This window comes from Lycorma delicatula, chromosome 1 (assembly GCF_047948215.1).
Source record: "Lycorma delicatula isolate Av1 chromosome 1, ASM4794821v1, whole genome shotgun sequence".
NCBI lineage: Eukaryota > Metazoa > Arthropoda > Insecta > Hemiptera > Fulgoridae > Lycorma > Lycorma delicatula.
The window spans coordinates 70,327,171-70,380,640 of NC_134455.1; the positions used below are offsets into that span (position 1 = coordinate 70,327,171).

Sequence of the window (53,470 nt, forward strand, 5' to 3'; positions counted from 1 at the left end):
TTCTTAATATTCACCTTAAACTACATATCCTGACTACCTGTAGACTATTGAAATGAGTTTTTCAATACTTGAGATGTAAGTTTGATAGTTTGTAGTAGTTCTCATATTTTGTTTCCTGCCTTATTTAGTAAAGAAACAATTTCACTTTTTTGTTTTAAATCTGAGGAAAATTCTTCAATCAAACAATTTTGCACACTATTGGACCCAGCCCATTCATTCTATCATACACTTCCTACACATCATCAGAATAGTAATTTAGATGTAATTACTCCGAATTACCAAAATCTAATATTGTTTTAAGTTCAATAGTACTAAAATCGAGGAATCGTTTGCAGTTAGTATAATCTATTTCAAAGTGATAATTATAAATAAATATGCATCTTTTATTAATTTTTTTTATAATAGCCCTTTAGGTAAAAGTATTATTATAAGGGCATTAATTAGAGCCGTGATTTCGCTAAAACGATTTTTTATAAGTAATCCTTTTGATATCGATATTTTCTATGGAACTTTACCACCAACATTCTTAACGATTGTTAGTACTGTTGTTCATGTTTTAGGTTATGTGTGTTGTGTAAGGATAGGTATGGACTCTTCAATTATAGATTTAATATTATATATTTTTCGAAGTATGCTTCAAGTCTTACGGTTTGGCAGAAGATCGATAAATAATAGTCTAAATATATATATAAAATCTAATACTGGTAGTACATTGACTGTTGAATTAGATCCGAAGTGGGATATAAAAAACGTAAAAGAAGTTATAGCACCTCAACTAGGGTTACCTCCTGATGAAGTAAAAATTATTTTGGCCGGTAAAGAACTTGATGATTCGATTATTATTGAGGTAAAAATAAATTGCCTTTTCACTGTCTGATACTTTTCAAATGACAAATACCCGTTTCCCAATAATAACATAATTTCGCTTAAATATTACTTTTTCATTCATCAAACATTTGCAGTTATTTTTTTAAATTTTACCCATCATGGTTTATTTGTACAATATGTTTGTTTAATCTTTAAGTAAAAGGTTTATTGGCTGTTTACAGTGTTTGTAATTTCATTTAGCAGGTCTGTTATTTAGTTTGATGTGCTGTAAGGATTTGAGCAATAGTTATCATTTCACTCAATTTAATTTTTAAATTACATTGCTTGACCTCCTTGGTTTAAGTGGTAATTATAGTATTAGTTGCTGATGAAAAAATTTTTTTTTTAATATGTACTGTACTATGACCTACCCAAACAGTCTCAATTTGAGCATTTGTGGAATATTAAATCCTGACTGTAAATTTTAATGATTATAATTATTTTACATTGGCAGAGAATTGTTTGCATTATGTACTTGTCAGACGATTTCCCAAAATTTGTCATTAAATTGCTCTTTGTATTAAAAAATTTGAAGTATAAGAAATCAGCACTATATTTTGATTGATACTTTCAGTTTCTGTGAGTGAAGCCAATTGATAATGGCCTGTCTTAATATATATATATACACATATCACATACATCTGTTGCTGTATTACATACTGTATCAATGTGATACGTGTACTTATTATTAGGACAATGAGGGCATTATTGGTCACTATACTCAGAAATTGCAAATATTTATCAAAAGATAGTACTGATTTTTTATAATTACAATTTTTTAATACCAAGAGCAATTAAATGATAAAGCTTAGCTAGAAGTACAGTATGCATCTCTTGCTATATTAAGTACTGTGACAGTGCAGTTGTTGCACAAATTGTTCAGAACATGTGAACTGTGGAAATTAATAATAGTCGGTAATGCCTAACACATTTAAAAAAATAACAGAAACACATTTCCTGCTGAAAATGTGCTTTTTCATGGGTACTGCTGGCTCCAGCAGAGTACTTAACCCTTGTGGTACTATCAATTCTATTTGACTGTTTTCCAGAGACAGTCTTGCAGCTTTTGCCCTTGTTGAGGTTTTTAGTTTAAAATAGTTACTAAGTTTTAAGGTACAGTCATGAGTAAAACATATGATAGAGATAAGCTTTGTATGACACTATAAAGGCAGTTATATGAGAGTCAGGTTAAAAAGTCACAGATGTATTATTATGACAAGGAACTATTTGACGTTCAAAGAATTTGGGTTTGTAAAAAATTATGGCAGAAAATGAATTATTCTCACCTATTTCAATTACTACTACTACTACAATAAAATATTTGGAATAGTAATCGTCATGATTAATGTATCCTATAAGGAATCACCAGTGAAATTGAGCCTATAACAAACCTGCAAAAGCATTCTATAGTTTAAAGAACAACTCCGAATTTCTGATGTTATTAAGTGCCAGTATACAGTCATTAATTCTTGAATCTGTGGCATTAACCAATGCAGTGTTCTGATCCAGTTTTGTCTTTCATCTTATGTATATGTAATAAAGGCTATATTTTGGATTTTATTACTATCTCGAACATTAATGCATTTGATCATAAAGATCTATGAATGTGTATGGTTCCATGTAGGTTTCATACATTAATATCAGATATTGTGAAATTATACGTCCCACAACAGAAAGGTTTATTATCCAAGTTAATATAATCTAGTGGTTTTATTGCAATTTTAATTTTTTTTGCAATTTTTTTACTTCAAACTATTCCTTTATGAAACACTATGTTGGCTTCATGATATTTTATTTTTAAAATTTTAGGTTTGTTGAGAAGCCATTTGAGAACTTTATATATACATTTAGTTTTTAATGATGCTTACAGTATTTATAGATTATTTATGTATCTAAACTCATGAAAATTATCTAACTTATTGTTTAAAACCTACTAGCACAGTTTACTGGTGTACATTGATAATATCACCATCAGATTAAATGCTTGTAATAATTCTGTTATTCCTTTTGAATTATAATCTAATTTGAAAAGATAAAGTTTTGAAAATTATTTTCTAAGTTAATTCATAATTTTTATATTTAAATTATAATCAATTTAATTGTTGCAAGTACTGTACATGATTTTTTGTTTTGCTAAAAATCCTCATAGAAGTTGTAAAAATCAGGAAAACTTAATATTAAAGCAAAAAAAACTGTGATATATCAATTTAAACAAGAAAAACAATTTTTTCATTCATTACGAAAATTAAATTTAGTTTAAAAATGTTAGTTTTTTGTTAAACAATTGTAAAATCACCAAACAGTTTCTGAAACTATATTGAGACTAAACTATGTGGAAAGTATTAAATGATTGTAAATAATATTGTTACCATTTGATGTAAGTCTACCATTGAAATAAAATAATTTTTTTTTTTTTTTTTTTTTTTTTGTTAGGAGTGTGATTTGGGAGAAAGAAGTATTCTACATGCTGTCCGATCTAGGAGTAAAAATTTATCAGAAAAACCTTTACGATCATTAAATGATGCAATAAGTGTTAGACAGTTAGCAAATATTAGTGAAAGTGATGACAGTACGTTATCTGTTGAAGAACTAGATGCTAGTGAAGGAAAACAGCATAGAAGTAATTTTTATGTTTATTGTGGGGCTCCTTGTGGTATGATCAGGTATTTTTAACCTTTAATGTCTGGCTATGTAAATAAAATTTAACATTTTTTTTAATAAGTTGTGAATTTTAATTTTGATTAAAATGAGCATATTCCAGTTTATAACTTCATTAATTTTCTTATTTATTTTTTTCTTGTACATTTGCAACAAATAACACAACCCTGCAAAATTTGAGTTGTGGAATGTTTTATTTAACTTTTATTAATTGATTCCTATATATTTTTTAGCACTGACTGAAAATAACCTTCATTTTTTTCCATCATGTCAGGATTTTTCAGAAATCGCAAAATTTGTAACAAGTTGAAAAATTGTGAAAATGTCATGCTATAAAATAGACATAAAACGTTTTTTATAATTAACCAATATAATATATTCATTTTTTTGACCTTTACTGGGCAATCTTATAGCTACACAACTGAGTGGTCTGAAGAGGCAGGGGTTGGTTGGGTTGAAGTGATGAAACGGTGGGAGAGCTTGGCCAACAGGTTGTGACAATACTTAATAATATGTAACATACGTATTGGTAGCTATCTGCATCTATGCTTATGCATCGTGCAATTTCTATCAGTACTGTTTCAGTCATCAGCATGTGTAAATCAAGTTTTTCCTGTCCTCCTGATCAAACATGTTTTTGTTGGTGGAAAATATATTTTTAGACCATAAAGCAAACTTTCCGTTTTTAAAATCGCTTCAAGAGACTTCAAAAATTTTGCAAATTTTTTTTTTTGTTATATTTGTGACGAGGCAAAAAAGAAATATGAGAAGTTTCGTTCGACAAGTGAACTCACACATTTCAGAATGAAATAGGAGATCAAGACAAAACTTGGTCACCCCACTACGCTTGCTACACATGTGTTGAAGGACTTGTGGTCAAAGGGTGACAAGAAGCATTCAGATATGAAGTTTCAATTATGTGGCAAGAGCCATGAAGTCACATCAATGATTGTTACTTTTGTTTGACTGGTGTTCAACGTTTCAATTTGAATATTAAAAAAAGAATTGTCTATCCAAATATGCCATCATTTACACCCAGTTCCTCATAGTCCAGACATTCCAGTACCAATTCCACCAGAAAATTTACCAGAAATAGATAGTTCTACAAGTGATTTAAATGAAGATAATATCAAGGAGTATGAACTCGGAGATAGCTGTGAACCAGAGATTTATTCACAGATGGAACTAAATGATTTGGTTCAAGATTTACTTGTGACCAAAGAGAATTCAGAATTACTTTGTTAGAGGTTTAAGAGAAAAATCTGCTAGCAGCTGACATCTCATTTTCCTAGTTCAGGTACAGAGAAAAAACCTAACAGGTTGGTCTAGTGGTGAACACGTCTTCCCAAATCAGCTGATTTGGAAGCCGAGAGTTCCAGCGTTGAAGTCCTAGTAAAGTCGGTTATTTTTATACGTATTTGAATACTAGATTGTGGATACCAGTGTTCTTTGGTGGTTGGGTTTCAATTAACCACACATCTCAGGAATGGACTGTAGAAGACTACACTTCATTTACACTCATACATATCATCTTCTGACCTAATATTTGAATGGTAATTACCAGAGGGTAAACAGAAAAAAGAAAAAGGCACAGAGAAAAGGATTTTCTTCTATATTTTTCAGAAAAAAGGAGAATTATTCTTCTGCACTGATGTATGTGGACTTTTGACTCAGTTTAACATTTTGTATGAATTACCAGCTGGAGACTGTCTTTCTTCACAATGGGAATATGTGTCCATCAATACCCGTCGGATATTCTGTCCATTTAAAAGAGGGTTATGATAATTTGGAATTCATTCTTGATAAAATTAAATACGACAGTCACAAGTGGATTTTGTGTGGCAATCTAAAAAATATAGATGCTCCTAGTACAACAAGCAGAATACACAATATTTCCTTCTGTTTTGTGACAATGTGATAGCAGAGACAGAGAAAATCATTGGATAAGGAATGTTTGGCCAAAAAGGGCTTTATTAGAACCTGTTATGAAAAATGTGCTCTGAAAAGCTCTCATAGATACAAATAAAGTTCTCTCTCCACCTCTGCATATCATGTTAAGCTTGATGAAGCAGTTTGTCTTACCAAAGTTATTTGAATTACCAAAAGAAGGCAAATGTTTTAAATATGTCTGTGATGAATTTCCAGTCTTATCAACCACAAAATTAAGAGTTTCTTTACTGGTCCTGACATTAGAAAACTTCTCAAAGATGGTTATTTTGAAAAACAAATGGAAGTTGCAGAAAAAGAAGCCTGGGGAGCCTTTAAAGACGTAGTAACCAAATTTCTGGGCAATAAGAAGGATCCGAACTTCAAATTAGTCGTTGAGAACGTGCTGCAAAAGTACAAAAATTTAGGCTGTTCGTGTGCTTGAAGGTTCACTTCCTAAATTCTTAAGTGGAATATTTTCCTTAAAATCAGGTGTTGTTAGCATATTGATGGGTGAAAGATTTTATCAGGACTTAAAAAGAAATGGAAAGGAGGTATCAAGGAAAATGGACTACTACACTGATGGCAGACTGTTGCTGGATATTACATCGAGGTGAACCCTATAGAGAACATAGAAGGAAAAGTACAAAGCAGAGTATAAGCTGTCCAAAGAAACTTTGACATATGGAATAAAATTGTAAGTATTTTGCATACTTCAACATTAAGGATGGGCGAAGAGGGGGAGTGGTTTCCAAAGGCATGGCTACCTCATAAAAATTAATTAAATAAATAAAAATAAATTATTAATTAAAAATGCATTATAATAGAAATTAGGCTTATTTTGTGGTAATTTTCATTAGAAATTAAGGGTTCAATGACCCTCTGCCTTCCTCTTCAGACCATTCAACTGCTTAGCTATAAGATGCATAGTACAAGCAAAAAAAAAGAATATATTATATTAATTTATTTTTAAAAAAAATTTTATATATTTTATTTTTTCAATTTTTATAAATTTTGTGATTTGCAAAAAAAAAATGATGGAAAAATTGAAGGTTTCAGATTCAGCATTAAAAAATACATAAAAATCAATTAACAAAATTAAAAAAAAATCATCGCAGGCTTGTGTAATTAGTCAAATTTTATAGTTATTGAATTTGAAAATAAATTTAACAGGGTTCTTATTGTTAAATTATTTTCTTAGGAAATTTAAAATTATTTTAAAAACTTAAAAATTTTCTTAGAATTGATATACTGAAAATTACATAAACGTGAACTAGTCTGAATGCAGTTAATAGTACTTCTGTCTGAAGGCAGGATTATTGTCTTTGTTTTTTCTTTTTAAGCTGCTATCCGTTGAAGTGTCCAGAATTTTGACAAGAGAGTATATATTATTTTTAACAATATAAACTGTAAAATATAAAGCAAAATAATGGAATTATTTCATCCTGAAACTATTTGGGTCTCAGCCTACTGTTTCAGGTGTAGATAAATGTAATATTAACAATGAATTATAATTTGTTGTTAATGGGACAATAAATATGATTTTTAAAAAAGAAAGGAATTATTAGTTTCATTAAGTATTTGTATATCAGTTATATTGATGTGGATTATCTGGGTGATTACAGCATGCATATGCAAACACTCAAATTGTTTTTTATTTGTTGTATTATTATTTTTAATAATTATAATGGGTATGATTAAGAAAACCAAGGGTGTCCAACTTTGTTTGGCTACATGTTTCATCTCATTTACCGGTGGTTTATTGTTTGTGAATAATAAAAAAGTTGCAGATTCTTATGTGTACTAACTAACTAGTAGGTAAATTATGAATTGCCCCTTCTAATCACATAAGGAAACCTTTTGACAACATGCTAAGTAATAATGCAGTAATTATATAACTTCTTATCAACAAATATAACACATCTAGTTATTGAATATTCAGTGCTAGTTGAAAATGCATTGATACACAATTACATTGTACAGACTTCTAGACAAATACATAGATATCTGTTACTCAGTAAGATTAGAAATATTCCCTTATCTCCTTAATCATCTGGAACTACTTGTGAATAGAATATCTGCATTTAGTAACACCATAAATATGCTTTATTGAAGGTCCTTATTGGGCTTTAGTGTAACTAATATTACTGGTCATTAAATATATCCATAATAAACTTGAATAAAATATAATATATAATAAATCCATAATAAACTGAGTAAAAATTTATAAATAAATACTTTCCATATTGTTATAAATTCAGTACTAGTATAAGCTATCTTTCATATATTTAGTGAATAGATTATCAACTAGGGAGGACATTGCATAGTTAATAAGAAGAATATAATTACTGTATTATTGTGTGTCTTGTTGAAAATGTCTCTTATGCAGTTTTAGGAGACCATTATAATTACTTACTAGCAGTTGTTACCTTGTTACCTAATTTAACATGCTGATTCATGTAACATTAAGTGATGTTTAATAGCAATGAATGCTATATTTTTATTTATTTTTGTTAAATAATTTAAAAAATATTCAAACTATGATTAACCCCCCCCCCCCCCTAGGCTTCCCCCTTCCATAAAAACTTTTAAGTAAGCTTAATCCTTAATATTCAGTCAATTTATAACTTGTACATAAAATATAATGAAGACTTATATTTTTTTATATTTTCTGTTTTAGAATGGGTAAACTAAGAGTGAGGTGTGCAACTTGTGGAAGTGGAGCTTTGACTGTTGATAGTGATCCTACGTGTTGGGATGATGTGCTGAAATCCCATCGTATATCTGCCCATTGCGAAGAAGAAAACTGCTCAGTATGCACATTTTATTTAAAATCTCATTTAATTATTATGTTCTTTTGTGTTACTTAACCTCATAGCAAGCTGTTGATCCTGATACAATTGGTACTAGATGTAGTTGAATCTCAGACAAAGCCATGTTTATGATAGTTTTATTAACTGAACTATACTGGTACTTATTTATTTACATATTTTTTTGTTATTATTATTGGCATTCTTAATCTAAAATTATGTTACATCTTATGATTAGATCTTAAAAGATATACTATTCTCTTTTCAAGTAACCTACATTAGTAAACATTGTTAATTGACAGGGTTGAAACCAATAATAGTACAGTTTGTAATGCATATGTACATTGTGTTTATAAAACATAAACATTGTCAGTACTACCACTAATCACATACTAAACCCACTAAGCAATTCACCAATCACATATTAATATAACATATTTTTAATATTAAAATATATTATACGCAATAATGTATTATTGTATACACACAACACACACACACACACACACATATACACACACATAAACTTTCACACATATACACATATATATATACACACATGCATACACACACTTACATACACACACTTACACATACACACACACAAAATATTATATTGTATATATAATTGTATTATATTATAGTATTGTTATTGTAATATATTATTGTATATATATATATTATTATTTTTAATATTATACACATTTTTTAAAATATTTTATTTAATTTTTTTGTTGATCATAACTCACTTAAATAATCATGCCTTGAAACCAGTATTAGCTCTTAATGTATGATATTGTTTTTGTGGGGTGTGTAAAACTTATGATATTGTTTTTGTAGGGCGTGTAAATTCATCTTAGTAACTTCTTATTGGAAGTCTTCTGTAGCAAAATCATCTGAAAAGTATATATAAGTGGAAGTAGTGTGATCGTGACATTATGAACATTATAAGTCTTTTTTTATACCATAAAAATAAAACATTTCAAAAATTTAATTGAACTTTATTTGGGAGTAGTACATTCCCTAACATTTTTGGTTTTGAAACCCAGGAACAGAAGATTTGTCTTGTTTTAGAAAATTCACATATCAGATCAAATATCACATCTGGAAATTTGGACATTCATCGTGTGGCCGTTCTCCCTACATCGTCGCACATCCAACTTTATCCAGGTTGCCTGCTAGGTTTCTGTGCCAGGTAACATCTGCAGGGCAACTTGTTTGTGGTGAGTGACTATATTATTATAAATTGAAATGCCCAGTTTTCATATACTATCATTTATTACTTACCTATATATTTCTAGAACATGTTTCTAACCTTTCCATAAATAATTACAATTGTTTATATTTTGTTTCCCATTGTTGTACCTTACATAGACATATTCATTTTCTCTTACGTTCAATCATTTCATTTTATTCAGAATTTTATCCTTTTTATACATTTATGTTACACATTTACATGCAACTTTTATTTTATTCATATGTATATTTTATGTAATTTTCAGTTGAAGCATATATACTGTTGAAAATCAAAATTCATTTAATCAGTCGGCTGATAGTATTAGAGTTGATAGACATTCCTATGAGGTGATGGAATGGGAGTGAAAGTAGTGGGGAACGAACTGTATTGGTGTGTGTCTGGTCAGTCGGTGAAAGACAGTGACTCGGTGCGGTTACAGTATAAATACAGTTTTTATTAATATCAGGTGTAATGGTTATTTTTTAAACTTTGAATATCTATAGCCAACCTGAACATATACTATTGGAATTTAAAATATTTGATTTCCAAGAAAAAGATAAATATTTTATTTTCATCGATAAAGTCATTGCACTGTGAAGCCAAATTAAGATAACGTACACACTTACATGCAATATTTATGTTTTCTTATCGCATTCAAACCTCAACCATAATACAGATAAGGAATAAAGCTGAATAATTGTTCTCCAATCTGAATAAAAAAGTAGATTAATCATAATTAATTATGCTTACCTCTACAAGATTAAAATATCAATATTATTTTCAACTTGGGTATCTATTAAACAATTTATACTAATAAAACTGTGTACATGTTATGATGCATGTTGATAAATTCAACTTCACATGTATAAACAGTATCATTATTTCATTTTAAGTTTTGTTTGTTTTTTGAATTACTAATTACAATGACTAAATTAGACACATTGATTGCCCAAAGAGGTCGAATTAAGAGAAATTTAACAAGATTTCAAACATTTTTAACAAATACTTCGTAAACCCTACATCACTGGCTAAAATAAATTTACGATTAAACAAATCAAAGGAACTGCTTGATCAATTTAACCTAATTCAAGACAAAATTGACAATCTCTATAGTGAAGATAGACAAGAGGCACAGATTACGGAGACCGAAAGGATGGACTTTGAAGATAAATTTTATAATGTTATTAGTCAGGCTGAAAACATAATCTCTTCCTCCATCCTCCAAAATACCAGTGTTAATAGCACTGTACCCACGGTAGAATCTCAAACAGCTACTCAAATAAGGCTTCCTCAAATAAAAATTCTGACCTTTTCTGGTTTGTATGAAGATTGGTTGCCATTTAAGGAAATGTTTTCTGCTACTATTGACATCAACAGTGGACTAGATGATGTACATAAACTCTATTACCTGCATCAGTCATTGAAGGGTAGTGATGCAGCTAAAATCATTGATTAAATTGATTTGACATCTCAAAATTACATGGAGGCTTCAGAATTGCTGGAAAACAGATATCAAAATGAAAGGATCTTAGTTAATTGACACATAAAGGAAATTTTTAATCAACCAAATATTGAACAGCGCTTCACTTTGACGTCTTCTCAATGATACAACAGTGCATTTGAAAGCACTATCCATTTTAAAACAACCAGTAGAAAATTAGGATATGTTATTAATACATTTATTGTCATCGAAATTGGATTACAGCACTAATAACAAATGGCAATTAAAGGCAGAACCAAATAAGGTTCCAACATACAAGGAATTCTCTGACTTTCTAATTAGGAGATGTCAGATGCTAGAAGCAGTGGCTAGTAGTCATCGTTGATACTTATGTCATCATTGAGAAACGGTCAAATTCCACTAACATTAAATGTTTAATATGCAGATTAGAACACAAGATATTCAATTGTCCCATCTTGATTAAAATGAGCACTGATGAAAGAAAGGAACAAGTTAAAACTAAACTTATGCATCAATTGTCTTTGTCCAGGACACTTGAAAAGGGATTGTAAGGTACCAAACAAGTGCAAAACTTGTGATCAAACTCACAATTCTCTGTTGCATTCATCATCAGCTTCAGATTCACAGAAAATATCTGGTAATACAGAAGTAGTAAATTCTAAACCACACTCTTCAAGTGTAACTGTAGGAGATTCATCTCTTATAATGACAAGTGAAAATAGACAAGTGTTACTTTCCACAGCTGTTGTAGAAATTGCTGATAAATCCCGCAGTTACATTTCATGTCATGCACTTCTAACACAGGTTCTTCAATTCATATCATGACTGAATCTCTTTCTCAACAACTTAAATTTCCAAAATTTAAGAGTGGAACTCAATCAGTGGCATTGGTTTAGTAAATGCAAATATGAGTCATTGTGTTACAACAGTGATGAAATCTTGCTACTCAAATTTTAAGGCTTAACTGGATTTCCATATTCTACCAAAAATTACACAATCATTGCAAACGACAAAAATAAACATGTCAGATTGGAATCTGTCAAAAAATATTGTTCTAGCAGATCCATTGTTCTATGAATCTCAATGAATTGATGTGTTAATTTGAGCAGAAATATTTTACGACTTATTGTGTGGAGGCCAGTTTCACTTGAAACACTGTTCTCCATACTTCAAAAAATAACAGTACATCAACAAAACTTCACGTGGTATTTGATGTGTCCTGCAAAACTGACACAAACATATCATTCAATGACTGTCTAAGCATTGATCCAGTAGTTTAAGACAATTTCATTTCTATTGTGATGATTCAGAAAGCATTATGACTGCAGATGTAGAAAAAATGTATTGCCAGCTATTAGTTGATCTGCAACAGACAAATTTGCAGCTTGTCTTTTGGAGTAGTGATCCATTTCTCCCATTAAACATAAATAAATTAATTACACTTACATATGGAACAGCCTCAGCTCCAAATTTACCAACAAAATCATTACAATTATTTGCTGCAGAATATCACCAGTCTTATCCTGAAGGAGCATCTGCAGCGTTATCTGATTTTTACATTGATGATATCATGACTGGAGAAGAGTCTCTTGAAAAAGCTATCAAGATACACACTCTATTATAGCAGATATTTAAAAATGGATGCTTTACAATGAGAAAATTGCACTCTTAACAGTTATCAACTATTACAGAATCTCTCCAGTGAAGAAATAGAAAAGGTTTACGATATCAATCAGGATAACACAGTAAAAACTTTAGGACTACATTGGAACCCACAGTGTGATACGTTTCATTTTGTCATGCACCTTGAGGACAAGCTGTCAACAGTCTCAAATAGGTTAATACTTTCAGAAGTTTCCAGGATTTTCAATCCTCTTGAATTGTTTGGTCCTGCAGTTTTAACTGCAATAATCCTGTTACAGGATCTATGGCAGCTTAAGTTAATTTGGGATGAAAGTATACCACTTCATATACAAAACAAGTGGCTTACTATAAGGAATTTATTTACAACACTCAACAATTTAACAATACCTAGATATATTCATGCTGGAGCAGATAACAATTTACAATTACATACATTCTCAGATGCATCAGAAAAAGGTTACGGTGCATGCATATATATATATATATATATATCTCAGGAGTGAAGATAGTCAAAGTAATGTCAAAACAATGTTGGTATGTTTAAAGTCTAGAGTCACCCCTTTAAAAAGATTAACCTTACCACAGTAAGAATTACGTGGAGCCACTTTGACTGCTGAATTATCATACAAAATAACTGTATCTTTAAAATTAAACTTAAACAATCTATACTATTGGCCAGATTAAAAATTGTTTTAGCATGGATAAACTCATCTTCCACCAATTGGAGCAAACTGTGTTTGTAGCAAACCACATTGGAAAGATTCAAGAAATTTCTGACCCTGATGAATGGAATCATGTGAAAGGTGACAACAATCCTGCTAATATGGCTTCATGAGGTGTTTCAGCAGAACAGTTTTTAAAGTCAGAATTATGATGGCATGGGGCAACTTTGTTGTCAGATCCTTCCACATGGCAGCAACCATTGGATTTGAAGTTCTATGAAGAAGAAGAAGAAGAAATACCTGAATGAAGGTCTACGTGTCCAGTTAATGTGATCACTTTAGATGATGATCTGACTAGCAGATATTCATCTCTTGTTAGGCTTAAGCGCATAACAGCATGTACTCTTCATTTTATAAATAATGCAAAACTGAAAGATCACTGTTTAAGAACATATGGATTATTACAAATGAATGAATTAGATCAGGCAGTGATCACTCTTGTCAAGACAGTTCAAAAAAGAGCATTAAGTGATGAGTACAATCAGCTAAAAAACGGCAAGGAATTGAGCACACATAGTAAGCTCTTATCCCTGTGCCCATTTATTGACAAAGATGATGTTATCAGAGTTGGTGGTCGAATATATAATTAAGAACAAGCTACTATCAAAAACATTCTTGTTGTTCTTCCATATAATTATCACTTCACAAAACTGGTTACAAAACATGAGCACATTAAAAAGTTAACATTTGGGACCACAAGCATTACTTGCTTCACTTCGGCAACAGTTTTGGCCTATTAAAGGACAAAAACTTGCAAAACAAATAGTTCTTGAATGCGTTGTAATCTTCAGAGTAAAACCAAGGTACATTCAACAATGAATAGGAGATTTTCCTGCCAAAAGAGTGCAACTGTCTAGACCATTTCTTAATATCAAAGTGGACTACTGTGGACCAATTGAAATTCTAACATCACAGAGACGAGGATCTAAAACAACCAAGGGATACATTTCATTATTTGTTTGTTTGGCCACAAAAGCTATTCACTTGTAGCTTGTTCAAGAATTAACCACCAAATCCTTCTTGGCAGTGTTACAAAACTTTACATCACGATGAGGATAATGCTCTAAAATATTCAGTGACAACGGAAAGAATTTTGTTGGAGCCTCAAACGAATTAAACCAACTTTTATCATCAAGAACACATTATGAAACAATAACACTCGCTGAAGACAATATTACCTAGAAATTCATTCCTCTCAGATCTCATTTTGGAGGACTATGGGAAGCCGGAGTAAAATCTATAAAATATCTCTTGCTAAGAACAATTAGTAAGGCATCACTGACATACAAAGAATTATACATTTTTATGTAGAATAGAAAGTTGTTTAAATTCCCATCCATTAACTTACCTTTCTTTTGATCCTTCAGACCTTTTCCCTTTAACCCCTGGGCATTTTCTAATAGGTCAGCCATTCTTCATGATTCCAGAAGCACACGTTCCAGAGATCAGCATTAACCACCTCAGTAGATGGCAACGCATCAATCAATTAATCATGCAATTCTGGGAATGCTGGTGTAAAGATTACATCAGTGAACATTAGCAATAAGTTAAATGGAAGACTACATCAAAAGATCTTCAGGTTGGTACTGTAGTTATCATTCATGAGGATAACGCTCCTCCTCTACATTGGAGGCTAAGTTGTGTAATAGAAACAGTGAAAGGTTCAAATAATAAAATTAGAGTCGTCGTGGTAAAGACTCAAACAAAAACATTAAAAAGAAGTATTACGAAGGTGTGACCACTTCCAAACATTGATTAGAAAGAATTTAGCTAATGTCTTAAGTTCAGTATAATATTGATAATAATCCACTTTTTCATATATTTTGTATTTCCTGATTTGTTTTGACTTTGCATTTTTATTTGTTTTAAACATTTTGACCAATTTTGTGTTCTTTAGTTTTAATTTTTTATTCATTTTTTTTTTGAAGTTGAAAACACTTTGTCTTCAAGGTGGGTGGAATGTTGTAGAATATACATATAGTTTGGTTACATGTGTACTTGTAATGGGGATTGAACAGTACAAGTCAGTTGGCTTCAAGTTAAGCTGCCGATGAGAAGTGTGCTTGCAAATGTAGTGTTCAGTTGATACATGTTGTACATTTTCTACAATTTATATTTTTACACATTATGCATTTTATTATAGAGTGGACAGAAATCAATATATAAATATATGATAGACAGGATTATAATTTATTCAGTACAATTACCGTTATTCATATAAGTCTTTTTTATACCATAAAAATAAAACATTTCAAAAATTTAATTGAACTTTATTTGGGAGCAGTTCATTCCCTAACAATCTGATTAAAGGAAAAAAATGTAAACCATATAATTTTGCATTAAATATTTCAAGATAAATTTATTACAATAGAAAAAACTATATTTATTAAATACCTATTTAATTATCTGTACCTGAGGAGTAATTTTCTTATTCCATTTTATTATCGCTCTGATTCTGAATCAATGCAATTTTTATTCACATCTTCATCTTCCCATAATACGTCATCCTCTGACCCAGCTAAGGCATTTATAATATAACATTTTTTAATTGAATGTTGGACTAACTTTTCTGGGATTTGTTTCCATGCGTTGATACCCACTTTGCCACTGTTGATGGACTAGCTTTTTTAATTTTTTCTGATAATGTCAGTGGGAGGTCTTCACTCATTAACCATGATTCATATAAGTTTCTTAAATAATCCTTAAAGAATGACTTATTAACTGAAATGTCCAATGGCTGTAGCTGTCTTGTCATCCCTCCAGGTAATCACCAAATCACCATTGTTCTGAATAATTTAATTTTTTACTTCTTCGGTTAAATGACCTCGAAATGCATCTAGTGTTAGCATGTTGGTAGTTTATGTAGATATCCAGGATGTCTATTCCATACCACATCCAACCAATCTTTCATAAGATTTGCCATCATCCAGCCTTTCTTTTGTGTTCTGACTGTAGTACCAATGAGTGATATTATACCAACTCAATATATGGTGGTAATTTTTTACCATCAGCTGTAACTAATAACATTATCATAATTCACTGTTTTCTGTATTCAGTTGTAATGATTTATATTATTATTTTTTTCTTTCTCATTGTTTGTATAAATACAAAGCATATAAAAAAAAAATAGGCATCTTATCAGCATTACCAATGTGATTAAATTGATAGTCATTATTCTTTCTAACAATTATGTTGTGTTGAATTACATGTATTTGAAAATTTGTTAATATCTGTTCAGAATCTACTGTAAGCTTTTGACAAATTGATGTTATGATGTAATGAACGACACTGCAACGCATTAACCTCTCACACCAGTCTCAACTTCCCTTAAATTCCACACAGACAGCCTTGGGATTTCCAAAGATTTTAATTGCATCATCTGGATGGTTACCAGTAGTTCTTTTGCACAGTTTTCTTTTATGAAATCAAATACAGCATCATCAATTTTGGTAAATCTTCCTCATTTAGATCCAGTAAAACACTTGATCGATGTTTTACATAAAAATATTGCTTGATGATCTTTTCTCTAACACTGTATATTGACTTCATTAGTATCGAAATGATGGCTGACAGCTCTATTGACATTATTTTTTGTAAATACAATAACTTTCTGTTTTAATGCAGTGTCATAATGCAACCTTTTTGTTGCCATATTAATGGTTAAATTAATGTTAAACTAAACTTCACTCCTTAATAAATTGTGAAGAAAGACCGTAACATGATATAACAACTGCAACACTTTCAATATATAGCCGGATTCCGATATTAGGGGATATTTTTAATATCAATATCGATATTTTTATCCTATCCCTATGTATGAATAGGTATCATATCTATGTCTGAGTAGGTACTTATCTTATTTCATCGAATCTAACACTTATTTCTTTGAGTAACATATCGAAAAAATAATGCGTCATAGAATGAAGTAAATATGGTATTAAGTAATACCTCTTTGCATACAGTCTTGGAAGATATTCTAGAATTGGGTAATATATAAGAGATTCATTAATTTCTATTGGCATTTAGATTGCTGTTTACAATGTACTTTTCATATGGCAGCCTAAATTAATTTTTAAAAATTCAAATAAGGTTTATCCCTCTCTGTCTATAACCAATGAGGGGAGTTAGATATTTCTGTAAGAAAAAATGAGAAATTCATAAGTTTTAATTGCAACTGACATAAGTATTAGTATACATGTGAGTTAACATATACTAATACTTATCTTATATTATTAGATAAAATGTTAACAGTAACACTTTTCATCTGCATTATTAATTGATATATTATTGATTTGAAAATTTATTATTGTTGAATTTTTATTTCTTACGAATCCCTGTTTAGAAATGAAACTGATGTCGCTTATAAACCAAAAATAAGTTTATGTTAAGAATTACTCACTTAAAATCTGAGTCAACATATCTTTGACAAAATTTTGTTATAATAAAGGTTAATGTTATGTGATTTACCTGATGTTGACACCAATGCATTTATTTATTTTATCAGCTACATACAAATAACTAACTATTCTTATTTTAGTAAGACTAATTCTGCAGAAGGTATTATTTACCTGTGTGCATATTTGATTACATATTAATTGATATCACAGACTTACACTTAGATAAACTTAACTGTTCACAATTATGTCTCTTTTAATAGTCTTTTGTTTACATTATTTATAATTTTTGTAGATATCTTAAATTTACATTTTGTCTTTACCTATCTACTTTTTAATTTTGTTGTTGAAACAAGGTAAACTCAGTTCACTAGATCCATTTTTAGACGGTAAAGGTATACTTCGTGTAGGAGGTAGACTGGAACATTCTAATTTGTCTTTCGTTAAAAAACATCAATTAATACTACATCCTCATGCAAACATAAGAAGGTTTATCATCCACAGTGAACATTTGCGTCTTTTACATGCTGAACTCCAATTAACTCACAGTTCTCTTCGTCAAAGATTTTGGATTGTGAATGCAAAAATAGCTATTCGTTCTATAGTTCGGAAATGCCTAAAATGTTTTCGTTTTAATGCTGATAAGCAATCTCAGCAACTTGGTCAATTACCCTCTTCTAGAATTATTCCTTCTCGAGCCTATTGAATATGGTGGCCACTATTATGATTCGCCATGGCGGGCAGAAATCTAAAATTCTTTCAAAGGCCTATATTGCGCTTTTTATTTGCTTAGTTACTAAGGCTATTCATTTAGAACTTGTTTCAGATTTAACAACTGAATCCTTCATTGCTGCTTTAAGACGATTTATTACTTGTAGAGGTATTTGCAATCAAATGTATTCAGATAACGTTACTAACTTTCGTTGTGCTAGGAACACTCTTTATGAATTGTTTCAATTCTTTGAATCAAAGGACGTCAAATTCGGCTATTCAATCTTTCTCAAATTCTCAAAATTTCAAATGGTCATTTATTCCCTCTTCCTCACCCCACTTTGGTGGCTTGTGGGAAAGCGGGTTCAAGAGTGTTAAATTTCATCTTCGCCATGTCACTGGACAAACCATTCTTACCTTCGAGGAATTTTATACAATTTTAACTCAAATCGAAGCATGTCTTAATTCTCGCCTACTTTTCGCTATTTCTAATGACCCTAAAGATCATGAACCGCTTACTCCTGGCCATTTCTTAATCGGCTCTCCTCTTACTTCATTTCCTGACCCAGACTTTTCCGAAATTCCAGAAAATCGTTTAGGTAGGTGGCAATTATTGCAGAAATCTATTCAAGTTATTTGGAAAAGATGGTCTAAAGATTACTTGCATCAATTGCAACAACGCAATAAATGGCGTTTTCCCAATAGAAATCTTTGTGAAGGCGATTTAGTTTTACTTTGTGATGACAATACTTCTCCTTTATTTTGGAAATCTGGAATTGTTACTCATGCTTTCATGGGTTCTGATAATTTAGTTAGAGTTATTGACATTCGTACATCAAATGGTGTATTTCATAGACCAATACATAAATTGTGTCTGCTACCTTTATCAGATAAATAATTAAATCTTAATGGTTTTATTCAATGTTTTTTTATTTTATATGTATTCATTTTATTACTTATGTATATCTCATTAACTGTTATATGATATTACCTAATATTGTATTATTTGTCAAGATTACATTATGTTCAAAAACTGTATCATATTTGTATTATATTATACTATGAATTTTCTTATAATTTAATTATTTATGTATTACTCAATCGTTTGTATTCAAAATCTGCCGATTTTGGCGGGCAGTTATGCTAAGTTTTAATATCATGTTTTCTTTTTCAAAATATTGCAATGGCAGCTTGTTGTTGTAGTTACATTTCACGCCACTAGGGCTAACGACATGCGTGCACTTCCTTTGTTACACTCGAGTGGTGTGGACACACGTTGCAAGATGGTGTAGTGGGACGGTAACATACAATGCGTTTAGTTATTCAATCATTCATTTACGTCAATTCGATTCAATATACTTCAAGTACTCTGTATTATTAATATTCAATGTGTTATTACTAAACTGAAATCAAACTACAACAAACAAGACTACCAGATATATCTAATCAAAAATGTATTCTACAAATGAATAAATACTACATAAACTCAATATGGATTGGTCTACTTATTTAATCTACAACCAATCAACACACAACAGAATTAACTTAACAAATTTTTTCTAAACTTTTCACCAACTACATTGTGACGAGGAAGACTTTGACCACAAATGTTTAATAGGTGTATACCATGTCGTTCTTTCCATGTTGCTAACCAACCATCACTAGTGGTAAATGACAGTTGACCTCCTAATTTTTTAATGAGAATGAAAGATTTTGATTGCAGTAATAGCCCTGAGATTGGAACCTGTTGTTCACATTCCTGACAAAACTACATATACAAAGCTTCAACCAAATGCTCATGTTAAGAATTTTTATTATAGCTCTATTTCCCTAAGAGTCTTTAGCAACCATTTCCTCACAAAAGTTTTCAATTGCTTCTATTTTTTTCCAATCAGAAACTGCTTGCTTTGCAACTCTTAATTGAAGGACTATATTTTTTTAACTTTCCACTTTGTCAGCATAGTTAGATGCATGCATTTTTTTCTTGCATAGAAACTGTTATTCTTTTTCATTTCAGAAACATGAAACATGCATGCATGGAAGAATACTGATACAAATGAACAAACAAACAAAAACACATAACAATTTAATTGTACTGTATGCATTACAACATATACGTAATAAAACTATGACTACAACTGATCAAATTTGACTGAGATCTAAAATTGTTGAAAACCAGTGGACGGGTAAATATATAAATGTAAAATGTTTATTTTTGGTTGAAGACTCGCATCCGTGAATACAGAGTAGCATAGTTTACTACAGTAATGTCATGTAGGCCTAATCATAAACAAAAGTAAATTAGTCATCTTATTGGCGTCTTAAAAATTCTGCTCTCTTTTTCCTTCAACTGTGTGTTTTCAAAAACTTCTTTACTACTTGTAATGATAGGATCGGGAGAATCAGTCTGGATTATTCAGCAGTCCAGATCACTGGGGTCCAGATTAGCATTATTTACTGTATTCTGTAAATATGAAAAAACCAAGCAGAGAACATATTCTACATAATTACAAAAAATAAATCAAAAGTATAAACATAAACATAACTCCCTTGTGAGTATTATGTATTCAGTTTAATAATAATTAAAAATCAGTATTTTGATAATAATAATATTAATAATAATAATAGATATCATGATAATAGATTTTTAGAAAATGGTACATATACTTCAAAAATATTTTACTGCTGTACATAGGACCAGATTTTCTAAAACTTGGGTATTTCATCTATTCTGGTTTTTACCAGAATGTTGTAACTGTGATCACTCCAAACGTTTGCTGATCTGGCATGAAATGCTTTCCCATTATATATGAATTATTATTAGGTTTACACTGTATTTAATTTCTTTTGTGCCTCTGATTGTTGTGGTTATCAGCCTCTAATAAAAAACAAAACCATGCTGACAAATTGCACTCAAACATTCATGTAAATTTGGTAGTCTTAAGGACACAGTTTATTGTGATACTTTTGATCATTGGTATTTTGTCCACTCAAGGTACCTTTTGATTTACAGGATGCTATTGCTTCAGCTACTTCAAGTGTTACAGATTTCTTAAGTTATATGGGATGCAGTTTACTGTCTTAGCCAGAAATTTTTAAATACTATATTAAAAATCAGCAGTGTAAATTTCATTAGAAATTTATTGATGTGGATTTTTAAAAATATATTTAAATTTTAAAAGTATAAAGTTTACCTATTAGTTTGTGTTTTTCATCTCTCTTTGACTTAATTTTTATCATATTACTCTTTTCTATTCTGCATTATCTTTTAAACTTGAGGTGTATCACTGTGTCATCTTGGATTTTTTTTAAAAAGAATTTTGGTGTTATAATTTAAATAATTGTACAGAATAAGATATTCTCCTCACATATTTTGTTTAAAGTTCTAAAAACATTAATTTCATCCATGATTACACATTATATTCACTTTTTTGTTCAGCTTAGAGGTGTTTACCAAGATATTTACATTAGAACATTAAATAATTAACTAATATATCATTAAACTCTAACATTAGAAAGTATATGATATTTCATGAGTAGATCTTCAATTGATACTGTTCTCTGTTACGTATTATTAATCAATCAAGTTTTTTTTATTGTTTTATTGGTTTTTCAAGTCACAAATTCAGTACTTCTTAATGTACTTAACAGTAAACTTGTTTTATGAATTTATAATATATGAAGAATTTGTTATAATGTCTTCAATAGTAAAATTTGATATTAGTATAGGTTAGGGTGATGTGTTGTTGCTTATTAATATACAACTTACTATAATAAACAAAAAATATATAATAATGGTGGTTTTTACTATTGAATAATACCTTGAATGTATTTTTGAGTAAAAGATTTGTACGAAACATGACACTTAAGAATGAAAATTATTACTGGTAAGTAATGGTCGTGCCAAGAAAATGTGTGATAATTTGTTAGAATTGGTTTTGAAAAATTGTTCTCAAATGTGATGTTCAGTTATTTTGTGAGGTAGCAGTTGAATTTTAATTGTTTAATTTTTAATTATTTTTTAATATATTATAATAGTTAATAGTAGGAATGTGATGTAAAAACCATGTTACATTATGACCAATGATGATACAAGTTAAGTGAGAATTTCAGGTATATCATTCAGTTGCAAATGAGTTTATTTTTTTGTACTCAAATCGACAGGTGTAATGGGCATCAAAAAACAATTATCCTGTGAGTATGAAAAGAGTTTGAGGGGAATATCTGATATACAATTGTCATCATTTTAGTTGTTACATCAAAAAATTTTCTCATCAATAAAATTTGTATTCTTTTTTTTTATCAGAGTTGTGTATTTTAATTAATTTTACTTTTATTCTAATTTCAATTTTTATTTTATTTTCTGTTTTAGTTTTCATTTTTTTTTCTCTTAATTTGTTGCAGACTGGCCCTGTTTCATGGGCAGAGTTTTATTTTAAATGTGCTGAACACACATCTGAAGGTGAAAAAGATCAAGCAGTACCATTATATCTAATACGACACAATCTAAGTAATGTACCTTGTTTAGCATGTACTGATGTTAGGTGAGTGATTTTGTACTAATTCTATTTTATTAAATATCCTTCAATTTTTTTTTTGTTGTAAAGTATATAAATATAAAGAAAGAATTATGCTAAATGGTTATTGAAATAAATTTCAAAAGGTCAACTACTGCTGATGTGTGTGTTAAATTTTTTCATACATTAAAAATTCATTTCATATAATAAAGAAAAAAAAAAGAATAGGGTAACAACTATAATTGAGCATAGGCTTGTTGTTAGTAGAGGTATAAATACGAGGATTGTTCAATAAGTCCTCAGAAAAAGATAGAAAAACAAATTATTTTGTTTATATTTTTTTTATATTTTTTAGCATAATCTCCTTTTTACTCTATACACCTTTCCAAGCATTTCTCCAACATTTTAAGCTGTCCAAAAAGTAGGATTTCAGAAGGTCCTCAAAATAAGCATCTGTTTGGGTAATGACCTCCTCATTTGACGTGAACTGTTGCCCGCCGAGCCATTTTTTCAAGTGTGGAAATGAAAAAAAACCATTGGGAACCAAATCCAGTGAATACAGTGGATGTTGTAATTTCGAACCTTAATTCCAACATTTTTGTCAATGAAACTGCGCAGGTGTGCACCCATGCATTGTCTTGATGGAAGAGGATCTTTTTCTTTTTCAAATGAAGACATTTTTTCTTGATTTTTTTCTTCGCTCAACCAGTGGAATAAAGACACAAAATATACTCTCCAGTTATTGTTTGTCCTTTTTCCAAGTAATCAGTGTAGATGATACTGTGTGTATCCCAAAACTTCGTGGCCATCACCTTGCTGGCCGATTTCACTGTCTTTACCTTCTTCGGAGCCTATTCGCCTTCAAAAACCCACTGGTTTGACTGTTCCTTTGTCTCTGAAGTGCAGTAGTTTATCCATGTTTCGTCCACAGTTATGTATTGATGCAGAAACTTGTGAGGATTGTGACAGAAAAATGCCAAAACAGCCTCAGAGTCGACCAAATGATTACGTTTCTCCACTAAGAGCAAACACGACACATATCTTGCTGAAATTTTCTTCACCCCAATTTTTCGTGCAAAATTGAAAACACTACCTTGCAATATGCCTGTGACTTCAACTATATTGAGCACGCTGATTCATTGATCACTCAAAACCATATCATGAATTTTGTCTTATCATTTCGGGGGTGGTCACTTCCACTGGACATCCCGATTGATGTTCATCTTTTGTGGATGTACAGCCATGTTTAAACCCATTTACCTAATCGTAAACAGTTGCAAACACAGGAGCAGATGTGCCATGAACTTTATCCAACTCATCTTTGATCTTTTTCGGTGTTAAGCCTTTTAAATATAAGTGTTTAATTGCCACTTGAAACTCACTTTTTTCCATTTTTCTAAATAAACAAGCTTGTTACTTCGATCGACTATCACAATGAAACCATGTGATGGATACAGCTGAAACTTTAACTGCACTCTAGCGACAAATGACACTTACTAAAAACAAACCATTTTTGATACTACAAGAGCCATCTCTTGGATTTTCTTAAGACTTATTGAACGACTCTCATATAATTATTAAACAAGAATTAGAAAACAACCATTTATAACAAAAAAAAAAAGATTGTTTGAAATAAATAACAATTCAGATTATTTCCTTCCCCCATTCTTAACAATGTGATGAACCATTCTGTAAGAAGTTTTTTATTATTTTACGTGATAAAATATATTTATAAATATAGATAATAAAACTAATTTCAAGCGTATGATAATTTCAGAAAAAGAGTATCACAATATAAATACAATACAGGATGTACAAAAAAGTATATCTGGGTTTCAAAGCTATTTAATATATCTCTTAAATTTGACTTACAGTAATGAATCACAAATAAAATGAAAGAGTAATTCGTAACAGTTTTTCCCTGGTGTCATAATGAACACCTGAAATAAAAGGAGCTCACAATGAAGCGCCTTTCATCACGCAGCACATGTAAATCAATAAGAGAGTTCCTCCCATGCTTTAATCAGAATGTCTGGAATAATAGAAGCAATAGCCATTTCATTCCTGTGTCTCAAATTGGATAAATTAATAGGTAGCGGAGGCACATACAGAAGATCCTTTGTAAAATCCTAAAGGAGAAAATCACATGGGGTCAGATAGGATGATTCTGGAAGCCTCCGCAAACAAGTTTTGTCAGATCAGATGTTATGAAAATATTGCAAGTGGAGTTTCAATTCAGTTTCACAGCCTAGTTATACTCAGGCTTCAAATTACTCACCTGTTGTACTTATTCTGATCTGTATTCAGGCCTTGTTTTTAATGAGTTAATGTATTTCCTTTCTTTTGTTCCAGTGATCCAGTGTTAGTATTTCCTTGTTCTGAACATCATGTTACTTGTCTTAGTTGCTTTCATCAGTACTGTTTAACTAGATTACGTGAACGACAGTTTGTTTGCCATGCACAGTATGGTTATACATTACCTTGTCCTGCTGGATGTCCAGATTCAGATATTCAAGAATCTCATCACTTTCATATTCTCGATAATGAAGAGGTAGCGTTTAAAATACATTTCTTTATCAAACTTGTTGTCTTGTCATTATTAAGTGTATATATTACTTATTTTTACATATTTCAAACTAGTTTCAATAGTAAGTTTTACAACGTTTTTATTTTTTAGATTGAATCCCTTTAAAACTTTAAGAACTTTATTTTTAAGAAATAGTAAAGTTTATTTAATAGATCTAAATAGAACTTTTATGTAGTTTATAGGATCAGAGTTTGCGTTTGTCTATACTTGCCTGTGATAATAATATGGCGTATTTGTTGAATTTGCTTAGATTTACTATATAGTTGTAATTATGCAAGACATGACCGATTATTCCACTCTGGCAAATTTATTTCATTTAAAAGTTGATTAACTTTTAAATGAAATAAATCAGTAATTTCAAATCAGTAAATTTTAAATCAGTAAGATTTTACTGATATAATGTAATTCCACATGAATATATATACTAGCATCTCCGTTGCGGCTTTGCCCGCTCTATACGGTTATTTCACTTTCCTGTCGCGGACAATTTTTTCTATTCTGTATTTTTTAGTCAAGTAACCAGAGTTAGGTGCAGCCAATCATGTTGTACATATTGTAACAGTGATAATGGCTGTGGCTGTGTTGCTTGAGCTGCTGTACTGTACACCTTTGCGCCCCTTAAAAAATTGATACTCAAATAAACTGCAAATGATTTTTAGATATTTATCAAAAGAGTGTTTGCAAGCCCAAATTTATGGAATATCTCATTTGGTATAATTGGAAATAGGGAAAATTTGCAAGCGTTGTTCAAAGTTTTTACCTTTCTTCATCCCTTTCAAGGTCGAATATCAAAAAGTCTAGAAATTGGAATTTAGGTATTAACATGAAAATTAAACACACCAAAAATCAAGTTGGTATCTTCACTTGCTACCAAGAAATTAAAAAAAATAGTTGGGTTTCAAAATATTTCAAAGATCTTTAAACTTGAAATTTCAAATAATTAGAAATACGGTTTTTAGATATTCACATGATGATTACACCCCAATAATCAAGTTAATATCTATTTTTTTTTTTTGTTACTGAGAAATTAAAAAAAAAATAGTAAATTTCATTGATATTCCATTTCAACCCGTTTACTTTGAATTTAAAAAAAATCCTTTTTTTAGTGTGCACTCGCACCATAAAGGAGAATGTGTATATTAATTTTCATCAATTTATTGTCTGTAGTTTTTGCTGAGCATTGAATGTGAATGGCTCTACATGTTATTTTATATATATATATATATATACTAGCATCCCTGTCACAGCTTTGCCCGTGCTTCCCCTTTGATCTTGCTGCGTTCATGTATTTCATGTTTTTGAAAATAAAATTGATAAACAAAAATTAAAGTCTGTTCAATTTATAAAAGATATCTAATAGTCTATTGTAATTTCTTCAGAGCAACAATTTGGTCAGTACAGGACCCAAAACTTTGAGTAATTAAGAATGTCGGTTTACATCTTAAAAATAAATCTGGCTTCATCTTAAAATATTGGCTATGACTGGTTAACCGTGCTTCCTATGGGTAAAAGCGTATACTGTACTTCATTTCTCTTTTTTTTTTAAATTGTTTAATTTTATTTTATGTTTTTTAGTCAAGTAACTGAGGGCAGGTGCAGCCAGTCACATTGCACATACAGTAAGAGTGGCTATGTTTGTTGAGCTACTGGGCCGTACACCGTCGCACCCCTTAAAAAATTGAAATTAAACAAAAAACTAGAATGGTTTTTAAATATTTATCTGAAGAATATTTGCAAGCCATAATCTATTGACTATTTTCATTTGTTACGAATAAATTAAAAAGATAGCCCAATTTAAAAAAAATCAATTTCCATTTTCACACTTTAAACTCGAAATTTCAAAAAATCTAAAAATTAGTTTTTAGATATTCACATGTAGATTACACACACCAGAAATCAAGTTTGTATCTTAATTTGTTACCGACAAATTAAAAAAGTAGTAAATTTCATTGTTACTCCATTTTAACGTTTTCTAAACGTTTTTTGTATTATTTACATAAATAATACTAGATAGATTTGGATTTTCAATATTGAAAATTAAGTTTAAAAAAAAATCAATATCTTAAGTTGGGTACCATTCAATCCTTTTATCTTTTGAGACTTAAAACTTTATTTATTTGAATAATTATTTATTTAAATAAGTTATAAAATTTGAATGTGTGTGTGTGTGTGTGTATGTGTTTGTGTTTCATACATATATATATATATTAATTTTATATTTAATAGGTCAACCCTAACTACTAAATAATTGAAATAGGATGACTTACCTTATTTTATTATATAGAAGTGCTTTCACGAACTTGATTGGCATCAGCTGCATACATTTATTTATATATATATTACAACAAACATCATTAACTTGCAATCCATGATAACATACCTCTTATTCACTTATAATTTTATGTTAAAAATATTTTTAAACCAGTTAAATTTTAAAAGAATTTATTTAAAAAAAAAAAATATATATATATATATATATGTATACACACACACACACACACACACACACACACACACACACACACACACACACACACACACACACACACACACACACACACACACCCACGCACGCACGCACACGCACACGCGCACACGCACACGCACACGCGCACGCACGCACGCACGCACGCACGCACGCACGCACGCACACACGCACACACACACACACACACACACACACACACACACACACACACACACACACACACACACACACACACACACACACACACTTGTCCCTTTGATCCCATATAAATGTATATTAGCTAATCATATAATATATTTTTTCAGCCACCTCACTACGAACAAAATTAAAGAACATTGTTAGCTTTACTTTTTTTTGCTCATTATAGCACTTTCAGGCTATAATGAGAGCCCATCCTCAGTAATGTTTTCTTAAAAATTTTTCTTTTTTTTTAACATTTACATATTAAAATAAAATATAATACATTAGAATCTACAGAACAAATATTTGCTCAGTCAATAAATTTAAAAAAAAAATTTAAAACATTAATATTTAAAATTTCCTTATAAATATGTTATATGTATGTTAATACGGCATTGTACTGATTATTTCAGACATTATAGTATTGATTATTCTCGTGTTACATTTAATTGAGTCACGAGTTGTTGCATTTGACCGTCATCCTCATCCAACAATGCTTGCAATTCACTGCCTTCAAACTTTTTCAGTGGCTTCTACGTTGTTTGTTTCTCACGTCAAAATCACCACTTTCAAATTTTTTTTTTAAACCATTCAAAGCACTGTGATTTACAAACATCATGCTCACCGTAAGCTTTGACAAACATTCGATGCGATTCTACAGCAGTTTTCTTTAAATAGTTACAGAAAATTAATGCTGCCTGCAAATCATACTTTTTAGGTACAAAACTTGATTGGTCAATGCTAATTAAAACTGTGCTGTTATATGAAACTTGTATTGTGATTTGAAAATCTTTGTCATACATCAAAGTAAGAAAATGGTGCCAATGATGCGGTTTGATGGTAACTGCATTGACAGCTAGGGCCATCTATGGGCAAATTCCGGTTTCATATTTACACAACTGGTATGCCTGAAAGCGCTATAATGAGCAAAAAAAAAAGTAAAGGTAAGAATGTTGACAGGCCTGTCTTTATTGGTCAGCATGTCGCCAAATGGCTCAACAGTCAAGGGCGGATGTTGGCTAGTAAGTAAGCAAGTGTTCGATGTAGATAATGATAGTTGATAGAAACAATATCTTTCAGTATAAATGATATTAAATTTAGTAAAAGAAGTTCTAGGTTAATTATTTATATGTTTTTTGTATTTTTTTTATTTATTATTTATATAGTAGAGTTCAGTGAGATTTGAACTGTAGTAAACATTGCAGGGTCATAAGCTGTAGTTAAAATTTTTAAATGATTGATTTAGAAGTTTTTGTGGTTATCGGAACACATCCTCGATTATCTCATTGCACGCCTCAATGATCAGCACTCGCAGTTCCATCACTGTAAGATGCATTTAAGGGGAAATCTTTTCCTTTAGAAATCCCCAAAGAAAATAATCATACAGCTTCAAATCATTACAGTTGGGGCCAGTTCTGTCCACACACAAAACAATTAGGAAATCGGTTTGAAATGACATTTACGTTAAAAGTTACATGCAGAAAGTCTTAAAACAACATTAGGTGTGTGTGGTCTGATTCCATCTTGCATGAACCACTTGTTTACTAATTGAAACTCCGTTTGCAAGAAGCTGAGGAACAAAATTATTAATCAGCCTGTTTAGATAACGTTCACTGTATGTTCAAAAAAGAATGGTCCTGTTGACTTGAGTTACCGGCCCATACTGTAATTTTTGGGTTTTAATGCACATTTTCATTAATCACATCTGGATTTTCAGAAGCCCAAAAACACAAATTTTGTTTATTACAAACCCCATCTAGGTGAAAATGTGCCTTATCTGAAAACCAGACGTTTTTCAACAATACATCTTGGTTCACAGGCCATTCTGTGAATGCCTTTCTTTAATGTTTGTTGTCAGCCGTTAATTTAGGCAATACTGTTATTTTGTATGGATATAAATGCAAACTGGTTTTTAAAATTTGCTGCAAGAAATACCAAGTTGTGCTGCTGCTTTTCTTATTGATTTGCCTGGACTCCTCAGTAATGCTGCCCTGATAGCTTTGACATTCTGTGGAGAATGAACATTGGCAGGCCATTCACGCTTACTCTCAAATACTGAATCATCACTATTAAATTTTTCATAAAGTCTACGTATTGTTGTAAATGAGGGTGACCACAGAGTTTGAAAATATGCATAAAACATCTTTATGTAAGCATTACTCTTTTCATTTCATTAAAAAGCAGCACAATCTTTATGCACTGTTCAACAGTCAATCTTCCTTGGTCAGCCATCTTGGAACAATACACAAAAGCATACTAGAAAGAGAAGAAACCAATATACATGAACTGCTGTCACTTCTGCCAACATAAAACACATTTAATTAAACACATTAATTAATTTAGTAACCTAAACAATTTTTGCCAAAACAAATGTTGGATCATTTCGTGCGCCATCCTGTAGATCGGAAAGATTATGCAATCTTACAATTTTGTGTATGCTTTTTATAAATGAAAAAAGGCACAGCGAAAGAAGTGTAAAAGTTTTATAAAATGAAAATCAAATTTGTGCACTAGTAAATTTTTTTTATGGAATTGCCTGTTTTAATATAATTCCAACATAATTTATTTCAGTATCAGATGTATCAGAGGTTTGGTGCTGAAGAATTTGTGTTAAAAGAGGGTGGAGTACTTTGTCCACAACCTGGTTGTGGTGCTGGAATACTTGTTGATCCTGATTGTAAAAAAATTCAATGTATTGGAGGATGTGGAGTAAGTTATTTCAATATAATAATTTCTTTTTATATTTCAATATTTTTCTTATGTTTTTCCTAATGTAATGCCAGTGTTATATGTTAGAAAAACCATAATGTATTAAATCAAAGAGAATATATAAATCAAGAATAAGTCAGGAAAATCAATCATCTTTCAGGCAAAGTGAGGGAAAATATATGAAGTTCTTCAAAAATAATATGCAATATTTTTGCCTTTTAAGCTGTTCTTTAATTATAATTCTTATAATTAGGTAATTTTTCAATTACTGCTATAAATTTAAAAAAAATATATGTATATATACATCCATTGCAAAGTAACCTCTCACGTGCTAACTGTGTAAAAATTAGAGAGTAGTTATCTTGATTGTTAAAGATGGAATGTGATTGCAGAACTAAAAGAGTTGTTCATAGTTTGTTGTTAAGTTTTCAGAAATGCATAAACTAAGTTACATGCAAAGGTTACTTTTTTTTCTGTTTTGGTTATTAACAATCCTTCTTTCCTTTTCCGTTTTGCCTTCAGAACCACCGTAATATATTACTTCAGAGGATGAATGAGGATGATGTGTATGTATGTAAATGAAGTGTAGTCTAGTACATTCTCAGTTTGACCATTCCTGAGATGTGTGATTAATTGAAACCCAACCACCAAAGAACACTGGTATCCACGATCTAGTATTCAAATCCATGTTAAAATAACTGGCTTTACTAGGACTTGAATGCTGGAACTCTCGACTTCCAAATCAGCTGATTTGGGAAGACGTGTTCACCACTAGACCAACCTGGTGGGTTTATTAACAAGCCTGTTTTTCAGTAGCTTACTTTAGATTTGAAGAACTATTTTTTTTTTTTTTTTATAGCCATTTTAAAACATTTCCTCCCTATCCTGTCTGAAATATTACTACTTTCAGAAGAATTATTTTATTCATTATCACATTGCATATCATTCATCTGATTTAGAATTTTTAAAAAGTCTCATAATCAACATACACATAACATTCTAAATTTGAAGCATAATTTATACATTTCCACAATGATTGTTTACATATAACACTACTTACTAATTTGTGATAAGGACACTGATGTCCTTATGTCCTGATGTTCTTCACACATCTTTGAATATTAAATATAACACATTCATAGTGGAACTTGTTCTATTTCCAGCCAGTAAGAATTGGCCACAATTAAAACAAACATTATTTTGATCTTGCTAACATGACAATTGTAGTCAGCCAGTGAAGTTTGAAAATTGATTGTACACAATAATAGTATACATAGGTATTTTGGTATGTACAGAGCGATGTTCCATTAATAGGTTAATAATTAGTTACAGAACGGAGAAATAATTATTTTCATTTGTTGTTTTATGATTACAAAACCAAAAATGTTCTGCTTTTATGTAAAATTTGTGATGTTCTTATCAAACAATGTAAAATCATGTCTAAAATACAGAGTAAGCAACATAAAACCAAACCCATAACCTAACTGCTGCAGAATCAGTAGCTTATTTTGGAATCAAATTTTATGAATGATATGGATAAATTAAATAAGAAAAAATAAAATTTAATGTAAATGTTGCATTTATTTACCTTAACTGTTATAACAGACGTTCAAGATGACAATCCAGGGCATTATTGCACTATTGTGCTCAACTATGGGATATTGAGAGTCGTCTGATGCAAAATGTTGTTGTCAATTGCATTGATTTCTCATTGAATGTTCACCTTGTGGGGATTAGATGCATAAAATCTCTCCTTTAAGTAGCCTCAAAGAAAAAATCACAAGTAGACAACTCTGTCCACCAACAATGTTTTTGCCAGATGCAATAATCAAGTTGTTTCCATTTGTCTGTCTCCTTCAGTTGTGGCACAGTTGTAATGTGGCATGGTTTCAATTTTAATTCATGAAGAATTGTAAGAAAAGATGTGCATTTAACAACAGATTGTTGGGATAACTTGCATAGTGATTTTTTTTTTGGACTGGCATTAATTCTTTTTTCAATATCGGTAATGGCCTGTGAAGTCCTAACAGAAGGTTACCTTTTTTGTTTTGCATTTTAAACCGAACCTCTTGTACACCATTTTTTAATTAAATTGTGTATGCTACTCTTTGCTGAGATACAGGCATTTGGAAATTTTTCTACGAATACATAATGTGATCTTCAAACGATCCAAACGATGAATATAGGCCTCAACTATAGCTATCCTCTCCTGGATTGAATAAGGTTTTTTTAACCTCTGGGTCCACCATTAGGTATCTCTTTAGAGGATGAGATGAATGATTTGTAGCTTGTATGAAAATGTCATGCCTGACTGGGATTCGAACCCAGGACCTCCAGATGAAAGGCCAAGACACTACCACTTGCGCCACAGACACCGGCGAGTAAGGCATTTTACACAAACACAACTCAGCAACAATTGGTAGTAACAAATACATCCAGTAGGCGTGCTAGTTGTATGGGAGTCTCATAAATAGTGTTGGGTAGAGGTTTCATTATGGGTTTGGTTTTATGTTGCTTCCCCTGTATATTATAGAATAGCAAACATACACAATACTACCTAATTCTCTTATTGTTATTCCATCATACATTTATTTTAAACATTTAGAATAAATTGGGACTAGTAACATTCTATGCACTTTCTTGATAGGTTCAAGATAAAAACAATGCTGATCATAGCAAAAGTGTTAGATTCCAGTTTGATTCATAGGTACCATTATATAGTTCTACATATCAGATCGGTTATTTCAGTTTTATTTTTAAGCAACATAATAAAAATGGGTATTTATTTCTGTAGTTATTTAAAGATGTGTACTTTTCTAAATTAGTCATTCAGCGTCTAAATATCTTTCAGCTTTTATTACACTAGTAGGTGATAAAATTATATTAGTTTTTAAAATAATTGTTTTTGAAACTGCTCAAAGTATTGGCATTTTGAAACATTTTATTTCCATTTTATGGAAGATAGAATAAAACTGAATAACTTAGCATAGATTGAATTATGAAATTTATTGTAACTTTTTACTGGTTTAAGAAATCAATAAAGAATAGTGTAAGGTCTTAATTGTATCAGCGAGAGAGTAATTCAGTTTTAAGCTATACACAGATACTGCGAAATTCAACTAGCATTGTGCCAACCTTTGTATATTTATTGACAAAAATGTTTAGATACTTATATATTCTACAGTATCTTAATATAATTCATTTCTTTTTTTTTTCATTTTGGTCATGTTTACTGTTATATAAAGTATTCTCTCTGTTACATAATTGTGAAGTTTAATTGAAAGATATTTGGTATTATAATGTTTATTTTACAATTTTCTAATTAAAGTATTTTAAACTTTTGTAATATTATCTTAATTTAAAAAAAAATATCAAAATGAAATGTAGCAATAATCAATGAATAGAATATAAAAGTATAATGATAAAAATGTATCTCTTACAATCAAAATACATTATATATCTAGAGTGCTTTTACCTGTTACATTACAATCAGGATATATTAAAAACCATGTTGATGACATTGTTCAGTGAAGATTATAAGTCAATATTTAATAGTTAAAGGAACTCAATTCATGCATATACAATTAAACTTTTATAATATTTTTCATGGGATTGAAGAAAATTACTTATTAGAAGAAAAAATTAATAATTGGTAATTAAAAATCAGATATTTCTTGAATTCATAAACTGTAGAGTCTATACGCCATTTTTTTTTTTTTTTTTTTTTTTTTACACATTCCTAACCTTTTAGATGGCAGATTATAAAAAAGTGTATGTACAGTTTTAAAGTCCAAATTGCATTCATTTGTTGGACCAAACACAAAAGTATAGTTTCTTAATTTGTTGCAGAACCAGGTAAGCCCAATGTTACAGAAAATACTTTTTGCAGTCATCAATTATATTTCATTAATTTTATTTCAAATTATTTTTATTCAAAAAATACTAATATTGTATCAAGAATGCAGTCTTTGATACTTAAAAATTTGCATCAAAAAATTGTGTTCTCGACATAATTTAAAGTAAAAATGGTGATGATGCTATTTGTTTTAAAAGATATTTGCAGAAAGTTTTCTATTCATATTGAAAAGTGGTGGAATCAAAGAGTTATTAAAAAAAATCTTATAATTTATTTGTTGAACTTTTATTTCCTTTTAAGCAACCATAAATTTAAATCCAACTTATTATCATTGAATTTTGTAATTACATTTTCCAGATCTTCCTGGAGCATTTTACAAATTTTTCATTATCAGTAGATTCATACAATTGTATATCATAAACAGTTAATAGGATTTTAACTCTTGATAGAAGATTATGGTAAATCATTGATCAACTATAAAAATGTATATAATTAGAAAACTCTCTAAAATTTGAGATTGTTTCTTTTCTTAACAACCTAGTTACTAATAAATAAATTTAATTTCCTGTTTATTTTTACATTACATTTTTTTACATTAAGACTTGGAAATATATTAATAAAAATGTGTATACAAAAATTAATTGCATTTACATTAATTTTAACGAGAATTAATTTTATTCTAATTTTAAGTCTCATCAGATTTTCAAAATTGAGGGGTCTGAAAGAGCTAACATGATTTTCAGGAAGAACCTGACATGATAAACAAGTTTTGAATATGATAATTTATCCAAAAACATAGTTCTGATAAAATGTTTACAATATTAAAATATGATGTATAATATTATATCATTTATAATCATGATTCTTCATTGCCATTATAACCATGACATTTAATATAATTTATAATTAATTTCAACTTTTGAAATTATTTATTTTGGCGTGGGTTGAGGCAGGATCCCAAACTCTTGGATATCATACAGTTTTATGTGTCCTTAAAAAATGACAGTGGAAAATAGTATCATAAAATTTCATTTTTTATGTTGATGAAGGAGGCAAAGTTCTCTTTTCCTCTTCATTAAGAGGAAGAAATGTATCATGTCTTTTGCTCTTCAAACATTTCAAACCCCAAACCCCTGAATTGAAAAAAAAAAAACAATTATAAATTTAAAAAAATATTGAAGGGGGCACTGTTTTCTTTATCCATCATTAATTTATCTAGCTGGACTACACAGTTCAAAGTTTGGACATCATAAAGTTTTCTTTGGCCCTGAAGAATCATGATAGTGGAAAAAATATTAAATACTTCAAGGTTTCAGTTTTTAAATAAAGGGAGCTGGAGGCCTTTGTTGGGTAAAGAGGGCTGAATGAAATTAAATTAATTTAAAGAAATTTTAATTTTTTGAATAGGAAATAATCTATAGGAATCAACTTGGATGAATAGTAGGCAGAAAATACAGTTTTTATCTGTTTTACGGATAAATTTTACTTTCCCATCTAGATAGCACTATAGCTCTAGAAGGGGAAGTATTGTAATTGGTCCAATTTGGGCATATGTGGTTTTCACTGGATCTTGACGTTTTGACACCTAATAAACCCAAAAAATCTAATGGAAATTTTCCAGATATGTGAGTATTTGCACGCACGCGTGTTTACTTTTGCCTCTAAATAACCTTATATCTTCAGAACTATGGACCAATTTTGACCAAACTTGATCAGATTACTTCTATATGTGTATCATTGATGCCATTAAATTTTCAGCTTAAAAGGTCAAGAGTGTAAGGCTGTAGAGCTAGGTCATCCTTATTATCTAGAGATTTCGCTTAGTCATATTTTTCTTAGGCACATTTGTTAAAAACTAAAAAATAACAAATTTGCAAAAAACGTTTTTGCAAAAATTGCTCCAAACTAGTAGCTAAAATTAGGCACACTGTATCAATATTACCTCTTGTCACCACAAGAAGCACTAATGTAGCACTGATGTACAACTATGTTGTGACGTCACAGGTGAGTGGTAGAATTAAATAAATGAATAACAATTAAAGTGTAAAAAAAGTAACTCGTCTGGCAAGGTCCTGAACTAATCACCCAGTTGACTTTGTACCTTGTGCATGAAGCCTTGTGGCTACACCTGTCTGCTGACCGCACAAGCAAAATTTGTTCTATGTAAGTTGTAAAATTACATTAATTTAGTTAGTGCTGACCATCGCCGCTACTACCACCACACCCACATGAATTAAATATGGTATGTGCACATGCTTTAGTTAGAATCATTGAAGTAAAATGAAAAAAATTTATATCTATTTAGGATGATAAATATTTTAAATAAAGTTGAGTTTGTATGAGTGTGTAAGCCGTGCATCAGAAACAACCCACCGTTGTACGACTTTCTCAGAAAGCAGTTTTAGCTGCATGATGGGAGTGTCCTACAATTGTGTAGTCAGCTTTTTGATAAGGAACACTATCTGTGCAAGTTAATTGTCATTGCCCATCATCCATGAATTGCTGTAATGCTTATTTTACATGATGAACTGTTAACAAACAACACCCTTTAAAATAATTACCAAACTGATAATATTAAATCACTTATGTCATACTTTTATCATCACAGTGATGACTCGCACGCACTACATTGATTGTGCTTTGTTTAATGTCAAAACATATATCCATATGTTCTTTGATGAGAGAAGCTCACTACAAAAAGTGAATTGTACCATAGAATCAAACTTATGTGTTTTGTTTTGTGGACAAGCCTCATTGTGTTATTCATTAATAATGTATCATATGTATATTTGTTGCAATATTTAATATATATTTTTTTTAGTTTGTATTTTGCAGGGACTGCATGCAGGGTTATCATCTTGGTGAATGCCTGTCAAGGACTGATGAATCACTAATGGCTGCTGGTGTTTCTTATTCAGTAGATCCAGCTAGAGCTGCACAGGTATGAATATGTTTTTATTATAATTCAGATTTCTATCATCTCTGAATTCCTAATAATCTCTGTTGGTCCTAACCAGTTCTTTCTTTTGTTTTTTAAATGTTTTTTTTTTTTTTATAGTAATCATGAGGGTTGTTATTGATTTTATTTGCTATAAGTTATGTTTACCAGTTCAATCCAATATTACAGTATTGAAAATAATATAAATCATGTGAGGATATTCAGGGAAATTTTTTTTAAAGATAAATCACAGCTTAATTTTACATAATTACAATTTTCTTTTAAAATGTTAAATTACCGATTTATTACTTTTAGTTATTTGTAATGTAGTATAGAATTCTTTTTAAGGATAAAAATTGTTGTAAGGTTGGAGGAAATATCTTGAAGTTAATCTTTTTCACTGAAGATCTATTTATTTAATTAAGATATTTAATATTTTCAAGAAGTAAATATAAAACCTGTTGGACACATGACATAAAACAACAATCAGAGCGCATGGCATCATGTCTTGCAAAACTTCAGATTGTTGTTTATGGTGGTCTATGTGGTTTGTTTATTTTGTGCTGTAAAGCACATTTTTTTCTTATGTTATACGATTTTCTATAGTAGTACAATGACTACAACAAGTCTTTGGAAGCAGGATTTGCAAAAGCCAACAGCAGTAACTTGCCCAAAATTGATCTGGTTATGCTGGGAATGTTTTTCACATCAAATAGTGATTTCTGCTCAGCAGAATTCCAAAATGCCAAAACCATAAATACACAACTATAAACTTTGCCGTATATGAGTTTTTCATAATATTAAGTGATTATTACCTCATATTACGGTCTACTATATAAGTATTGTTGGCCAAAATATATACCCACAATGCTATATGGTGCTACTGAAACGCTATATTGGAATAAGAAAATAAATAAATAAAATTATAAATATAATCTAATCAGTTTTTCAGAAACAGTCAACTAGTCTCATTAGTTTATTTTTAAGATAAGTTTAATTTATGTTAATGTAAGAGTACATATGTGAAAAGTGATTTCCATTTCCTGTATTAAATGTTGAAGAAAATAACATTATCTTTACCCAGTAGTTTAGCATTACTCTTTAAACATCCAATACTTGTAAACAGAGGATAATTTTACTATTACTTAGTTTATAACTTTATAAAATGCTGATACCATATTTCAGTAACAACTTAAGATTGTTTTTTTATAAATTTGGCTGTTAATCAAGAGAGGTTAAAAGATAATTATTTAGATTAGCATTATGTGATGTTTGGAACATAGAATGTTAAATTAGTAGGTGTTTGTACCTTTTGACTACTTAAGAATTTTTTCTGTTGGTATGACAGTTATTCTGTTTTATGACAGCTATTCATCAGCAAATGACATTTGGCATAAATGGAGTGTTGTTAATGACAGGTGTTCTCCTCTGTGCCAACCTTTGTATAATGGTTTTTTCCTGTTACTTCTGAAATTATTCAGTTCAATATCTTTTTGAAATATTCAATGGAAACTAAACTTCCAAATTTGATTGGAGAGTTATCATAAGTAAAAAACTCATCTGTAGATTTATGGAGTCAGTTCTATATAGGTTTCAGTGTCATTATGTTTAGATTTATAACATAGATTCAGCCGTATTTTTGTTTTGTATGTTTATTTGTTATTAAATCTGATTTCTGTTAATTTTATGTATTGATTATTATTATTGTTATTATTTATATTAACTAAAGTTAATTAAATTATTTTTTTAATGTTTTTGTGTTTTTAGGCCAGATGGGATGATGCTAGTAAGGTTACTATAAGAGTGATGACAAAACCTTGTCCTAGATGTAGAACAGCTACTGAGAGGGATGGTAAATTTATTTTTATTTATTATTTTATTTAACTAATATATAAAACTATAAAACATATTCTACGCTTGTGCTTACCTAAAGATTATAATTTATAATAATTGCCAGTGCTGACAGTTATCAACATTATGTGAGGCTTTCACTGATAATCTATTTTTTATGACATCATTAACAGTGTTTATTGGAAACTTATTGAATAGTAAAGAGACTTAGAAATTATTAAAAACTGTATGTGTATGTGTATTTTTATTCATACACATTTGTGTATGTGTTATTGGCATGAATATTGTATAATATATTTATTTCAGTAGGTTATGTCAATCTCTGCATTGCTAATGTAATGCTGTTAATGTTCATACTGTTTAATCTTAGAGGCGGCGTACAGTTCTACTGTTAAAGAGTAAATAGAAGATGGTCAGACAAAACAGGCAGTTGAGAAACAGTGTTAGACAGTTTGAGTCTGGTGTTGCATGTAGTGCTTGCTCAAGTTCCTTTAAAGAAGATGAATTTATGTTAAATTTACCTAACACTCCTGTGTTTTCGTGTTTATCTATCAGTGCATGAATTAATGTGTCGCATGATCTTGCATTTACGTATTTCTTTTTAACGTTTGCAAGTAGATATTTATTGACAGTAATATTAACCACAGTATGCAGATTTCATATTTTAACTCATTCACACACACACATGCGCGCACTTTAAAAATACAAATATCGTGAAAATTATACATTTTGCAAAAGCTTTGTCATGCTCATATGTGAGTATTTCTATCACTTGTAACTAGTACTTATTTTTTTACGTGTATCTTTCCTATATTTGATTTTTTTTTGTCAAAAAATGAAGTTGAAACTATATTTATCAATAAAACTAAAAAGTCTACAAAATGAGTAAGGGATTAGGATTTTTTGTTCCAAATTATGTTTTTAAATCCACCCGTTAACGCTGTATATTCATTGTATTAATGAAAAGTTTAACAGTGTCTAACTTACATTTTCTAATACATTTAATTATTCAAGTGTACACTTACAAGTATATTCACTTACAGGTTGAATGCAGGTGTGATTTTTACATACTATGCTAAGAACTAATTACAGAAACTGTTTGTTTTACGCTACAATTTACTTTTGTACTAGGTCTAGTTTGACTGAATAATAGAATAGTTATTAGTTATCAGTGATATTGCTTATGCAATTATTTATTCGTCTACCCTATAATTATCCAGATCCTGTTATTCAGACATATGAATTATCCAGGTTGATTTGACATTATCAGGATGTCTAGTCATAAACTTTGTCTGATTTTTAATTTCAAGTTGTTTCAGTCTAATGAAATACACAGCTGAATAAATTAATTTAATTTATTAATTATTTCTAATTCAAAATCAGATTTTTCATAATTACTTAGTAAATTAGAAAATCATTTGTTAGATATTTATGTACTGAGTGATTCAGATAACTGGAAATTTAAAAAATTAAATATTCTTAAGAAAAAATTGTATTAAATAAATTCATTCATAACTGTTAAATAGAAAACCATTTATGATTACATTACAAAATTTATTTTTTGAAGATCACATCTTGCACAAGCTCTGTCTCTGTATAGATATTCCTACAGTCTAGTAGTGAAACTTCATGGTTTGACACAATATTTCAACAGAAATTTCAGCAATTTCTGTTTGGATCTTGGCTTTTAGTTCTTTTCTCACAGCAGGTCACCTATTATACAGTTTACTTTTAAAGTGATTCCACAAGAAGTAATTGCAGATTGACAAATCAGATGGCTTGGGAGGCAATAGAATGTCACTGTTGCTTGAAATTATACAATTGCAAACAGCTGGCATGCAGCAAATATTGACATTCATGCTGTGTGTCATGTTGATCCATCTTGTTGAAAGAAACCAACTGTTGTCAAAGATGTATGGGTATCTGTAGTTTTTGCCTACAAAGTTTTTCAGGGTGACGAAGTATTGATCGGTTGTGTTGTAGTCGTGAGGCCATCTTTGTTTTTAAAAAAATAAGGGCTTACAATGACAGCACACCACAAGGTAACATTTTTGCTGTGTAGGAGGATGCTGGTGTAGCTGGGTAGGATTCTCTTGTGCCCAAAATGGAAATTTGGTTTATTAACAAATTTATTAGGGTGAAATGGGCTTCATCTGAATTGAAGCACAAAAAAAATTGAAGAATTGATGGCAAATTATGTGATTGTTTGGTTCCAGTTCCTGGATGATCTGCAACTTGTGTGGGTAATAAAGTAAGTCCTGCAACATTTTATCACTTAAACTATGCAACCATAATGGCACTCCATAACAGATTGAACAGTATGAGCTGCTAATGACATCAGTTGAACAGTCTTGATATTGACTGGCATGTGAACAGTCCGCACACCACCTGGGGGTTCCTTTTTCTTTACTGAACATGTTTCCTCAAAATTATGTGTTTATATGTTATATATCAGCATGTGCTGATGGTACATGATCTTGGAGTCCAAAATTAAACTGGGAAAAAAATTCTCTGAATGCATCTTCCACACTATCATTTTTTTAATAAAAGGCTTGAATGGTAAAATCACGTTGCATATCACTCCAAGCAACCATCTTAACTAAATGATAAAATACAATAAGTTAATCATTGTCAACACTCGTCCATAGTTACCAACACAAATTTTAAAATTTCCTGTGTCTCTGAATCACTTTGTACAAGCATAAGCTGCACCATAGCCAAAGTAACACATTGAACACCTATCTCCCATTTGAAAAAGTGTGAGTGACATAATGTGATGTATTCTCTGTTTTGTAAGCATATTTCTTCAAAATTAATCCAAATAGAAAAAATGTTAAAATTTTATCTTTTGTTAAAAAATAATTTTATTTATTTTACCTTTTATACTACTTATAATCTTTTTGTTGTATTTATTAATAATACATTTATTAAACAGGATTTCAAATAAGTTCCTGTATTTTAAACTTCACATTTATAGCAACTTCAATAAATACATGATATTTCTGAGTTATTCGACTGGTTCAATTTCATCTTGCCCAAATATATGACATTATACTACATTATTTATTTTTTCATAGACCAATTCATAATTGTTCATCTTCAGTGTAATTTATTTTTTTGACATTTATCGTTATAAAATGCAAAGCAAGATGAATTTGGTCTTCTAATATAATAATTTTATTAAATATAAAAGGAAGATATTAAATCTTTTTAACAAAATGTATGAGAATAAATAAGATAATGATAAAAATAGTTTTAATGTTAATATCATTTTTTTATTAATTTGCAAAGTTTGTAGATTTTTTATTAAACCAGAAAAGTAACTAAATCAGAATCAGGTTGGGTAAGTTAATTTTGCATCAGCCATTGTGAAAGTATAAGCAATGAATCAGACAGTGACCTAATTGATATAATTAATTAATAATTTTTTCTGGTATATCTTTTTCCCAATAATCATTCTTATTATTATTTTTATATATATATATATTTCCCAGTTGTCAGGACTTGTGAGATTGAGAGCATGTTTGTTTTCTCTCCAAACAATGACAAAACCCTGGTATTTTTCTTTCATTTTTTTGATTTAAACCAAGCTAACTTAGTCGCTCACGTATGTCACATGTCCAGTGTCAGTCTCAATATGTTGTGATCATTTTCACTAAAATTAAGTCTCAAGGAACCCTTTTTTTTTACAAAATACTGGATTTATTGAATAAAAAATCGACACTTCCTACTTTGAAAAAGTGATTTTCATTTCCAATTACAAAAATTTGCTTCTTAATTAGTAATTGTAATCCAAAATTAATCATCTCTTTCAAGCACCTCTTAAATCTCATATCATTACTGACCAAAGTTCCATCATTGTAAAATATCTTTCAGTTTTCAATTCTGAAATACTTAATCTTCTTGAATTTAATTTGATAAAAAACATTAGGTATGGGGCTCTCTTATTGATGACATCAAAATCATTGATTGTATTTTAGATTACTCTCTGCTAAAAATTTTTGACAATTAAAACTTTTGAGCCCTTAGATCCTTGATTTTTTATCTGTTTTATCATATTCATATCAGAATTCAATTCAAATTTTTTTTAATTTATTTATTGATACATTACTTACTGATATTGATTAGGTACATTAATCAGGTTACTGTTTATTGCTTATTTCAAAAGTTTCATTTTTGTAGCTGATCATTTATTCCTATTTTACTTATTTTGATTATTAATAAATAAGAAAGTTGTGGCTTTATTGTGAATTAGTCTTCTATTTTTCTTATCATTCTCCATTATAATATTTCAATAGATACTATAAAAATTATAAAGTAAGAGTTATTAATAATCTTGATTATTTTTTTAAATTAGCGTACAACTTAACTGTACACTTAATGTAACTTAAAATTTGTCAACTGCAGTAATACTGAGATTGTTGAGAAATGTAAAGTATACATACCAAGTTTGTTAGATGAAACACAAAGCACTAAGGACTCTGTATAAATGTAGTTCCCTCTGTCCACCTCATGCTGTTCATTCATAGTTATTATTTGCAAATTGTCCTTCTCATGTAACCGATGTGTAAACCAAGTTATATTTAATTAAAGACAAAAATAATTTAATTATGATATAGGAAACTAGGTGGACTATATTTTTAATTTTTTTTCTCTTCCAGTCATAAATGCTCCTAATATCTACCTTGAGTGTTGATACTGGTGTCAGTGTGTTTCTTCATGTTCATTGAAACTTTCTTTAGTTGTGTACAAATATAGAAATGAATGCAAAAATGCTGCCTTCATTATTTCCTTTCAATTCATAAAAAGTGAGCAGGATATTCTTAAAAACAGTACCTTTCAGTTGACACCCATTAATAACTAATCTTGTGGTGAGAGATCTGGGGATTGTGGAGCCTATATTCCACGCAAAATTATAAATTGAAAAAAATCACATATCACACATCACAAATCACATAGTTGAATCAGCAGAATGGTATATGGTATCATCTTGCTGTAACCTACAGTTTCACTCTTCAGTTCGAAGGCTACAAAATTTATGATAATTTCTGAATAATGTATCTGTGAAAAAACTGGGTCCAACCATTCTTTGTCAAGAAATTACACATCAAACACCAACTTCTTGAGAATGCAATAGTTTTTCACGTTAAATGTGAGGATTTTCAAAACCCCTTACAATGTTTGTCACATTAATATATCCAGAAGGTAAAATAACCGTGCTTCATCTGAATAAAAAATAGCGTCTAAAACACAAACATCAACCTGAATGAAACTTTTGAACTACCTATAACACTGAAGTTTGCTCCACTGCACTGAAGTCAGGTTCTCCAAATTCTTGTCCTCTACGCAGATTTGATACAGACATAAGTTGAGTTTTTTTAGGCATGTGAATAACCCAATCAAAAGTTCAGTCTGTTAAGAAAGTTTCCTCAGTGACTTTCTTGCAGAACTGATGCCAGTCATGAAAAAAGTATTATCTTCTAACATTGATGGAACACTATACATACAATCTGCTAAATGAAAAATAGTCTATTTCGTACTGCACTGCAGTACAAAATAACATAAACATTCTTGCATTCAGAATAAGACTGAATGATTAAATAATGTTCACAATAAATATGCACTGGTTTTGTAAAAATGGTATTTTTGTTTTACTCCTGTGAAATTACTGACAAATGGAAGGATGAATCAGGTGATCTTTGTATTTTGATTTTGTCTGATACAGTTTCAGCAAAATGCCTTTCCAAGAGTCCTGTAGTAACAAACTTGTAAATGTAGGATCAGCATCATTTTGGGCAGAGTGTTTTTATGAATACACTGTGTAATAAATTTTTTGTTTTACACACATTTTCTTATGGCTGTTAATGTATGTAAAGGTTTCGAAGTAAGTGGCGTAGTTAAAACTTCTTCCATGATTCATAGTCTGTCATTTTGGTGAATTGATTGAAGGTACATCTTTAGGGTTAAATATAAGCTGCACTTCTGATATCAAAAACACTATAAAACAATGTATTCAGATCAGTGAAGAAAGCAGTAGGAAACCATTTCACTTCATCAACCTTATGTATAGGATGTAGTTAGTTGTGAATAATTATATTTCTTTTCTCAAGTGACTTATGTCACATGTCAGGTTAACTAAAGCAGTTAGTTTATGACATTCAGAATATATAATTGTTTAATAATAAAACAAGTAATTTACTTGTATCTATTTTGTTTTATAGGTGGCTGCATGCACATGGTGTGTACACGTTGCAAGCTACAATGGTGCTGGGTTTGTCAAACACAGTGGACACGTGAATGCATGGGTGCACATTGGTTTGGTTAATACTATTTATCTTTGATTGTGTATTATAGTAAATTTACAAGTGTTTACAGGTATTTTTTTAGTAAAGTTTTTTCTTGCAAACATTATTATTATGTTCTATTGAATTTTAATAGTTAAATAATTGAAGTGAAGAAATGTCAAATAAAATTAAATGTTTATATTGTTTATAAGTATTTTAATGGAAAAAATTTAATTTTCTTTTGGTAAAATGTAAAGTTAGTATTAACCCTTACAGTGTCAAGTATTTTATCATGTTTACCCTGTGAGGCTGAATGTAAAATAAATAGTATTACAAAAATAAATCATACTATCTAGTTCAGATAGGTTTTAAAAAAAATAAAAATTGAAAAAAAATTTGTGCTATTTTTGTTTTTTCTGAACAGTTGCGTCACTAGCTAAAGAAGAATAATTCTTTCTCTGTGGCCATTGTTATGTCCCGAGAATTGTGAGTGGCTATCCTTTCCTCAGTACAGAATTCTATATTTTCTTTATTTTTGAATTAATAAAGATAATAATGTAATCAATAAAGATTTTTTATAAATTTCTTTATGCTCAGAAAAGAAAAATGAAAGTTTGCTCACTTTAAACTCACTGCACTCAGACAAAAGGGGGTGATAATCCTTAGTACCATTATTTACGGTACCAGAGAAAAGGGCAAGTAAACAACCACTTATTGTGGAATGTATTTCAATTGATTTACAGTAATTCTAGTCTTCTGAATGAAACCAAACAATTATTTTGAATAGTCAGAAAGAGGTTCTGTGAAATTTTCAGTAGAAAATACAAGTAAAGGAATAAAATTAAATATAAGAACATTTTTTTTTTTAATAGAAAAAAATGATGCTGTTTTATGTACTGTACATTAACATATACATTGTTAACTTTTACTTTCCCAAATTATATATAATGTCCTTTAAAATAATATATTGTAAAGATAAAACAAAATACATTAATTAAATCTATAACTTTTTTTTTATGTACTATAATAATACAATTGATTAATTAAAAATATTAGTTACAAAACTGTTTGTTATACAGGATATTGAAAGGAGGGCTCTCATCACTCAGTAGTTTATACTAAATGCATATTTTTGTTAAAATGCATATATTGGTGCAAGATGGGCAATATAATGTGGAAGATGTTGGTATGACTAAAGCTGGATTGGGGAGGACTACTTTTTGCCTTTACATTTAAGTATTGCCAGTCTGTGTTGAGTTTTGAACTAGGTTGCGTAATCATGAGTTATTGTTTGTTAAAATGTGGTTAACTGTTGAAGAACATTATTCATGATTGAAACTTGTTTAGAGATAAAATCTCATGTTGTATATCAGTGCAAGTTAAGAGAGAAATTTGAAAAGGAAGCACCAGTGAGAAGTGTTATTTTGAAGTTAGTTAAAAAAAGTTTATGAAACAAGTTTGGTGTTACGTCAGAAACATGCCTGACCCAGGTCAGTTTTAACAGCACAGGTTGTATGGAACATTAAAGTGGCAGTTACAAGATCTCATAAATCTTTATGGAGAAAAACATTTCTCTAGGTTCGCCCTCACTGCAGTGAGGAGAATGCTGAAATGTTATCTGTATTGGATGCAAGTTTTCCATCATCTAACTAATGCTAAACGGGTTCATTATTGTCAATGGTTCAAGAACTTCATTAGAGGCATTTTAGATCAAGTGAATTTCATAGATGAAGCATGGTTTCACCATGGTGGGTATGCTAACAGTCAGAACTACCAGACCTGGGGTACTGGAATCTTGTACATCTTCTTTGAATCTTCCCTACACCCATAAAAAATAGGCGTGTGATTTGCATTTTCAAGGTGACAAATAATATAGGACCTTTGTTTTTTGAAAAAATTGTGGATGTTGCCATCTACCAAGAAATTCCAACAGTTCATAGCCTTACTGCAAGAGGATGAGCGTGACTGCTAGTTGCAACAGGACCAGCTGTATGGCAAGTTGCTGCCATACAGCTTGCTCTGATGATGCTGCAGGATTTTTTTTGTAGAAGAATTTTTTCTAAAGGATTGTGGCCACCAAGATCCTTTGATCTGATTAGTCCACATTACTTTCTGTGGGGTTACTTTAAAAGATATAGTTTATGGGAGCGATCCACATATTCTGCAGGAATTGAAGACAAACATTACCAGTGCCATCCAGGAAATAGGGTAGAACTAACAAGAGTAACCAGGAAGAAAATTAAAATAGATGGGACATGTAGTAAGGGCAGAAAGGAAAAGATTCATTAAGAGGGCGTTAGACTCTAGCTGTGACTTTAGAAGGAAAAGAATATTACATATATATATATTTAAAGAAGGCCTCAATATTACTTCTATGCACTTCATATGATTATGTATGGTCATACGTGTTGATAAGTGCATAGAAGTGGATAAACATAATTTTCAAAATCCTCTGTGAATGATTATGTATGTGTTTGCCAATAAACTATTATTTATAGATTAAACTAAGTGATGGGGTCTCTTTAAGTTAAACACTCTGTATATGAAAAAACTTATCAGATGGGCTGTATCAGACCTCAAGCATCCATGACTTCTGCAGCAAGCCTCCTTCACTTCTGAAGATCTTGTTCTTTCTTCTCCAGCCCTCCCCAATAATCATACTCATATCATCTGCCCACTAATATTGAGGCCTCCTTCTTTTCCTTCTACATTCACAGAGTCTAATGCCCTCTGAATGAATTTTTCCCTTTCTGCCCTTGCTACATGTTCTGTCCATCATAATTTTCTTTTTCTTATAATCACAGTAATTCTGGGTTAGTCATAGAACTCATCCAGCTGTCATTCTTTCTTATTCTCCATTTTATTTCTCACTGATCCAAAAATGTTGTCAATTTTCTCTTTGCTAGCTCCTAACATTCAATGCCATATTGGACTACTGAAAGAATTACTACCCTAATTATTTTAAGTTTTGATTTTATGGACACATCTTTCCTTTTCAAAAGCCCACTGAGAGTGTAATAGTACCTGTTTCCTCTCATACAAGTTCTCATTGATTTCCTTATTAATTTCTGTTCATTTCTTATTTCATTCTGTTCTGGAATAATGGTCTCTAGATAAGTAGCTTCTTTAATTTTTTTATAATATGTACCATTCACTGTTTCTGTTCCTTGATTGGCTCCTATCTTTCTGTCCACCATCACGTATGTACATGGTTTTATCTTTACTTCTACCTTGATACTCTATGCATTTATTTCAAACTTCTCCATTGCCCATTCTATTTCCTGTTTATTTGTTCCCATCTCCAGAGCAGAGTGATGTTAATCTTTCTGCAAGCATTTTAGAAGTAGTGTAATATAATTGGCCTTAAAAAACAGTTTGATGCAGTCTGGCCCTTAGAGTCCCAAAATGTAATAAAATAATTATAAAAATGTCAAGAGACAAAAATTGGGAAATTTTTTTAGGATTTAAGTTTTTTAGAAATATATATTTATTTTAGTGAATTTGTAATGTCTAGATATATATATTCTAATAGCTGAAAAAATATGCAGGCCAGAAATACACAATACCTTTTTAATTCTTAAAACACTTTAATTTAAGTTCTCTTATATTTTAAAACATAGCAAAAATTTACTTATATCTTCGTGTATCCTTCTTATAATTTTGGACATTACCACTTGAGATATTTATTTTTTTAAACTGCCTTGTAATGATTGTAGTTCTTAGTCCCATATTTCTGACAAAGAGCTAATTTTAAAAAGCTTCTGTTTCCTTTATAACCAACAGGAGGTCCATTTATCACTGCATAAGCCAGCATTTCAGAAGTACCAATCTGCTCCTATGAAAAATCACTGACTGCAGGGCGCTTAGTTATTACATTGGTAATAACAGAAACCCATTTTCACAAATTGATTCTAAAACTGGGGTACTCAGCAAAAATTTCAGTAACTTAATACTCAAAGGATATTTTTGATGAAGATCTGCCACTGCCAGTTTGAACAAATATGTGAAATCAAGAATATTTTTTTGTAGAACTTAATTTCTCAGTCATCTAGAGTGACACTTGTTTATATTAAAAAAAAATTTCCTGTTTATCGATAGATGATAGAAATGAATATGAGCCAACATTCGTGTCATAAAAAGATTCAGAAGAATCCAAATTTTTGTCTGCTTTGTCGTTAGCTACATTATTTCTTCGAAATAACAGAAAGGCTAAGTTGAACAAAATTCTATTATCTTAATAACTTAGACAAAGCGATTGTTGGGTTAATTTATATTCAGGTAAGTCTAACATTGTTCTTTGAGTGGTAATAAAAATGTCAAAAACTCTAGCACATTTTATAATTTCATTCACTACTTCGTTATCAATTGTACCAGAAAGTGATCTTAAAATATTACTTCTCACTGAAACATCAGACAAAGCACACACTCTTAAAGGTGCTATTATCCATGATAAATTCAGAAGACAGTTTTGTTTACTTAAGAAGCACTCAGGTAATTTTTTAAGAATTTGACATAAACTGGCTCTGGTACTTGCAAAAGAAATGTCATTTATATATCTTATCATAACATCTAACTGTACTTAGGTATTTTCCATGAACTGTGCATACTGTAAGTGATAACTGGATTGAACTTCTTTTGATAAAAAGACAAAATGGAATAAGTGTCAGCTAGTAAAAGAATGTACAGAGGGTTCCAAAAAAATGTATTCACTGTTTGTAATCAAATAATATCTAAACAGTAAGACTTATACTCATTAATCTAACATGTAGTGTAGTGTAAGGTATTAAATTTGTCATGGTAGGTGGAGCTGGCAATTAATGCCACGCATGCGCAGGTGGTTGGTGATGGAACGAGCCAGTCGTATTAGCCAGTGCTGCAGAAGACAGTCGAGTAACAACAATGGCTGAGATTTGCTTATCGTTTGTTGAACGCAAGGCTGTATGAAGTGGTACTGGAAGTACGAGAACATTCACGAAGTACAACAGCAGTGGCAGAGAGAGTTTAAAGATGTGCACAAGGAAAGATCCAGCAGACCACGAACAACTTCAGTGAATTATGAACAACTTTCAGTGAACCAGGGAGTGCATGAAAGAGGGGTGAGCCAGTCAAATGTAAGACGCGTTCTGAAGAGTGCAAAGTGGAAAGTGTACATTCCAAGACTGCTACATACGATGAATGAGGACAATCCAGATCTAAAGATGGGAGTACTGTGAATGATTTCAGCACATGGTTAGCAAGGATGAGGGATTTGCAGGGAAGTTTATGTGGACTGACGAGGTACAGTTCAAACTTAACAGTACTATAAACCGCCAAGATTGTGTCTACTGGACTCCTGAAAGTCCTCACACTTATGTGGACAGGGCAGTGAATCTACCGGGGGTTACTGTGTGGTGTGGTCTGTCAGTGCATGGTTTGATTGGTTGGTCCCTTCATCTTTGAGGGTACTGTAACTGGTGAGGCATATCTTGCTATGTTTCAGACAAGGAATTTGCCTACCAACCAAAACCTCAATGGTGATGAATGTTTTTATGTGCAACAAAATGGAACCCCACCTCATTACATTAAGATGTCAGGTTGTACCTTGATAAACTACCTGGATGGTGGGTGGGTCAAAGAGGTGCTGTTGAGTACCCACCTCGGTCTCCTGGTTTGACACCTTTCAACTTCTACCTCTGGGAGACCATCAAGAATGACATGTATTGACAAAAACCAGCAACAATCGACGAGCTACATTAAAAAATCATACAGTCATGTGCTGCTATTACATCAGATACACTAACAGCCATAGTTCAGTGTGCAGTTCGGCACCATGGGCATTGTATAGAAGCTGCTGGTGGTCATTTTGAACACATACCATAACCCTCTCTCAATGCCAAAAACTGTCACATCTAGTCAGATTTGTCACAAGATATGGACTAGCAAACAGTGAGTACATTTTTTGGACCCCTCTGTAGAAATATTTATTTTCGAAAGCAGCCTGTCTCGGGGCAAAAAATTCTGAACACTTTTCTATTGCATAAACAAGAGTTCTGTAATCTCCAAGAAAAGTTTTAAACACAGATTCAAAGTAACTTGCAAATTTCATCATTTTAAATGCTTCTGGTTTTTAAAAATAATCTTCAAACTCTTTTGATGACTGCAAAAGTAATTCATACTTTTTTCCTGTAGAGAACTCATTTGAACACTGGTCATTTTGAACACATACCATAACCCTCTCTCAATGCCAAAAACTGTCACATCTAGTCAGATTTGTCACAAGATATGGACTAGCAAACAGTGAGTACATTTTTTGGACCCCTCTGTAGAAATATTTATTTTCGAAAGCAGCCTGTCTCGGGGCAAAAAATTCTGAACACTTTTCTATTGCATAAACAAGAGTTCTGTAATCTCCAAGAAAAGTTTTAAACACAGATTCAAAGTAACTTGCAAATTTCATCATTTTAAATGCTTCTGGTTTTTAAAAATAATCTTCAAACTCTTTTGATGACTGCAAAAGTAATTCATACTTTTTTCCTGTAGAGAACTCGTTTATAGTTTCATCAATGAGGGTGTGACCCTTCTGTATTAGATGAAGTACAGAGGAGTGTTTCTCAGCTAGTTCAATTCTGTGCATCATGTCTCAGGTTATTTTCTAGTACAAGTTCATCTTCCATGTGTTTTTCCAAACTTAGTAGAATATATTGCCCATCAATTGCCTTACCAAGTAAATTAGTTCTTAAAAATTATGAATCAAAACCAATTTTTTAAATGTATTTAAAAATACTTTCCATCAAGTTTATTCCAGTATAATTTTGAACAAGCCAAAAATTGAACAAAGATAAAATATCAAAAATTGGGATTCACATGCTAACAATATGACTAGATTTGTGATTAGTAGTTATTTTGTCAGCAAAAATACCAACAGGAATGTCATTATCATTGATGTAGGCTGCAATTTCCTTCTTCAAAACAGAATGCACATGTAGAAACATTTTGAATTACTAAATCTAAATTTAATTTTTCTGTTAGTGTATACCATGTATTTCTAAATTATTTACATGAGAATATTGTTCAAGTTCACTCACTCTGTTTAGCAAAATTAAATTATTATTGTTTTCCATTTTTAGCTCACCGGACAGATTGTCAGCCTTAGTTAGGACATGTATTTTTTCTTCTTGATGTTCGAGTTTTATTGTTAGCTCCCCAATTTCCATGTGTCATGCAACAATTTCCTGGTTTTCTCTGTGGATTTTGGTCAGTAACTCCACAATATCTTTCACTGTAATTGAACCGTCTTCATCTACTGATTGCAGTGCAACACTTTTCTTTTTCACACATGGCTCATTTCCAAATTTTATTTTCTTGCTCAACGGAATTAATCTCTTTTTGAGTAAGATTAACAGACTGTAAGTGGTGAAAATTACCACTGCAGTTGCTACACCTAATACTTTTCAAGAAAATGATTAATTTAAAAAAAAAAAATTAATTATAAAAAAACAAAAGCCAGCATTATCTGGACATGTTGCACATGTAAAATAAGTGCCAATTCATTTTTTTGTTAGTAGACATTGCCAACACTGCTTATATTTTTTTTACTCTTTATTGCTAGCATCCACACTAACTAGATAGTGTGGTTCTGACAATCTTTGA

The 53,470-nt window shown here is 30.5% G+C and overlaps 1 protein-coding gene across 1 annotated transcript; it reads left to right on the forward strand.

Annotated features, from left to right (window-relative positions):
- Positions 1 to 540: 540 nt before the first annotated feature.
- park (E3 ubiquitin-protein ligase parkin) lies at positions 541 to 46,317 on the forward strand. Its single transcript, XM_075356290.1, has 9 exons — positions 541 to 847; positions 3,301 to 3,530; positions 8,132 to 8,264; positions 22,836 to 22,975; positions 25,301 to 25,499; positions 30,775 to 30,912; positions 37,590 to 37,709; positions 39,474 to 39,558; positions 45,779 to 46,317. Exons 1-9 carry the CDS (start codon positions 587 to 589, stop codon positions 45,880 to 45,882), a joined length of 1,410 nt encoding a protein of 469 aa, XP_075212405.1. The 5' UTR covers positions 541 to 586; the 3' UTR covers positions 45,883 to 46,317.
- The last annotated feature ends 7,153 nt before the right edge of the window (positions 46,318 to 53,470 follow it).

Excerpts from the sequence above, each read along its gene's own strand:
- park (XM_075356290.1), top strand. The coding sequence starts at position 587 with ATGGACTCTTCAATTATAGATTTAATATTATATATTTTTCGAAGTATG. Across the intron at positions 25,500-30,774 it reads ATATTCTCGATAATGAAGAG|TATCAGATGTATCAGAGGTT; the intron begins GTAGCGTTTAAA and ends AATTTATTTCAG. Across the intron at positions 39,559-45,778 it reads AACAGCTACTGAGAGGGATG|GTGGCTGCATGCACATGGTG; the intron begins GTAAATTTATTT and ends TTTGTTTTATAG.